This window comes from Capricornis sumatraensis, chromosome 9, assembly GCF_032405125.1.
Source record: "Capricornis sumatraensis isolate serow.1 chromosome 9, serow.2, whole genome shotgun sequence".
Taxonomy (NCBI): Eukaryota; Metazoa; Chordata; class Mammalia; order Artiodactyla; family Bovidae; genus Capricornis; species Capricornis sumatraensis.
Window position 1 is genome coordinate 9,752,086 of NC_091077.1, and position 70,178 is coordinate 9,822,263.

A 70,178-nucleotide genomic window follows, 5' to 3' on the forward strand; every position below is an offset into this window, starting at 1 on the left:
AGACATCGGGGATTCACCAGTGAGCAAGACAGAGGCCCACAGAGCTCAGAATGCTGTGGGAGCCAGGTAGGATCACATGGAAGGGTCAGAGTGGAACTGAGAGAGGCCATGGGAGCCAGCAGAGTCCACGGGAAACTGCAGGGAAGGATCCCTGGGGGAAGAAATGGCAATGTTGGGACTTCCCTGGTGATCCAGTGCTTAAAGACTCCATGCTCCCAATGCAGGGGGCCTGGATTCAATCCCTGGTCAGGAAACTAGATCCATCATGACGCAACTGAAGATCCCACATGCAGAAATGAAGATGCCACCTGACGCAACCAAGACCCAGCACAGCCAAATAAAAAAATTAAAAAAAAAAAAAAAGAAATGGCAGTGTTTTCGTTTCCAACCTTGATCAGGTCAGCTTCCCTCGGCCTAACCCCTCCAGTGGTGTCCACTGTGGTTTTCATTTAAACCCACATCTTTGGCCCCTTGGAACTCAGCCCCCATCAGTTTCCCTGAGCGCCTACCCCTTGCTCACTCTGCACCCAGCACCCTGGCCTCCTTGCTGTTCCTCTTATCCACCCACCCCTTTCTCCTCTGGGCCGTTGCACTTTCTTCTCCTTCCACCTGGAACATGCTACCAGACTGTTTGCCTCTCTGGCTTACAGCTTACAGTCTGAAAGTCTCCTCCTTTCAGATCACAGTTCTTTTAGCTCAAACCAGTCCATCCTAAAGGAAATCAACCCTGAATATTCATTGGAAGGACTAATGCTGAAGCTGAAGCTCCATTACTTAGGCCACCTGATGCAAAGAGCCAACTCATTGGAAAAGACCCTGATGCTGGGAAAGATTGAGGGCAGGAGGAGAAGAGGGTGACAGAGGATGAGATGGTTGGATGGCATCACCGACTCAATGAGTTTGAGCAAACTCCAGGAGATGGTGAAAGACAGGGAAGCCTGGCATGCTGCAGTCCATGGGGTTGCAGAGTCGGACACGACTGAGCAACTGAACATAACATAAATATATTTATTCATTTATTTTTTTGGCCTCACTGCAACACGTGGGATCTTAGTTCCCTGGCCAGGGATAGAATCCGCATCCCCTGTAGTGGAAGCGCAGTGCTTTTACCACTGGGCCTCCAGGGAAGTCCCTAAATATTTTTATTTATTTATTTGGCTGGTCTTAGTTTTGGTACATAGGATCTTTGCTCTTCATTGTGGCATGCAAACTCTAGCTGTGGCATGTGGGATCTATTAATAGTTCCCTGATCAGGGATGGAATCCAGGCCCCCTGCATTGGGAGCTTGGGGTGTTAGCCACTGGACCACAAGAGAAATCCCATGTCTTAGTTCTAATGTTCCCTTGTCAGCAATGCCCATCGTGAACCCCTACACTGAGATATCTTCATCTCTCATGTCCCATTCTAGGGTTCTTATTTGTTTGCCTCCTTGTTTCTTATCTGTCTCCCCTATCAGGGCAGGAACCTGCTCGGTCTTCATCACCTCTACCCGTAATAGGGTCAGGCACAAAGTAGTTGCTCAGTGTGTGTTTGTCAAATGACTGAATGAAGGTGAGGAGAGCTGGAGGGCTAGAGTGAGCTGTCAGGTGAAAGGAGTCTCCCAAGTTGGAGGAAGGTGTTCCAGGCAGTGGGTACAGCCATTGTGAAAACTGGAAAGGCTGAGGGCTTCCCTGGTGGCTCTGCAGTAAAGAATCCACCAGCTAATGCAACAGAGGTGGGTTCAGTCCCTGGTCCCAAAAGATCTCATGTGCCACTGGGCAACTAAGCCTGTGCACCACAACTGTAGGGCCTGTGCTCTAGAGCCCGGGAGCCACGACTGCTAAGCACACGGGCCACAACAACTGAAGCCCGAGTGCCCTAGAGCGCGTGCTCTGCAACAAGAGAAGCCACTGCAATGAGAAGGCGGCACGTTGCAACTAGAGAAAAGCCTGCACAGCAGCCAAGGCCCCAGCACACAGCCAGAAAAAGCTGGGTCGGCTGGGAAACGGGGAAGGGAAACTGGTGAGGAAGATGTCGCTCTGGGCAACGGGAAGCCATGAAGGGTTTGAGCATGAGAGGGCTCCAGGGAGGCAGTGGTCAGGATCGCTGGCCGGGTCTGCAGCCCACAGCCCCTGGGGTCCATCCCTTCCCCCCGTTGCCCAGGCCCTATAACCCAGCGGCCCTCACTCCTCCTGGTTCTTGTTGGGCTCCCATAGCCTGGGTGTAAGGGCCCAGCCCCAGTATTCATGTGCAGAGGACAGGACTGTGGTCCCAAGAGGATAAGCGAAGGGCACATTCTCAGGTTCCCGGTCAGCGGGCCTGGGCCCAGCAGCTGTGTCTTGGCCTGGCCCCAGGTCCTGCATCCCTGGGGACTGAGCTCATTGAGGAGAAATGCAGTCCCTGGCCAAGGCAACCAGCAGGGGCAAGGGAGACGGCTCAAACCCACCCCTACCCCCACCATGTTGGGAACTGGGTGTCTGCCTGCTGCAAAGTCATGGGAATAATTGCTCTGACTGTCCTAGCCCCCAGGGATCTGGACACCTTGGGCTATTCCTGCCACTGTGACTGGAGGGCAGCAGAAAGCCGGAGCAGGGACCCTCACTTTCTGCCTTGCCAAGTTGGTGTCCTCAGAAGTTGGGGGCTTCAGAAAGGGACTGACAGGGCTCCTTGCAATGCAGGGGACGCTGGTTCTATCCATGGTCCGGAAAGGTCCCACGTGCCGTGGGACAGCTAAGCTTGTGCACGACGACGACTGAGCCTGAGCTCTAGAGTCCGTGAGCCGCACTTACTGAGCCTGTGTGCTGAAACTGCTGAAGCCTACACGCTGTAAAGCCCGTGCTCCACAGCGAGAGACGCCACCACGAGAAGCCTGAGCTCCGCAACTAGAGAAAGCCTGCCCGCAGCAATGAAGACCCCCCGCAGCCAAAAAGAAAGTAAATAAATAATTGGAGGGGATAAAAGAGACGGATGCACAGCAGGCGCTCTGTAAACCTATCTTCTTTTTGTCCGCACTCCCCTTGTGCTACACTCAGCCTGTGTCTTCATCATTACTGCTTCCTCTCTGTCTCTGTCTGCCACATACCATCTAACAGAGTAGGACACTTCGGACTTCCTGCCTAGCAAAATGTGTGTCCAGGTTCTTGGTTGCTCCTTGTGATGGGGAGCTCAGCACCCATTAGGGCATCTATTGCGGCAGAAAATCCTTTCTCAGAGGGGTCAGGAGAGGCACTAGCCCCACTCCTGAAGTCTCTACCTTTGTCCCCTGGGCCACTTGACCCTTTTCAGGACCCCCAGATCCCTAGAAGTTACTGAGGAGAGTAGTCTGGGCCCCCAATGGTGCCTCCTTTGGACTGAGCATGCCAACTCCTTCAGCCAGTTCCCTCGCATGTTGCCCCCTCAGTGCCCACCTCATGCTGTGTGATGTCTGGCCACTGGTGAGCCCCCATTATAGAAGAGGGGAGAAAGAGCAGGATACAGACACCCCCAGCCCCTTGTGGACAAGGCCAAGTGGTAGGGTGAGAGGGTGCTAGGAGAGCCAGGGGTGGGGAGCAGAGAGGACTTCCTGGAGCTGAAATCTTGAAGAATAGGAATTTACCAGGTACAGAAATGGAGGTGGATAGGCACGCTAGAAGGAGGGACCAGCGCGCGCAAAGCCACGGCATGTGTAGGAAATAGTAGAACATCCCCTATAGCTAGAAGGAAATGCGTTTTAAAAATTTTATTTATTTATGTACTTTGGCTGCACCGTGCAGCTTGTAGGATCTCAGTTTCCTAACCAGGGACTGAACCCAGGGCCGCAGAACTGAAAGCCTGGAATCCTTAGCCCTAGGCCACCAGGGAACTCCCAGGAAATACATTTATTTATCTTTATTTTTGGCTGCGCTGGTCTTCATCACTGTGCACTGGCTTCCTCTGGTTGCGGCAGGCGGGGACTACTCTTCATCACGATGCACAGACTTCTTGTTGTGGCGGCTGCTCTTGCTGCAGAGCACGGGCTCTAGAGCCAGTGGGCTTTGGCAGTTGCGGCACATGGGCTCAGTTGCCCTGTGGCATGTAGCGTCTTCCGGGACCAGAGATCAAACCGGTGTACCCTGAATTGCAAGGCAGATTCTTAACCACTGGACCACCAGGGAAGCCCCAGGAAATGCATTTTTAAAAAGAACACATCTGCTATGAGTTCCTGCTTGGGGAGGAAGCAAAAGGGTCCTTCTAAGGATGTCCCAGGCAGAAAGAAGAACCTGAGCAAAGGCCGTGAGAGTGTAGAGCCTGCTGGGTGACTCAGTGTGACGATGAAGGGAACAGGAGGGGCTGGGGAGCGTCTGAAGGCTCTTAAAGCAGGGCTGAGGGGCTTGGATTTCCTCCTGGGGTGATGGGTATGAGAAGGACTTAAGCTGCGCCTTCCCCCATCCCCATAGGCCTGTTGACTCAGCACACTCACAGTGAGTCAGCTGTGCCCCTTCTGATTATGCAACCTTTGTCTTTTTCTCTGCCCAGTCCCCACCCCTACCCACACCCCACCCCTCCCTCTCATTCCATGTGGCCTGGAGTCACTGGGTTCAAATCTTAGCTCTTCCTCTAGAAAGCCTCCAGCAAGTCATCATAAGATGGGCAGAGACCCACCCCTATGAAGGTTGACCCCGGAAGATGGGTTAATAGCTCCCCTCCCGGATGGAGGTTGCACTCATAAAGAGGCTGGGACACCCTCAGTTCCTGTCCCCTGGCACTTGACTCTCTGCCACACTCAGCAGGGCTGGGGATCATCTCCTGTGTTGGACCCTGGTCAATTGTTCCTTTCACCCTTGGCTTTTCACTCTTCTTTCTCTCTAATGGTACTGCCTCTACCACCTCTTCCTCTTCCAGTGTTTTAATACCATCCAAGGGGACTTCCACAGTGGTACAGTGGATAGGAATCCACCTGCCAAGGCAGGGGACACACAGTCAATCCCTGGTCTGGGAAAATTCCACATGCCATGGAGCAACTAAGCCCAAGACCTGCAACCACTGAGCCCACATGCTGCAATTACTGAACCTCACGCACCTAGAGCCCATGCTCTGCAACAAGAGAAGCCACCACAAGGAGAAGCCCGCGCATCGCAACGAAGAGTGGCCGCCACTCGCCGCAACTAGAGAGAGCCTTCACGCAGCAATGAAAACTCAGCGCAGCCAAAAATAAATAATTATAAAAATCATCCCAGGTAAGCAGAGGAATGGATCAGTACAATGTGGTATAGCCATTCAATGGGATGTTGTGCCTGCATGCTAAGTCGCTTCAGTCGTGTCCAACTCTTTGCAACCCTTTGGACCGTAGCCCACCAGGCTCTTCTGTCCATGGAACTCTCCAGGCAAGAATACTGGAGTGGGGTGCCATTCCCTTCTCCAGGGGATCGTCCCAACCCAGGGATGGAACCTGCAATCTCTTATATCTCCAATGGGATGTTCGGTTCAGTTCAGTTCAGTTCAGTCGCTCAGTCGTGTTCGACTCTTTGCAACTATTTGCAACCCCATGAATCGCAGCACGCCAGGCCTCCCTGTCCATCACCAACTCCCGGAGTTCACTCAGATTCATGTCCATCGAGTCAGTGATGCCATCCAGCCATCTCATCCTGGGTCGTCCCCTTTTCCTCCTGCCCCCAATCCCTCCCCACATCAGAGTCTTTTCCAATGAGTCATCTCTTCACATGAGGTGGCCAAAGTACTGGAGTTTCAGCTTTAGCATCATTCCTTCCAAAGAAATCCCAGGGCTGATCTCCTTCAGAATGGACTGGTTGGATGTCCTTGCAGTCCAAGGGACTCTCAAGAGTCTTCTCCAACACCACAGTTCAAAAGCATCAATTCTTTGGTGCTTGGCTTTCTTCACAGTCCAACTCTCGCATCCATACATGACTACTGGAAAAACCATAGCCTTGACTAGACGGACCTTTGTTGGCAAAGTAATGTCTCTGGTTTTGAATATGCTATCTAGGTTGGTCATAACTTTCCTTCCAAGGAGTAAGCATCTTTTAATTTCAATGGGATGTTACTCAGCCATAAAAAGGAATGAAGAACTGACACATGCTACAAAATGGATGAACCTCTGAAACATTATACCCAGTGAAAAAAGTCAGAAATAAAAGACTACACGTTGTATGATTCCATAGCTGTGAAACATTCAGAACAAGGTAAATCCATGGAGACAGAAACACATTAATGGCTGCCAGGGACAGATGACGAGTGACTGCTGATGGGGACAACATTTTCTTTAGGGTTGATGAAAATGTGATGAGACTAGGTAGAGCTGGTCGTTGCACTAAATGCCACTGAACTGTACACTTTAAAATGGTAAGTAATTTTATGTAAAGAAATTTTATCTCAATTAAAAAAAATCAGAGGCAATCACCGGTAAATGCCCCAAACAGTGGTGATAGTTTGACAGGCATCAGGATAGTCACACAGTCTCAATATATCTCCCCACTACAAGAGGGGATGGGAAGAGAATGGTACATTTACAGTAGAGAAACTGGACCAGCTTCATTCAAGCGATCAAAATCTAACAAGACCAGTGTTGGGGACTCATATCAGGTGCCTCCTGATACAACCCATGGAAGAGTACCAGCATCAGTTCTTTGGCAGTTCTTGCCAAAGATACAGAGCCTGAACCTGGTCATGAGGAAACCACAGCCCAGTTCACTAAGGGATATTCTGTGAAACAAATGACCTTGCCTATCCAAAAATATCAACATCATGACAGATAAAGAAAGGCTAAGGAACTGATGCAGATTAAAGAACATGAAGAAACAGAACAATTAAATGCAACACATGGTCAGAGATTAGATCCTGGACCAGCAAAGAAACATGCTATAGGGGATATAACTGGGGAAACCAAAAACTGTCCGTATGGTGAAAACTGTCGTGTGTTTGTATAATAGAATGCCCTCGATCTTAGGAAACATACAGTGATGATGTGGGGGGCAAAGGAACATCATAGCCACATCTTGCTTTCAAATACGTGTGCGTGCTAAGTCGCTTCAGTTGTGTCCGACTCTTTGTGACCCCATGGACTGTAGCCCACCAGGCTCCACTGTCCATGGGATTCTCCAGGCATGAAGACTGGAGTGGCTTGTTATGCCCTTGTCCAGAGGATCTTCCTGACCCAAGGATTGAAACTGCACCTCTTATGTCTCCTGCTCTTGGCAGGTGGGTTCTTTACCATCCATCTGGGAAGCTCTGCTCTCAAATACATATATTACATAATATATTACATATTATAGATGATTAAAAATTATATATAATTTCTTCAAAACTATGGTTTTTCCAGTAGTCATGTACAGATTTGAGAGTTGGACCATAAAGAAGGCTGAGCACTGAAGAACTGATGCTTTCAAATTGGGGTGCTAGAGAAGATTCTTGAGAGTCTCTTGGACAGCAAAGAGATCAAACCAGTCAATCCTAAAGGAAATCAACCTTGAATATTCATTGGAAGGGGATGCTGGGATGCTGAAGCTCCAATACTTTGGCCACCTGATGCGAAGAGCCAACTCTTTTTCAATACTTTGGAAAAGACCCTGATGCTGGGAAAGACTGAAGTTTGCAAAAGGAGAAGGGAGTGACAGCGGATGAGATAGTTGGATGGCATCGCTGACTCAATGGACATGAGTTTGAGCAAATTCCAGGAGATAGTGAAGCCTGTCATGCTGCAGTCCAGGGGGTCGCAAAGAGTCGGACACGACTTAGTGAGTGAACAACAACAATAATGATAAAGTAAATTTGGCAAAGTGTAGGCCCAGTTGGTGAAGCTGGATAAAGGGCCTATGGAAATTGCATTTTAAATTATTTCTAAATGAAGTTTTAAAATTGCTCAAAGGTCTCTGGGGTGCCCAGGTGACTGTCTCTCACCCTGGTACCCCCGTGCTTAGCCCCAGTGCTCAGCTGCCTCATGGGTGAACCTCAGACTCCTGGGTTTCAGCACCTCACCCCCAACCCATTCCTCCTCACTACAGCCTCATCACCGTGCTCAACACCTACAGGGCGGCCTGGCCTCTTTCTTCTCCTCCTCAGGGTCAGGGTGACCCCTGACCTGCCCACTCGCCCCTCCTTCCCTACTTGACTCGTCCCCTTCCTCTGTTTGCAAACCTGTCCCTCTCCTGAAATGTCTTTCTTTCAGTTCTGGGCTGAGCCCCCACTGAACCCTTCTCAGGGAAGCTCTCTCCTTGAGAGGGCAGGGGAGGTGTACTTCCAGCCGCTGAAACAATGCCAGACATAGAGCTTGAGCTTTATACCTACTTATTGAATAAATGAATGAATGAATAAGTGACCCCCTTCCCCTAAGCAGAATTCTCGCCAGCTTCTCTTCTGTGTCCCTCCCTCTGGCCCAACCCTAAGTCCGCAGTGCTGGAGTCTAGTTTTTTCTTCCCCAGATTGGGGGCTTCTCTAGGCTTGTCTTGGGGCCTTTCCAGAGTCCCAGTTCTTGCCACAGGGACAGAGCTCACTGCAGGGTGGTTGTTTTTCAGCATGGGTGATTCTGGAAAAGGCAGTTGGATGAAACTGAGCAAGACTGGCTGAGCAGGAAAGCTGTGTAGGCTATGGGGTGGGGTGGACCTTTGGATATTGAGGAAGGGGTTTCTTTCAGGGAGCGCTGGGAATAAGACGGAATGTGGGTGTCTGGTAGCACACTTGAGACTCCTAGCCTGTGTCCGAGGTCCGAGGCTGCAAAAATCGCCCAAGGCTCTAGGTCTGAGAGGGCCTGAGTTTAGAGTTGTGAATATTTCAGATTTTAAGAGTTCCCCAGGAAGCTCTGCGCACGCCTCTGCATTTGTGCATCCTGGCTGTGTATTCAGGAGCCTTGCAGGACGTGCCTGGTTTCAGTTTCGGGGTGTCGGAGCGGGGGGGTGGGGTGGCGGGGGGCGGCGGGTAGGGGAGTGTCTTGTTTGTGCCCGGCTCCCTGTGTGCCTCGGGCTCTGGATGTGTTTTGGGGAGCAGGGAGATGTTCAGGAAGTCGGGTGTGTCTGACACCGTGGGTTGGGCCCGCTGGCCAGAGTTTCCGAGAGGGTCTTCGGGTCCCAGGCTGTGTGGGTGGAGGGTGGGCAGGGACCCCAGGAGGCCGGGCCGGGGGCGGGGGAGCTCTGGGCCGGCCCTGGGGCGGGGCGAGCCGCCCAGGGTTGGGGGCGGGGCGGCCCGGCCGTCTCACTTCAGCGAAGTTGGCTGCGCGGAGGCTGGCCCCGGACGCGCCCGGAGCCCAGGGAAGGAGGGAGAAGGGAGGAGAGAGGTGGGAGGAGGGAGGGTCGCGGCCGGCCGCCATGGGGCCGGGGCCCCGGGGCCGCCGCCCCCGCCGCCGTCGCCCGATGTCGCCGCCACCACCCCTGCCGTCCGTGCGGACGCTGCCCTTATTGCTGCTGCTAGCGGGGCCGGGGGCTGCAGGTGAGGGGCCGGGACCCCGAGGGCGGGATGGGGTGAGTGGGTGGGGGAAGGGGAAGGATGGAGTGCAAGGCCTCCCCGAGTATGAGACTTGGTGAGGGGTGGGTGGGGGCGCGGTCCCTGGGAATCAGGGACCAGAGCGCAGGGGCAGGGAGCGCAGGAGCCGGGGGGCAGGGACTCCGAATTGAGAGTGGGGGCGAGGCAGGACCCCAGAGACCGGAGGAACTGGGGCCCCGGGAGAGATGTGGGCTGGGAATGAAGGGACCGTGGAGCTCGGAACTGGGAGCTGGAGGTGAGCGGATCAAGATTAGCGGGGGAGTGGGGGGGGGCGGCGAATAACCAAGAATCTGGGGCTCTCTCACCAACCATGCCTGTCTAGAGCCCTGGGAAGGTCACGATTGGAATCCAAGTATCCCCAGGTCGGGGACCCCTCGCATAAAAGCTCCCCCTCCCCATGCACACACCCGGGGTAGGTCTGGCAGGGCTGGGGGCCGGAGGGGGCGCGAAGTTCTCGGAGCTCTAAACTCGGAGAAAACTTCCCAGGCCGGAGAGCGGCAAGACCCGGAACCGGAGCCAGAGCTGGAGCCATAGAGGCGCCAGCGCCCCTTCCCCCGCCCGCGGCCCCGCTCCCTCCCCCGGCTGCTTGGACCGGACAGCGTCCCGGGACCCAGTCTCCGCCTGGGGAAGGGAGGGGAGGGCAGAGGGCGCGAGCCCACGTGCTCCTCTCTCGCTCCAGCGCCCCCTCCCAGCAACCCGACCCCCTCCCCAGCGGGCCCGGGTAGCCCCCCGCCCCTCCCCTTCCCCACTCTTCCCCTCCCCCGCCTGGGACAATGGCCGCGCCGTCTAGACACCCCCTCCCCCCCGGCAGCCTCGCGCTTTCTTTGCCAGACAAAGCGGGGACTGCAGCGGGGCCGGACCGGGGCTGCTGGGGCGCACCCCCAGCCAAGGGAGGCCTGGCCGGCAGGGGAGGGACGCGAGCCCAGTGGCCCTGGCCCTGGGTCTCTGGACGCTGCTGTGGGGCTCAGCCCAGGGAGGGGTGGGGAGAAAACAGGTCTCCCCAGCCCAGCCCAGCCCAGCCCTGGGAGGGCAGATGGGGCAGGAGTGGGCAGGAGCAGCCGCCCCAAGAGGCCAGCCGGCAGGCACACATGGCCTGTCACACACTCACAGGACACACAATCTTGGATCACACATGTGGAGATGCAGATGAGTATGTGTGTGCACACACACACATAGGGTACACCTGCACACGTGCACACCCAGCTCACACAAGACACAGACATTCATAGCTCACATGTGCTCATACAATCACACATGTTCATACATACCCTGCACGACCAGCCCAAGGCCTCACACTCACTGTCTGCACACACTCAGATGCATATAGACAGATGCAAGGACATGCCTACACCCAGCTGACACATGCAGGTAAACTGGCACATCCAACCCATACCCAGACTCACCCATGCACATACAAGTCACACACAGACCCACAGCTATATACCAAGATACATACTTCACATACATAGACACAACAGCCTACGAACATCTCTACATCCGTGCAGGCCATGCAGACACACACATGGCCCACAGGGCCCACTGCTCAGCAAGGCCCATGCCTCGTGTCATGTGGCCCCCAGCGTGAGTTCACAAACACCCCTGGGCTCCTGTCTGGGTAATAGTGTCCTGGCTGCTCGGGCCTTAAAGGGGACAGAAGCCATGTTTAATGCATTTGCATGTCCAGTTTATCTCATTCTCTCTCTTTTTTTAAAACTCTGTCTCTTTCTTTCTTGATCTCGTCTCTGTGTCTGTCTGCTTCTAGTTTCCTTCTTTTATGTCTGTCTGTTTTTCTCATCTTCTTCCTCTCCCTTTCTTTCTCCCCTACTTACACACACAGGCACACATGCACAAGCGGCCCCACACCTGCTGGCTCACACAAGGCCCCACTAACTCACACCCCTCCACACCCCTGACCCATCCGACAGGACAGTTAGACTGTGCCACACCGCAGAGAGACACAGTCCTTAGGGGTGAGGATGCTGAACAGGTCAGCTGTGCCAGCTGCCCCTCCCTTAACACAGATTCCGTCCCTGTAATGCCCAGTTGCTGGCTGCGCATGGCATTCATTCATGCCCTGGCATATCTCCCCAGAACTAGCACGTAGGCCTGCCTAGTTGGAGTAGATGCCCAGCATCAACAGAAGGAAGACCGGGGTCCCAGGACTCCCCACCCCTGCCCCCCCCCACAACCCCGGGATCTGGGCACAAAGTCCCAGACCTCCCTTCAACCCTTGCAGCACCCCCACTTCCTGCCCCCCATTCTGGCAGCTTCTGAGCCCCCACATCTGGCACAAGTCGGCCCCTCCTCCTGCCTGCCCCTGCCTTGTGGTTCCCAGGGCCCGAGTAGGCAGTGACAGCTGCAGCCCCAACAGCTGGGGCCGGGGCGGGGGGCCGTGGGAACTGTGAATGGGGGGGGCTCCCTGCACTCGCAGAGACGCCCCCAGCCTGGTGCAGCTGTTGCCTGAGGGAGCAAAGGACGGAGTCTCAATCTAGGCTGGGGTTCCTGGGTGCCTGCCTGACACCCCCACCTTCCTTCACCCCCACCCAGCCCCCCCTTGCCTGGACGGAAGCCCGTGTGCGAACGGAGGTCGCTGCACCCAGCTGCCCTCCCGGGAGGCTGCCTGCCTGTGAGTGCCTGGCTCTGAGCCATCAGTGGGCCCCATGTGGGGAGGCGGTCTGTCTTCTCCCCCTGCCTCTGTGTTCACCATAGATGCTTCCACCACTTCCTTCAAGTGTGTGGCTTGGGCAACCTCTTGTTTCCCCTTTGAATGGAGCAGAGCTAAGAGTAGAGGCTCTGGAGTCTGCCTGGCTGGGGTTCAAATCCCATATCATGTTGCTGATGGTCTGACTTTTTAAGCCTCAGTGTCCCGGTCTGGAAAATGGGCCCACGAATGCCAACTACACAGAATTCACTGCTGCCTGCAGTCTTGTGTAAATCCCCTGATGGACAGATAATTATTCAATCAACAGATTTTCGGGGACTAGTGACAGTGGTTTGGCAGTAGTGGGTATAGCACCTGCACCTTCCCACAGCTCAAGATTTAGTGGTGGGGCCACAGGAGCCCTGCCCTGACACTTACTTTCTGTGTGACCTTGAGTGAGTCACTTCCCCTCTCTGAACCTCATCGATCTGTAAAATATGGTCCTTCTGCCTGACTTGTGACCAAAGCCCCCCCAAATGCAGTTGTTGGAAAGTACAAGGAAAGGCAGAGGGTTGGGAAAGCAGGGCAGGGCCTGGGAAATTGTTGAGCAGAGGCACACAGAGATCAATTTGAATTCTGGGCTCTGGGATAACCTTGAGCAAGTGCTTTGAGCTCTCTGAGCCTCATTTTTGCATCCGGAATATGGAGCAATAACAGTTCTCTCCTTTATGGAGTTGATTATAAAGAGTGAAATCAGCATAGTGTCAGGCATACAGTAAGTGCTCAATAAATGGTATTTTTTTATTATTATTAATGGTAGAGATGTGGGATATAGGTGCCATAAGAAGAAACCTCTGAGGTTATGGGAAAATGCTTGGTTCCTTTTATAATATCATCATTAATAATTGCAGGTCACCCAGTAGCCATTGGTCGAGTCATTAAATGCATCCATTTATTCAGCAACTTGTGTGTCCAGCCCAAGCTGGGTGGGTCTGGGGTGACTTCAGAGACCCTTTGAAGTTACACAGGCACTTTGACTCACCTGGATGAGGTGGGGGGAGTGTCTCAGCCTGGTAGAGCGGGTTCCTCGGGTTGGGATGGTGGGAATAGGGGGGAAAGTGTGACCTCACCTGGCGCTACTCACCTGAGAGGCGGAGTCGCGGGACCGGGCGCCTGCGCTCTGGGACCCCGCGCCTGGAAAGCTGCCGACAGGTGAATGCGCCCCCGGCTGCCCCGCCCCCCCGACAGGTGAATCACCGGCCCGCGCGGCCGCCCGGAGCCCGGATCGCCCGGATCGGAGCGCTGGGCTTAGTCTCCAGAGCTGAGCCGTGGGAACCTCTCCCCACGCCAACACCCCCCGCCCCCATCCCCAGTCTATTTCAAAGTCCTTTCGTGGACCCCGCAGTCTGTCACCGCTCCATGGAGCCTCCAACTCTCATAGTCTCTCAAACCCTAGTCTATCTCCTAGTCATCACCTCTTCCCAGCCAGTCCCCCAAACCAAGTCCATGCTCCCCGCCACCCCCACTCTCCCGCCCCCAGCGGTCTCCGGTGAAGCCCAGGCGATTGGGCGGGGCGCGGGCAGCGGAGAACCAGCCCGACCGGTCGGCGGGGGCGCGGGGCACAGAGCGTGGGAACCCGCCGGGGGCGCCGGGAGGCGGCCGAGCGGCCACGCCCTGCCTGCCGTGCGCGCGCGCGTGGTCGCGGGAGGAAGAACCCGCCGTGCTCGGCGCCCAGCGCAGCACGCCCCCTCCCGGCGCGCAGTCTTGGCGGCGGCCCTTGCCCTGCGGATTTTTGGGGAGGGGGTTTGGGAACTGGGTTCTCCCTCTGCACCCGCCCGTGCCCCAACTTGTTTCGCTGGGGGCTGGGGTGGGGGGAATCTTGTGGGTGACGCTAAGGACTGAGTCAGCTACTTAAGCTTAGCCCCAAGCGACCGGGACAGGCCAGAGGGAGGAACACAGGAGAGGGACGGGTAGCGTCGGGGGCCGGTCCAAGTCCCTCCCTCTGACCCCACTCTGGAGGTTTCTCGTCTTAAGACCAGCGCCCGTCTGTACCTTCACTCTCAAGGTGGCCTTGGTGGGTTTGGAGGGGGCTGGAGGCTGAAGGACCTTCTCCCAACAGGGGGCGCCAGCATTGGTGGCCACCTCCTCGCCGCAACGGAAGGAAGGAAGGGGTCTCTGTGCCCCCAGGAAAGGAACTGAGGCTTTGTGGAGGTCCTCCTGTCTGGCATGTGAGAGTTAGTCCGTATTGGTGAATGAGGCTGTGGGTTGGTGTCTGAGTATTTGCCAGCCCAGTGCGTCGTGTTAGTGTGTCCCTCTCGTCTGGTACATTTGGGGGTTCTGCCCGTCTGTGTGCGCCTGGGTGGCTGTCGTCTGGAACCTGAGGCCTTTTGCATTTGCCGTGTCCTCTACTCTTCCCGCCACAGGCCCATGGCCCCCTCCCTCACTTTCTTTTCCCACACAGTCTTCTTTTTTCCCTCACTTTGTCTGTGAAAACATAGTTGCCTTTCCCCCACCCCCATCCCTCTGTCCTCCTTATCCTGTGTTTTAGTTTCTTGTGGCTGTGGAACAGATGGCCACAAACTGGGTGGTTTAAAACAACAGAAATTCATTCTTGCAGTTTTGGAGGCCAGAAGTCTTCACCTTTCTCTTGTAAGGACAGTTGTCACTCAGTTTAGGGCCAACTTGGATAATCAGGATGGTCTCATCCAGACATCCGTCATTTAATTACATCATTAATTACATTCCTTTTTCCAAATCAGGTCACAGTCACAGGTTCTTGGTCATGGACATAATTTTTCTGGGGCCACCACTCTACCCAGCTGCATCCTTCATGGTCCCCATGGGCTGAACTACTCTTCCCCCCCTCGCCCGGCATGTTGCTTATTCACTCATTATTTGTGTGTCTTCTCTTTGCCAGACCTGGCTATGAACATCAAGAGGGTAGGGACCACTTTAATTGTGTTTGCTGCTGTATTCCTGGGCTTCTCAGGTAGCGCTAGTGGTAAAGAGCCCACTTGCCAATACAGGAGACTTAAGAGATGTGTGGGTTCAATTTCTGGGTTAGGAAGATCCCCTGGAGGAGGGCATGGTGACCCGCTCCAGTTTTCTTGCCTGGAGAATCCCATAGATGGAGGAGCCAGCCAGTCCATGGGGTTGCAAAGAGTTGGCCATGATTGAAGTGACAGCACGCACGCTGTATTCCCATTGATAAGAACATAGTAGGTATGCTCAGGGAAACTGTTGCATGGATGAATGTGTCTGTGTGTTTGTTTACCTGTGTGTTTCTGGTCTGTCTGGTGTGTATCTCATGTTCTGGGCTGTTCTGCCCTGACTTTCCCCACCGAGTCGTCTCTGTCCACAGGTGCCCACCAGGCTGGGTGGGAGAACGGTGTCAGCTGGAAGACCCCTGCCATTCTGGCCCCTGTGCTGGCCGTGGTGTCTGCCAGAGCTCGGTGGTGGCGGGGACTGCCCGGTTCACCTGCCGCTGTCCCCGGGGCTTCCGAGGTAAAGGAGGGTCTGGAAGGGAGCTGAAGGCAGGCAAGGGTGTGGTTGGCCTGGGCTCACCGTTTCTGGTTCCTGGCAGGCCCCGACTGCTCCCTGCCAGACCCCTGCCTCAGCAGCCCCTGTGCCCATGGTGCCCGCTGCTCGGTGGGCTCCGATGGTCGCTACCTGTGCTCCTGCCCACCCGGCTACCAGGGCCGCAGCTGCCGGAGTGATGTAGATGAATGCCGGATGGGTGGGCCCTGCCGCCACGGTGGCACCTGCCTCAACACGCCTGGCTCCTTCCGCTGCCAGTGCCCAGGTGGCTACACCGGGCCACTGTGTGAGAGCCCCGCGGCGCCCTGTGCTCCCTCCCCGTGCCGTAACGGGGGCACCTGTAGACAGAGCGGCGACCTCACCTATGACTGTGCCTGCCTTCCTGGTGAGGGAGCTGTACCCAGGGGGAGGCAGCAGAGGTGGGGGACAGCAGGCCTGCCTGGTAGTGACCATCCTTGTGCTCCACACTAGGGTTTGAGGGCCAGAACTGTGAAGTGAATGTGGATGACTGTCCAGGGCACCGGTGTCTAAATGGGGGGACGTGCGTGGACGGTGTCAACACCTACAACTGCCAGTGCCCTCCTGAGTGGACAGGTGAGCAGTGGGACCTGAGGGAAGCCCTTGGATGGGCATGCGCCAGGTAACCGGACTGATGCGTCTGTGTGCCATAGGCCAGTTCTGTACGGAGGACGTGGACGAGTGTCAGCTGCAGCCCAACGCTTGCCACAACGGGGGCACCTGCTTCAACACATTGGGTGGCCACAGTTGTGTGTGTGTCAATGGCTGGACGGGCGAGAGCTGCAGTCAGAATATTGATGACTGTGCCACAGCTGTGTGCTTCCACGGGGCCACTTGCCATGACCGTGTGGCCTCTTTTTACTGTGCCTGCCCCATGGGCAAAACTGGTGAGTGACTTTTTTCCCTGAAGGCAGCAGAGAGCCATTGATGGCTCTTGAGTGGGGCCAAGGATGGAGTCTGACTTGAATCAGACTTATGCTATGCTAGAAGCATAATTAAACATATTGTTCTTAATTAATTAAGCATATGCTTAATGCTTATGCTAGAAGCTGGGTTTGGGGTGAAGGATAAGCCTGGCAGAGGCCTGGGAGGGCAGACAATCCAGGGAAGAAGTCACAAGAATGGAGAGCTAAACTGTGACTCAGAAGGAGAGGGGACTTTTGGGAGTGGCAAAGATCAGAAAGATGTTTGGGAGGGAGACTTCGAGTAGAGGGCAGCATATGTCAGGCAGAGAGTACTGCAGAGGGAAAGACTTAGTGCTAGGACCTTCTTAGAATCATGAAAAGAGTCAATAGATTTTAAAAACAATATGTGGATGTTTCCAACTTATTTTCAAATGGTTCAGAAAAAATAAAGTTAACAATAGTTGACTCTAGGTGGTGGGTATATGAATAAACTTTTCTGTATGTTTAAATTTTAAATAAATGATTGGGGGAGAATAGCTACTAAATATGTGTGTGCATGCTTAAGTTGCTTATGAACTGCAGCCCTGCCAGGCTCCTCTGTCCATGGGATTCTCCAGGAGAGAATACTGGAGTGGGTTGTCATGCCCTCCTCCAGGGGATCTTCCCAACCCAGGGATGGAACCTGCATCTCTTATGTCTCCTGCATTGGCAGGCAGATTCTTTACCACTAACGCCATTTGGGAAGCCCTCTAAATACACTGCTGGTTAATAAAAACAAATAAAAAAACCCCAAACACTACAGTGTTCAGGGATGTGGGACCTTTGGGCAGAGCCAGGGGATGGTCTTTCCTTGACCTGTACTTACTCTTTCCCAGGACTTTTGTGTCATCTGGATGATGCTTGTGTCAGCAACCCCTGTCATGAGGATGCCATCTGTGACACTAACCCAGTGAATGGCCGGGCCATCTGCACCTGTCCACCGGGTTTCACAGGTGGAGCTTGCGACCAGGACGTGGATGAGTGTTCCATTGGTGAGGGGCACAGTCTGCGGGTAGGGAAGGAAGGGAGAGGCTGCTCCTCGGCCACCCACACCCACACTGACTGTGACTCCACCTTGCAGGTGCCAATCCTTGTGAGCACCTGGGCCGGTGTGTGAACACACAGGGCTCATTCCTGTGCCAGTGCGGCCGTGGCTACACCGGTCCGCGCTGTGAGACCGATGTCAATGAATGCCTCTCCGGTCCCTGCCGCAACCAGGCCACGTGTCTGGACCGCATAGGCCAGTTTACCTGCATCTGCATGGCAGGTGTGTGGTGGGCGTGGCTGGGGCGGGGCCTGAGGCTGAGAGGTGGGGCGAGAAAAGCCTTCAGGCAGAGGGGCCCAGAGCAGATAGAACTGGAAGGGTAAGAGACTAAAGCTGGGATGAGGTGGAGGCGGAGCCAGAGCAGAGTCTGGGGGCATGATCCGGTGGAGTCAGTAGAACCTCAGATGGCCTGGGAGTGGAGTCTGAGCCTCAGGATGGCACTGTGGGATGGGAATGACATGAGGGCAGGACCAGGGTCTGGAGTGGAGGTCAAAGTGGAGACTGCAGACAGAGATGCACTGATGCTGGGGTAGGATTGAGGTTGGGCACAAGGCTATGGTGGGCCCTAGGCTGGGAGCTGGGAAGAGGCATAGTTTGAAGAAGGAAGGAGGTGGTCTGAAGACAAGCCCACATGGAGTCTCTTAAGCCTGAACCAGTTGGGGCCACACTGAATGAAGATCCAGCCTGAGTCTGAAAACTGAATCTACGGATGGGTTGGGGGGCAAGGCCAAGACTCAAGGGAAGCAGGGTATGTCCCCCCTTGCTCTCCCTTCAGACCAGAAGCTAAACCCTCATTGCTGTAATCCCCCTCCCTCTATCCCTCCAGGTTTCACAGGCACCTATTGTGAGGTAGACATGGATGAGTGTCAGAGCAGCCCGTGTGTTAACGGTGGGGTCTGCAAGGACAGAGTCAATGGCTTCAGCTGCACGTGCCCCTCGGGTGAGGACTCTGGGGCAGGGAGCCTGAGAAAGACTTTCTGGGGCAAAGACTCTAGGATGGGAGCTTATAATATTGTGTTAGTGGCTTCCTTTATAGCAGATACCACCTTATGAAAAATACTGAAGTTAATTTAAAAGTAAATGGGCTTTCCACCCAAACCAGGCAGCACTGGTGAGGGGGTGACTGCTCTGACCCTACTTGGGTCTCTGTTTATCTCACGTTCCCCATTCCAGGCTTCAGTGGGGCCATGTGTCAGCTGGACGTGGATGAGTGCGCCAGCACACCCTGCCGGAACGGAGCCAAGTGCGTGGACCAGCCAGATGGCTACGAGTGCCGCTGCGCGGAGGGTGAGGGTGGGCCAATGACAAGACTGCAGGAATCTGGAGGCGGGGCTAGTGGGGGAAAAGGGCCAATAATACGCCTGGGGGAAAGTTGGGGGCAGAGCTGCTGCAAGGCAGGCCCAGAGCAGGACCAATGAAAGAGCCAGGAGGAGGAGCCAATCCTGGACATAAGCAGAGGTAAGACTAGGGGGTGGGCCCAAAGGATCTGGCAGGATAGATGTGCACTGGATTGGAGGGACCCCGTCCAACCCCCTCTACTCCCAGGAACCTCCCGTACTGTCCTGCGTCACTTCAGTTCTGTCCACTCTTTGCGAGCCAATGGATTGTAGCCCACAAGGCTCCTCTGTCCATGGGATTCTACAGGCAAGAATACTGGAATGGGTTGCCATGCTCTCCTCCAGGGGACCTTCCCCACCCAGGGATCGAACTCATCTCTCCTGCATTGCAGGCGGATTCTTTACCCACTGAACCACCTGGGAAGCCCAGGAACCTCCCATGTGTCCGCATCTCCAGGGGAGGGAGAAGCAAATCAGGGCTGATGGTGTAAGGATTGGAAGCATGGTCTCGCTAGGGGTGTAATTTAACTGGTATGGTCCTGGCCAGGGATAAGCCTTGGAGCCTGCCGCTGGATGGTCTCTGGAGGCCAGCCAGGGGCGGAGCCTGAACTGAGCCCACCTCCTATTGGGTCAATGGGCCGGGCTTGAGGGAGAGCTGAGTTAAGATTGGGCAGAGGCCATGGCTGTGGGCAGGACCTTGGCCAATGGGCGGAGCCTGACCCTCTGTCCTCCGCAGGCTTTGAGGGCACAGTGTGTGAGCGCAACGTGGATGACTGCTCGCCAGACCCTTGCCACCACGGGCGCTGTGTGGACGGCATTGCCAGTTTCTCATGCGCCTGTGCCCCGGGCTATACCGGCATGCGCTGTGAAAGCCAGGTGGATGAATGCCGAAGCCAGCCCTGCCGACACGGGGGCAAATGCCTAGACCTGGTGGACAAATACCTCTGCCGCTGCCCTCCTGGCACCACAGGTGGGGGCCAGGGGCTGGGCTGGGACAGGAATAGTACATCTGATGGGACACAGAGGGTTCAGGAATGGTGTTTCTGGCAGGTCACGGTGGTGGCAATCTCAGACATGTTCCCCTTCCCCAGGTGTGAACTGTGAGGTGAACACTGATGATTGTGCTAGCAACCCCTGCACCTTTGGAGTCTGCCGGGACGGCATCAACCGCTATGACTGTGTCTGCCAGCCTGGATTCACAGGTGGGCAAGTGGCTGCCATGGAAACGGGGTCTTTATAGAGTGAGGGTGAAATCATCTATCTTTCCTGGCCGGGTTTTGCCCCTCTCTGCACGTGCTTGTACTTAGGGATTGTCCATGCTTTGCCCTGAGATTTTTGCTTTCTCTCATTGGCATGTATCCCCATGTTGGCTCAAGATTAGCCTGGTATGTCCATGAAGGTGTTCAGACTCAGAGATTAAGGTGTTTCTGAGTGGGACCAAGGCAATCCTTGGTGGAAATGAAAGTGACTTCATATAAGTTTGGGGGCAAGGGTGATCTGGGGCGAGGTATCTCTGGGTTGTGGAGGTGGCTGTCCTAATTTGCACAAGAGCTGATGTGTTATGAAGTAAATGAGATGGTCCTTGCTCAAGGGTGTGACTGTGCTAAATGGGGCAAGGTTGCCCTTCTCTGGTTGGCTCCACTATCCTTGTCCCGGGACGAGGTTGCCTACCTGCTCCCCAGGGCCCCTCTGCAACGTGGAGATCAACGAGTGTGCGTCCAACCCCTGCGGCGAGGGAGCCTCCTGCGTGGATGGTGAAAATGGCTTCCGATGCCTCTGCCCACCTGGCTCCCTGCCCCCACTCTGCCTTCCCCCAAGCCATCCTTGTGCCCAGGAACCCTGCAGTCATGGCGTCTGCCACGATGCGCCTGGAGGGTGAGGTCTCTCCCTAGATCCCTGACCCCCACAGCTTCCCTACCCTCCTGCCAGCCCTGACTGCCTCCTTCTCCAGGTTCCGCTGTGTGTGTGAACCTGGCTGGAGTGGCCCTCAGTGCAGTCAGAGCCTCACTCGAGATGCCTGTGAATCCCATCCCTGCCGGGCAGGCGGCACCTGCACCAGTGATGGAATGGGCTTCCGCTGCACCTGTCCCCCTGGTATCCAGGGTGCGTGTCTCCACCTTCCCTCCCCAGGGCCTCTTCCTTCCTTCTTCCTTCTTATTTCCTTTCTGCTTCATTCTCTCTTCCTTCTCTGCATTTGCCCCTTTTTTCTTTTCCTTTTCCACTCTTACACAGGAGCTTGGGAGGTGGGTATCAAGGTGGGGACCTTGCGGGGAGATGGGAACAAGGAATCTCTCAAGACTATCTCACTCTGCCTGCCCACTACAGGCCATCAGTGTGAGCTGCTGTCCCCCTGCACCCCGAATCCCTGTGAGCATGGGGGCTACTGTGAGTCTGCTCCTGGCCAGCTGGCTGTCTGCTCCTGCACCCCTGGTTGGCAAGGTATACCAGTTGCTGCTTCTCTCCATCACCTCCTCTGCAACTTACTCCATACTGGGTGATGCTGGGGACCCAGAGAAGGAGTCCACCCCCCACTGGCTCTGCCTTAAAAAAATTTTTTTTTCAGTAAATTATTTATTATTTATTTGGCTGTACTGCGTCTTAGTTGCAGCATGTGGAATCTAGTTTCCTGACCAGGGATTGAACCCAGGCCTCCTGCATTGGAGGCACAGAGTCTTAGCCACTGCACCAACAGGGAAGTCCCCTGGTTCTGCCTTTTAAGGGAGCTTCCTCTGGGAAGGAACAGAACTAGACACAGACACTTGCAGCCTGTGTAGTCAGTTCAGGAGGAGAGCAAGGGATATGGGCTGTGTTGTTCATTGTTTAGTTGCTAAGGCATGTCTGACTCTTTTGACCCCATGGAGGGCAGCATGCCAGGCTTCCCTGTCCTTCACCATCTCCCGGAGTTTGCTCAGATTCACGTCGATTGAGTCAGTGATGCCATACAACTTCCCATCTCACCCTCTGTTGTCCCCTTCTCCTCCTGCCCTCAATCTTTCCCAGCATCAGGGTCTTTTGCAGTGAGTTGGCTCTTAGCATCAGGTGGCCAAAGTATTGGTTCGGCTTCAGCTTCAGTCCTTCCAATGAGTATTCAGGGTTGATTTCCTTTACGAGTGACTGGTTTTGGTTTGATAAGGTCTTGAGAATCTAGAATTCAGGCTGAGTTTGGGGAGAGCCTGGAGGAGCAGACCTCAGTCACAGAATCACATTCTTCATCCACTGAAATAAGGAGAGGGGTGTTCGGGAGCAGTATGCAAAACGATCAGAGGCAAACTGTTCTTCCCTTCATCCATCTCAGTCTTAAGATTCCTCCTGAGCACCAGGTACTCCCGGACCCGACCCTGCATCTGCTAATCCTGGATGTTATTTTGCTCCCCACCCCCAGGCCCACGATGTCAGCAGGATGTGGATGAGTGTGCTAGCCCCTCACCCTGTGGTCCCCATGGTACCTGCACCAACCTGGCAGGGAGTTTCAGCTGTACCTGCCACGAGGGCTACAGTGGCCCTTCCTGTGATCAGGACATCGATGACTGTGACCCCAGTGAGTTCAAGGGAGCTCTTGGTGGGAGGGTTCTGACCTAGGGAACGTGTTCATCAAGTTGCTTCAGTATGCCTAGTACTGTGCTTTCATTTCATCTTCACAGTTGTCTTCCTTTCCGCATTTGTTCATGAAAACTGAGGCCCCACAGAGGTTAAGTGACTTGCCCAAGGTAATGCAGCGAGTAGAGAAATGACCTAGGATAGGAGCACAGGTCTGTTTGACTCTGAAGGCTGTAAACTGCCTCTGGCAGCAAGCAAGTTAAAATTGTATGTAACAATACTGTAAAGTAATTAACCTCCAATTAAAATAAATAAATTTAAAAAATACATAAATAAAATTGTATGTAAACTATGAGATAATAGGCCCCTTAGTGAGTTACCAGGAGCACTGTTCAATAGACAAATAATGCAAGTCACATATGAATTAAATTTTTTTAGTTGATATTTTAAAAATCTTTTTTTGTTTATTTTTGAATTAATTTTTTAAAAATTATTTCATTGGACTGCATCTTAGTTGCAGCATGGGGGATCTTGTTCCCTTACCAGGGATCAAACCTAGGCCCCCTGCACTAGGAGCAGATGATCTTAACCTCTGGACCACCAAGGAAGTCCTTGAATTAATTATTTTCTAATAGCCGCATTAAAAAGCAAACAAAATGACAACAGGTGATATTAAATTCAATAATATATTTTATTTAGCCTAATACATAAAAACATTATCATTTCAACATGTAATCAATATAAAATGATTGAGGTATTTTACATTATTTTTTTTCTTTTTTCATATGGAATCTTCACGATCTGCTTTCTGGTGTCTGTTTTATGCTGACAGTACATCTCAAATTGGACCAATCACATGTCAAGTGCTCAAGAGCCACATATGGTCAGTGGCCACCCTACTGGCTAGCCCAGGCCTGGAGGAGACCTCCTGTGCTGAGCTCAGGAATTAAGCAGATACAACTAGTACTTGGGGTTTCTCAGGTGGTGCTAGTGGTAAAGAACCCATCTGCCAATGCAGGAGACATAAGAGATGAGGGTTCGATCCCTGGTGGGGGTGATCCTCTGAAGGAGGGCATGACAACCCACTCCAGTATTCTTGCCCAGAGAATCCCATGGACAGAGGAGCCTGGCGGCCTATAGTCCATAGAGTCAAACAGATTTGGATATGTCTGAAGCGACATAGCACACACGCAGGCAACTAGCACTTGGCAGCTCAAAGGGACCTTTTTGGGAGCTTCTCAAACCTTTCCTCCCTTCCACATAGATAAGGTTTCCACCAGATAAGGGAGGGAATGAGGCCACAGAGAGGACAGCGTTTGGTTCCCCTGGCTAAGTGTGCCCCTCCCAATGAAGCTTGGTTTTCTCCTGATTTCCCTCTACGCAAGGCATGGCCAGGTCAGGGGGTGCGGTGCGTGACCAGACCTCCTCCCTTCTGACCGTAGACCCCTGCCTGAATGGTGGCTCATGTCAGGACGGGGTGGGCTCCTTTTCCTGCTCCTGCCTCCCTGGCTTTGCTGGCTCCCGCTGTGCCCGAGACGTGGACGAGTGTCTGAGCAGCCCCTGCGGCTCAGGCACCTGCACAGACCACGTGGCCTCCTTCACCTGCACCTGCCCGCCGGGTTATGGCGGCTTCCACTGCGAGCAGGACCTCCCCGACTGCAGTCCCAGGTGGGTGGGGCCTCTCCTGGGAGACAGGGACCCTGGCATCGGATGGGGCGTGGGACCCGAGGAGCTGGGGACAGGGAGTCCTCGGCTGGACACCCACTTCAGGACTCTGATGCCTGATGGGAACGTGTCTGGGAAGGGGCAGGACATCTGTTGGGAGGTCACCTTAGATACCCTGGTCCCTGCGGGAGCAAGGCCAGGCCAGGGTGGGGCCTCCACATGGCTTCCACATAGCCCTGAAGCACCTGGTATACTGGGGTTAAGGGACATGACAGGGCGGGGCCTTTGGGGGACCTCAGCTTCTCCTTGGGGTAGGGGTCTTGTCACTTCTGCCAGGAGGGGCCCAGGAGTGGGGCGGGGCCTCTGAAGGGCGGGGCCAGACGCGCCCCTCCTTTCCCTCCAGCTCCTGCTTCAATGGAGGGACCTGCGTGGATGGTGTGAACTCATTCACCTGCCTGTGCCGCCCGGGCTACACTGGCACACACTGCCAACATGAGGCGGACCCTTGCCTCTCACGGCCCTGCATGCACGGGGGCGTCTGCACTGCCGCCCACCCTGGCTTCCACTGCGCCTGCCCAGACGGCTTCACCGGTGCTCAGTGCCAGGTGGGTGGGGTCACTGGAGCCTTGGGGGAGGAGTCTAGAGGGATGTTCTGGGGGAGGGGCCTTTTGGGTACCCTGGTTGGTTGAGAAGGCAGCCTGGATCCTGGGGAAGAGTTGGCAGAGGGATTGCGGTGAGGGGCCTGGCAGGGATCCTGAGGGAAAAATCTGGAGAGGCGTTCTGGAGTCTGCTGAGGACCCTGGAGAAGCAGGGCGGGGTTTCTAGGGGTCCCCGAGTGTGAACACCCTGGCCTTCCTCGACAGACGCTGGTAGACTGGTGCAGCCACTCGCCCTGTCAGAATGGGGGTCGCTGTGCCCGGACAGGGGCCTCTTTCTACTGCCTTTGCCCCCCCGGGTGGAGCGGCCGCTTATGTGACATCCGGAGCCTGCCCTGCAGAGAGGCCGCAGCCCAAATCGGTGAGGGGGAGCACGTGATTGGGCGTGTGTGCACATACTTCCTCCTAGTGTGAGCTGAATGAGAGTGCACCAGAGCTATGGACGTGGTGGGGTGTGTGCGCGTGTGTGGATATGTGACTGTCTGATAGCTGGCCAGGACAAGGTGGTGTGTGTATCTATCACTGTGAAGCAACTGGGATGTCTGTAACGCTGTGTGTGACCTGGCTGATACGAGCTTTGAAAGTACGTATGTGTTTGTGTCAGTGTCAGGGGATGTGTGGTAACCCAGTGGGATGTGTGTGACGCCTCGGTGACTGAGGCTGGTGGGGATGCTGGGTGTTCTGGGTATGACGGGGGCAGGGAGGAGGGAGTCTGCCTGATGCCGCTCTCCTCTGCTCAGGAGTGCCCACGGAGCAGCTGTGTCAGGCGGGTGGGCAGTGTGTGGACAAGGACAGCTCCCACTACTGTGTGTGCCCAGAGGGCCACACTGGCAGCCACTGTGAGCAGGAGATGGACCCCTGCTTGGCTCAGCCCTGCCAGCATGGGGGCACCTGCCGAGGCTACGTGGGAGGTTATGTGTGTGAGGTAAGGAGCACCCAAGGGAGGAGATGGAGGGCTGGTCACCCTGAGTGTGTCTGGCTACACATTTCTGTGTCTCTAGAGCCTGATGTGGTGTCCCTCTCTGGGCGTGTCTGGGTTTTTGCTTTTGTGACTCTGGGTGTATCTTTGGGGTGTCACTCTCAGGGTGTCTGGCTCTATCTCTGTCTCTCGTTATTTCTTGGACGTGTGTCTCTCTGCATGGTGTCTCTATGGGTATGAATGGCACACATGGGCCAGTGTCTGAGTGTGCATCTGGCTGTGTGTGTCTTGGGTGTATCTGGGTATTTCTCCTGTGTGCCTTTGTATGTATGTGTGTTTCTTGGCACTGCGTGTATCTGTAGCCCTCTGTCTGGATGTTATATACTGGGTGTGTTTCTGCTCACTGAGCATATCTCCGTGCGTGGGATGACTGTGTGTCCCTTTGCCCTGGGATTCTCTGTATCTTCATGGGGAGCATCTATATCCCTCTGGGCTGAGGAGGTCCCTGTCTTGCCCCCACTGCAGTGTCCAGCTGGCTACACTGGTGACAGCTGTGCGGATGATGTAGACGAGTGTGCCTCCCAGCCCTGCCAGCATGGGGGCATCTGCATTGACCTCGTGGCCCACTATCTCTGCTCCTGTCCCCCAGGGACGCTGGGTAGGCCAGGACCAGGGTTTGGGGACAGGTGGGGAGGCTGGGTTTCTGAGCTCTCCTGATGTCCCCCATCCCCCACCCCGCTAGGTGTGCTCTGCGAGATTAATGAGGATGACTGTGGCCCAGGCCCAGCCCTGGACCTGGGGCCCCGGTGCCTGCACAATGGTACCTGCGTGGATCTGGTGGGTGGTTTCCGCTGCACCTGCCCCCCAGGATACACTGGCCTGCGCTGTGAGGGGGACATCAATGAATGTCGCCCAGGTGCCTGCCACGCGGCACATACCCGGGACTGCCTGCAGGACCCAGGTGGGGGCTTCCGCTGCCTGTGTCACCCTGGCTTCACAGGTGAGCATGGGAAGAGGGGGCTGGCCTGGGATCCTGCCTGCGTTCCCCACAGGCAGCTGATCCACGCCCTTCTGCTTGCCCAGGTCCCCGCTGTCAGACTGTTTTGTCTCCCTGTGAGTCTCAGCCTTGCCAGCATGGAGGCCAGTGCCGTCCCAGCCCGGGCCCTGGGGGTGTGCTGACCTTCTCTTGCCACTGCATCCCGGTAGGTGGTAGGCGGGGGTGGTGGTAACAGGGTCTCTGGAAGAGAGTGGGGGTGGGGGGTAGGGGGCGTGGCTTCATGGGAGGGTGAGGCTTTAGGGGAAAGAAGTGGAAGAGGATTTCTGGGAAATGTTGAGATTACCTGGAGGTTGTGTGTGTGTCTCTTCGGAATTTGGAGTTGCGGCCTCTTGGGAAAGCTTGGTCTTACCTGTAAGGTGGGACTGGCAGTGGGAGCCGGGAGAGGTTGGGCTAGACCTCGGGAGATCAGAGGCGCAAGCTTTCCCAAGTTCTGATCCTCCGTATTTCCTTCCCTCTCCTCCTTCAACCCTCAATCCGCTTCTCTTTCCATTTCTCTTACCTTCCCTACTTTCTCCTCCCCTTCTCTCTTTCCCTCTATCCCCTGCCCCTGCGGTTTTTTTTCCCTCTCCCCCCACCCAACCCACAGCCGTTCTGGGGCCCGCGTTGCGAGCGGGTGGCACGCTCCTGCCGGGAGCTGCAGTGCCCAGTGGGTGTCCCGTGCCAGCAGACGGTCCGTGGACCGCGCTGCGCTTGCCCCCCGGGGCTGTCGGGTCCCGCCTGCCGGGGTTCCCGGGGGTCGCCCCCAGGGGCCGCCAATGCCAGCTGCGTGACCTCTCCCTGCCTTCACGGGGGCTCCTGCCGCCCGGAGCCGCTCGCGCCCTTCTTCGGCTGCGCTTGCGCGCCAGGCTGGACCGGGACGCGCTGCGAGGTGCCCGCGACGATGCCCGAGGTATCCGTGCCGATGCCCGAGGTCCCGGAGGAGCCGGCGTGCCCTAGAGCCTCCTGCGAGGCCAAGAGCGGCGACAAGAACTGCGACCGCGAGTGCAACAGCCCCGGCTGCGGCTGGGACGGCGGCGACTGCTCGCTGAGCGTGAGCGACCCCTGGCGGCAGTGCGCGGCGCTGCAGTGCTGGCTCCTGTTCAACAACAGCCGCTGCGACCCCGCCTGCAGTTCGCCCGCCTGCCTCTACGACAACTTCGACTGCCGCGCCGGCGGCCGCGAGCGCACCTGCAAGTGAGTCCGTCCTCAGTCTGGGTCTCGTCTGTCCATGTGCCTCATCTGACCACCCGTGGGCCCTGCTTCTCTGTCTGTCCATCCGTTTGCCTTGATCTGTCAGTCCGTTCTCAGTCTGTTCGTGGGGCTGTCCCTTTGTTTGCCCCATCTGTTTCTTGGTGTACCTTGTCTGCCCATCCGCGCGCAGTTTGTCTGTCTGTGCCCCTCACCTAGCCATCCGCGTGCCATTTATGTCTGTCTGCCTGTCTTCCCATTCTTGTGCCCTGTCTGTACATCTTTGTTCCCTGCCTATCAGTGTGGCAGTCCGTTTGTCCATCCATTAGCCCTTTCTGTTTTTCTGTCTGTCTCTGCACTCCATCTGTCCCTCTTTATACCGTTTGTCGGTCATTCTGTCTGTCCATGAATTCATTTTGCCCCTCTATACACCCAGCTGTCTGTCTGCACCCCTGCTTGTCCATCCTCGGATCTCACCTGTCCATCTGTCTGTCTCTATGCCAGTCTGTCCCCCTATGTGCCCCATCTGTCCATCTGCACACCTTTGTGCCCCACCTGTTCATTCACATGCCCCTTCTGTCCTTAAGTCCACCCATGTGTGTTTTTGCCCCGCTATATGCCCATTCATCTGTCCATGGCCCTGCTGGTCTTTCCCTGCCCCTCTTCTGACCTTCTCTGTCTGTTCATGAGGCCTGTCTATCTGTCTCATACATTCTATCTATCCATCCATATTCTCTGCCCTGTCTGACCCTCTGTGTGTCCCTCTGTCTCTCCCTGTCTCATTCTGCTCCAGCCATCCTGGCCTCTTTTCCAGTCTTTAAATTCCCCAGGCTTGGTCCCATCTCAAGACCTTTGCACTGGCTGTTGGCTCTGCCAGGATGCTGTCCTTCAGGAAGTCACATGGCTCCTCCCTCATCTCCTTCAAGTTTTTGCTCAAACACAAGTCTCGCTGTGAACTCCTTCCTAGCCACCCATAGCACTTCCTCTGCTTAATTTTTTCCCTTGGCATTTAATTCGTGTGTGTGTACGTTTACCTTTAGCCTTTATTGGTGTGTAATCAAAATACCGTATGTTCTGCTCATTCATCATTTTTAATATATGTCTCTGCCCATCGTAATGACAGCTCCAAGTGCGTAAGGTTTTGTGTTGGCGCCGTATCCTTAGTGGACTTCCCTGGTAGCTCAGTCGGTAAAGAATCTGCCTGCAACGCAGGAGACCTGGATTTGATCCCTGGGTGGGAAAGATCGCCTGGAAAAGGGAAAGCTACTCACTTCCGTATTCCTGCCTGGAGAATTCCATGGATAGAGGAGTCTGGCACACCACCATCCATGGGATCTCAAAGAGTCAGACACGACTGAGTGACTAACGTTTTCACTTCACTCATATCTTTAGCGCCTATAGCTGCGCTCAGCACCTAGGACGCAGTTGTCAATAGTTATTGACATTAATAATTGCAAAGCAACTGGCTGGTTTTCCAGAAAGCCTGATACATTCCACAGGCATGTGGATACATTCCAGTTCTCTGCTCCCTGAGGAGTCTTGGATGCTTTGTGGTGTATTTGTGCAGCTGGGGGCAAGATGGGGGAGTGTGGGGGTAGGGGGTTGGGGGTGGCTCCCTTGACCCCGCCCTCCTCTGCCCCCAGCCCAGTGTATGAGAAGTACTGCGCGGACCACTTCGCTGACGGCCGCTGCGACCAGGGCTGCAACACAGAGGAGTGCGGCTGGGATGGCCTGGACTGTGCGGGTGAGGTGCCCGCCCTGCTGGCCCGCGGTGTCCTGGTGCTCACAGTGCTGCTGCCGCCGGAGGAGCTGCTGCGCTCCAGCGCCGACTTCCTGCAGCGGCTCAGCGGCATCCTGCGCACCTCGCTGCGCTTCCGTCTGGACGAGAACGGCCAAGCCATGGTCTTCCCTTACCACCGGCCCGGGCCTGGCGCTGGGCCTGGCGCTGAATCCCGGAACCGGCGGGAGCTGGCCCCCGAGGTGATCGGGTGAGTGACTCCACCCCCAGGGGAGCCGTGGGGGGCGCACGCAGATGCTAGGGAAGGGGCACCATTCATAAGGCCTTGTGCGTTTGCCGTGCTGTGCTTAGTCTCTCAATCGTGTCCGACTCTTTGCAATTCCATGGACTGTAGCCTGCCAGGCTCCTCTGTCCATGGGGATTTTCCAGAATACTCCAAGAATACTGGAGTGGGTTGACATGCCCTCCTCCAGGGGATCTTCCCAACCCAGGGCTGGAACCCAGGTCTCCCACATTGCAGGCAGATTCTTTACCAGCTGAGCTACCAGGGAAGCCCCTTGTGTGTTTTACTTCCCTTGACATCTGGGAACCACTATTCTAGCTATTTTTAAGTTCCCTTCAAACTCTAAAACTCTGTGACTGAACTTGGCTTTCCTCCAGAAATATCTGATAAAGCACCTAATAGGTTTTAGGCGCTGGGTTAGGTCTTTAGTCCAGTTATGTTTTCATTGATTTCACTGCTTAGGAAATGCCCAATATGTGGGAGTGACTTCTTGGTAGTACATACAGAGTCATATAATACATATAATACATACATCTCAGCCTCAGCACCATTGACATTTGGGGCCAAATCATTCTTTACTGTGAGGGGCTGTTCTGTCTTGTGCACTGTAGGATGTTTGACATCTGCCCTGGCCTTTCCTGACTGGATGCAGGCAACAGATCTCCCCCCTCCCAGATGTGACAACCAGAAATGCCTCCTGTCATGGGCAATGGTACTTTGGGGAGCAGCAGAAGAGCACCCCCTCTTGACCCCTTTCTGCACCCCAGCCCTTCACTGAACCCCCTGATCCTATGCTCAATGAGCTCCAGTACCACCTCTGGCTCTAACTTGCCCACTTTTTTTGTTTTAATTTTTTATTTTTTAACTTATAAAATTTATACTGAAGTAAAAGTCGCTCAGTTGTGTCCGATCTTTGCAACCCCATGGACTATACAGTCCATGGAATTTTCCAGGCCTGAATACTGGAGTGAGTAGCCTTCCCTTTCTCCAGGGGATCTTCCCAACTCAGGGATTGAACCCAGGTCTCCTGCATTGCAGGCGGATTCTTTACCAGCTGAGCCACAAGGGAAGCATGTAGGAGAGTTGTAAAATAAAAAACAAAGTTACATGTAGTTCCATTATATATTATGGGCTTTCCAGGTGGTGCTAGTGGTAAAGAACCCTCTTGCCAACGCAGGAGATGTAAGAGACATGGGTTCGATCCCTGGGTCAGGAAGATTCCCCTAGAGAAGGGCATGTCAACCCATTCCGGTATCCTTGCCTAGAGAATCCCATGGACAGAGGAGCCTGGCGGGCTACAGTTCGTTGGGGTCACAAAGGGTCGGACACGAATGAAGCCACTTAGCACGACTGTGTATATTATGGTCATTTTTAAGTAGATAAATTATGATTTTTAGTTGGAGTTTCAGTATCAAACTGTCAAAAATTAATATAAATGGAAAATATAAAACTCCTGCTGGTGACCTGGTGGAGGAGCCAGAGGGAGATGTGGCTTCTGAACAGGGTAGAACCCTGACGCACAGAGGAGGGCTGGTAGTTAGAGATGAGGAGCAGGACCTCTGACTGGCATGAAGGAGATGGGTGGATGGATGATGTGCCAGTCCTTGGCTGGGTGACTGAGTTGCTGGAAGTGTTCTCATCAAGATGAAGACACAGGGCTTCCCTGACAGCTTAGTGGTAAAGAATCTACTTGCCAATGCAAAGAGACATCAGTTCGATCCCTGTTTTGGGAAGCTTCCACCAGCGGTAGGGGACTAAGCTTGTGCATCACAGCTACTGAGCTTGTGTCCTAGAGCCCAGGAACTGCAGCTACTAAGCCCATGTTCCCTAGAGCCAACGCTCTGCAACAAGAGAAGTCAGCGCGGTGAGAAGCCCTCACACTGCAGCTAGAGTGTAGTCCCTGCTCGCCACAGCTAGAGAAAAGTTCGTGGAGCAATGAAGACTCAGTACAGCCAAAAATAAACAAACAAGTAAAATTATTTCTAAAATCTCTTTTAAAAAAGATTAAGACACCAGTTGAAAATTAGGGGTCACTTTGTGACTTGTAGAGTCTGGAGGGAACTGGGGGTCTTGGGGAGACCCTCAGGAGGTGGCTAGGGTCTGAAGAGTGAAACCAACGAGCTTGGCAATCATGGTAGTCATGGAGGGACTTGAATAAGTAGGGAGAGGTGTGGGGAACAGAAGGATGACATGGGGACACTGAGTCCTAGAGATTGTTTGAAAGAAATTAGCTCAGAAAAGAGAAGCGGAAGGAGCAGAGACAGAAGGAGACTCAGGGCTTGGGGTACTGGGTATCCTGAAGAAGGAAAAAGTTTGGAAGTTGGGTTCCTGGAAGCAGAGCCTGAGAGTCAGATATATGCAATGTATTGAAAGGGTGCTCTGGATAGATAGGGGATGAGGGAGGCAGGTTGGGACAGGGGCAGGAACTGAGGCAGGAGGGAACCTCAGCCAGGATCGGGCAGCAGCCTGATCCCTTGGAGAGCTCTGGAGGGTAAAGTTGGTCCCGCCTTGAGACAGAAGGGCCAGCTCTTGTACACATCAGTCGATCCCTGGCCTAGGGCTTCCCTAAGTGGTGTCACCTCCCAAGTGAAGGGCTCCCCGCTTTGCTGAGGCCACTTCTCTGGGTGAAGGAACAGCTGTCAACTGCTAGAAGCCAGTGCTCATAGCAGGCAGGAGATGGATGCACCAGCCTGAGAAAGGAGATGTTGATGGGAAAACAGTGGCCATTGGATTCATGACTCAGAGGACACTGGTGGCCACAGCAAGACTGGCTTGGGAATTGACAAAGAACTTTAAGCATATGCAAAAACAGATCAGGGTTATGCACATCTAAGTACCTAGGGCCAAACATTGACAGTGAACTCATATGGCCATTCGTTATATCTATCTATCTATCTATCTTTGGCTTTGCTGGGTCTTAGCTGTGGCACACAGGATCTTTGATCTTCTTTGCAGGGTCTTTAGTTGTGGCATGTGGGATCTAGTGCCCTGCCCAGGAACTGAACCCAGGCCCCACGCGCTTGGCGCCGGGAGTCTTAGCCATTGGATTATGAAGGAAGTCCCCCATATGGCCATTCCTGTTTCATATAGAGTCTCTTCGACTTGTCCTAGTTCCCATGCTATGTCAAAATAATTCCTAGATAGTGCGTCATTTCATATGTAGACATTTCAACATGCTTCTCTAAACACATAAGCTCTCTTCTTAAAAACTTTGTAATACCATAATCACAGCTAAAAAAATAAACATCCTTAATATCACCAAATATATCATAAGTGGATTAAAAAAGAAAAAGATAGTTTGAGGGGATATGGCGGGATTGGATGCCGGATGGGAGTTAGTGGTGACCTGGTGAGTAGACATGCTCTTCTGAGCACGGTGCGGGGAGGTGGGCGGGGCCTGGGGCACGGCTTCTGGCAGTGCCTGCTGAGCCTCCTGTCCCTCCCCTGTGTCTCTGCAGCTCTGTAGTGATGCTGGAAATTGACAACCGTCTGTGCCTGCAGTCACCGGAGAACGACCACTGTTTCCCTGACGCTCAGAGCGCGGCGGACTATTTGGGAGCGTTGTCGGCGGTGGAGCGCCTCGACTTCCCCTACCCACTGCGGGCGGCGCGGGGTGAGGCCCGGCCCGGGGTAGGGGGATGAGCGTGGGCTTGGGCCCCTGGTAAAGACCCCCTGCTTTCTCCCCACAGGGGAGCCAGTGGAGCTGCCGGAACCAAGCGTGCCGCTGTTACCGCTGCTGGCGGCCAGTGGCATCTTCCTGTTGGTCCTCCTGGTCCTCGGGGTCATGGTGGCCCGCCGCAAGCGTGAGCACAGCACCCTCTGGTTCCCCGAGGGCTTCGCGCTGCACAAGGATGTGGCCGTGGGACACAAGGGCCGGCGGGAACCCGTGGGCCAAGACGCACTGGGCATGAAGTGAGGACCCTACCCGATCCCTTACCCCATCCCTGACTATGGCGGGGCCTGAGGAGCCCTTGAGCCCACCTTCACCTGACTCTGACCTCTGACCCCTACCGGACCCTAACTTCAGACTCCAGCTTGGACATCAGTGTTTGTCTCCTTGACCAATGACTCCATAATCCCTAAGAGATCACCCCTGATTTGTGACCCTTGATCCCCTTTCCTATGGTCCAGTTCCCTGACTTAGATCCTATTGTGACAACCCCCTCCCCCGACCCCAGCCTCTCAGACTTCACCCTGATATTCCGAATGTGTTCCCACATGACTGTGGGTCTCATGACTTCTGTCTGCACCCCAACCCCTCACTGGACCCCCTGATCCTATCCTTTGTGAGCCCCAGTACCACCCCTGGCTCTAACCTACCTTGACTTTTTTCGTTTTTGGTTTTAATTTTTTAGTTTTTAATTTATGATAGTATGATTGCACGTTTACAGGAGACTTGGAAAATACAGAAGAAAGTTACATATAGTTCCACAATAGTATATTACAATTATTTTTTAAGTAGATAAATTAAGATTTTTCATTGGAGTTTCAATATCAAACTCTCAAAAAATTAACAGAATGAATAGACAGAAAAGCAGAGGGATATGGTAGACCTGAAAAGCAGTATGAGCCAATTCAACATAATTAAGATTATACAATTTTCACACAACAGCAGGGCACAAAATCTTCCAGTTCCCATAGACTATAAGCCAGGAGATACTGGCCCATACCCAGGGTCATAAAACAAGGTGCAAAAATGCCATGGTCTAAAGGTATAGAAATCATATAGAGTCTGTTCTTTTGTCACTGGAATCATGTTAGAAATCAATATCAAAAGAAATTTGAAAATAACCCACATATTTGCAAGTGCACTGTGACATTTACCAAGAGAGATCTTTGACTTAGCCATTGAAAGCCTCAGGAATAACCTACCCTGACTCTTGACCTGACCTCTCACCCCCTTTCCACCCCAACTCAGTGCTCATTCCCCATGATCCTCAGTCCTGGCCTTGGCCATGGCCTCCACCTCCCTGACCAGCCCCTCCAGACTCCAGCCCCACCCTGTCCTAATCCCTGAATTTACCTCTCCTGTGACCCTGTGCCTTCTGCTCCCTCTCCACAACCTCTTCATTCCTGGCTACATCTCTCACCCGCTATGAGGATAACTCTGTCTTCCATGACCTACGATGTCATCTGCTGTAACCCATGCTGTATGCCTGTGACCCTCACCTGTTCCACAGACATCTGCTCTGACCTCTGACCCCACTCCTGTCCCTTCCCCAGTTCCACCTGACTGTCACCCATCACGACCCCTGACAGTACCCCCTGCAACCCTGACCACATTCTGCATCCCATCCTTGGACCCTGTCTCTTGACCCTGTGTGCCCTGCCCCTGCTGACCCCATTGTCTTTCCTCCCCTCCCCCCTGCCCACTGCCCCCACAGGAACATGGCCAAGGGTGAGAGTCTGATGGGGGAGGTGGCCACCGACTGGATGGACACAGAGTGCCCCGAGGCCAAGCGACTGAAGGTTGTATTCCCTCCTGTGACCCCTACCCTCAGGGTCCTGGGTGGGGTCCCAGTGGTCAGTGAGAGAGCCGGGGGAATCCCTGCTGTCCCTGGTTCCTGAGAACAGTCACAGCAACCACCCCATCCTGCTCCTGGCCTCTTTCCAGAGGGGATCCCCTATCCCAGAGAGTGACTCTGCATTCTCTCTGATGTGGCCACCTTAGTCCAGCGTGCCCAGCCTGAGAACACCCCCAGCTAGTCTTTTCCTGTCCAGGGGCCACACCGATGGGCCCTGTCTTTGTCAGCGAGAGTTGCCATAATGAAATGCTGCAGACTGAGTGGCTCAAACAACAGACATTTATCTTTCTCACACCTCTGGAGGCTGGGGCTTCCCAGGTGGCACTGATGGTATAAAGAACCTGCCTGCTAGTACAGGAGAGGCAGGAGATATGAGTCCAGTCCCTGGGTCAGGAAGATCCCCTGGAGGAGGGCATGGCAACCCACTCCAGTATTCTCTCCTGGAGAATCCCATGGACAGAGGAGCTTGGTGGGCTACAGTCCATAGGGTCGCACAGAGTCGGACACGATTGAAGCGACTTAGCAGGCACAGATGCACACTGGAGGCTGTAAGTCCAGGATCAGTGCACTGGCAGGGTTGGCTCTTGGTGAGGGCTTCTTTATCTTGTAGTATGTGTCTTCTCACTGTGGCCTTACATGACCTTTCCTCTTTGTGTGCAGAGAATGAGGGAGAACTCTGGTGTCTCTTCCCCTTCCACTGGTCCTGTTGGATTAGGGCTCCACCCATATGATCTTATTTAACCTTAATTACTTCCTTAAAGGCTCTGTCTCTAAATATAGTCATGTTGGGGGATTAGGCCTTCATCACATGATTTTTGTTGTTGTTCAGTCGCTAAGTCCTGTCTGACTCTTGGCGACCCCATGGACTGTAGCACGCCAGGCTTCCTTGTCCTTCACCATCTCCGAGTCTGCTCAAACTCATGTCCATTGAGTTGGTGATGCCATCCTACCATCTCATCTTCTGTCGTCCCCTTCTCCTCCTGCCTATGTTTTAATGTTTGTTAAAATGGATACTTCTATCGCAAATGACAGCCAAAGAAATCTGCTTGCTCCAGGCTTTTTTTTTTTCTTTCTCTCTCATCCAAAAGTGGGTGTTAAGTATATGGTGCAGAATGTTTATATGGGTGTTGTGAAATTATTGCATCATCTCTCTCTTTTTTTTTTTAAGGTTAATTAATTAATCCTTGGCTGTGCTGAGTCTTTGTTGCTTTGAGTGGGCTTTCTCTAGTTGTGGCGACTAGGGCTGCTCTCTAGTTCTGGTGGGCAGGCTTCTCATCGAGGTGGCTTCTCTTGTTGCAGAGCATGGGCTCTCAGGCGAGGGCTCAGTAGTTGTGGCGCCCAGGCTTAGTTACTCTGAGGCATAATGAATCTTCCCGGACCAGGGATCAAACCCATGTCCCTGCATTGGCAGGCGGACTCTTAACTGCTGGACCACCAGGGAAGTCCCTGACTGCATCATCTTCATTTTACCAATGAGAAGCTCAGAATTCTGGGGTTACAAGCCTACTAAGTGACAGTGTCAGACACTAAATCCACATTGAAGGGTGTCTCATCCTCCAGGACCTTTTCTGGCTAGCTGTCCATCACCTGGCTCTCCTCTTTTATGAAATGAAACTCCCCACCTGGGTCCTTGAGCTCAGATCTGATCTGATCAGGCTCTGGTTAGTCCTGTGCGTGCTCCGTCGCTCGGTCATGTCAGACTCTTTTCAGCCCCCATGGACTGTAGCCCGCTAGGTCCCTCTATCCATGGGATTTTCCAGGCAAGAACTGGAGTGGGTTGCCATTTCCCACTGAAACCCCTAGGAAGCCCCTATCAAGCACAATGTTAGTGGCTTCTCAGCACCCGCCGTGTGTGCATCTCTGTGAGAGAAATCTGTGAGAATGCCCAGATGGTTCCTCTGTGTCTCCCAATTCCTTGTGAGACCCTGGGTCCTTGTGCCTCCAGGTGGAGGAGCCTGGTGTGGGGACTGAGGACGCTGTGGATTGTCGCCAGTGGACTCAACACCACCTGGTTGCTGCTGACATCCGCGTGGCACCAGCCATGGCCTTGACACCACCACAGGGTGATGCAGATGCGGATGGCATGGATGTCAACGTGCGCGGTCCAGGTCAGTGATGGCGCCCCTGCCTCCAGAATGCCCTTGATCCATCCTGCTCTTGAGAGGTTCCATCTGAGTCTGTGCTCTGGGAACAGCTGGGTGTGTCTGGCTGTCTGTCAGTGGGTTAATCAGTCCTGTTAATCAGGACTCTTGGTTGTATGTGATAATAGCCCAACTCAAGCTAACTTAAGTAAAACAAGGGATTTACTGGCTCTTGTAAACAGAAGCTTCAGGCACATTTGGATCCTGGACTTGTCAGCTTTTGGTTCCAGTTCAGGCAGCCTTTCTCCTGCAGGCATTACACAACCTTTTTCTCACTTGTAACAGCGAAAGTCCCAGGATGAGGGTTTTTTTTTTTTTTTTTTAATGTAGCTGTTATGTTTAAATTTAATGCACACATTCTTGTTGATGCTCAAACTATTGTATCTTTGGCCAATGAAAGCTATTTATTTATTAAAAAAATTTTTTTGGCTGCACTTGGTCTTTGTTGCAGTATGTGGGCTCTTTGTTGCTGCTCACAGGTCTTCTCTAGCTGCGGTGCAGGGGCTTCTCGTTGCCGCAGCTTCTCCTGTTGCAGAGCACGCCTCTAGGGTACCCGGGCTCAGTAGTTGTGGCACACGGGCTTAGTTGCTCCGCAGCATGTGGGATCTTCCCAGATTAGGGATCCAACTCAGGTCCCCTGCATTGGTCCGCAGATTCTTAATAACTGGGCCATTAGGGAAGTCTTCCCAGGATGAGTTATGATTGGATGGTCTAAGGTCACGTGCCCCATGTGTGAGCCAATCAGTGTGGCCTGTGGCCTGGAACATGCAGATTGACAGGCCTGGGCTATATGCCTGTCCCTGCAGCGGGGGTTTGCCTTTACCTAGGGCTTGAGAATGGAGAATGGGGTGCTAGTGGCTTCCTAAGGGAAATAAGAGCAAATGCTTTTGCAGAGTAGAGCAGGCCATGGAGTCTGAATCCTCTGGGGTCTGTCTTTGCCACATTTTATAATATGCCTCCTGCAGCTCTGATTTGCTTTGGCTCCAAATGACTCGCACCTGTCTTTTGACTCTCTTTAGGCCCCCATGTACTTGGTATTTTATGTCCCTTGGTGCAGCTCCTAAGCAGTGGATGCAGGTATATGAAAGGCTCAGCTCCTTTGTCTCAAGCTGGATTACAACTCTGGGTACAACTAAGCTTTCAGAGTCCCGCTTTGGGATCAGGCTGAAATGTTGTTCAGACTCTAAGTCGTGTCTGACTCTTCCTGACCCCATGGACTGCAGCACAGCAGTCTTCCCTGTCCTTCACTGTCTCTTGCAGTTTGCTCAAACTCATGTGCATTGAGTCGGTGATGCCATCTAACCATCTCATTCTCTGTTGCCCCCTTCTCCTCCTGCTCTCAATCTTTCCCAACATGAGGGTCTTTTCCAGTGAATCAGCTCTTCGCATGAGGTGGCCAAAGTACTGGAGCTTCAGCTTCAGCAACAGTCCTTCCACTGAATATTCAGGGTTGATTTCCTTTAGGATGGGCTGGTTTGATCTCCTTGCTCCAGCACCATGATTCGAAAGCATCAATTATTGGGTGCTTAGCCTTCTTTATGGTCCAACTCTCCCATCTGTACGTGACTCCTGGAAAAACCATAGCTTTGACTAGATGGATCTTTGTTGACAAAGTGAAATAACTCAGGCTGAAATAACTCTCCAGGAATGTGGTCATCATCCACTTGCTTGACTTCCTTCCTCCCTCGTTCTGTGTACCCTACTGCTTGGGAGGCCTGCTGCCACGAACCAACTGCCTGTGAAGCCTCATCCTGGGTTGGCTTCGGAGTACCTGACACAAGTGTGTGTGCGTGTGTGTGTGTGTGATGGGAGGATTGGCCCCTCGATCTTGTACTTCCACACATCCCACTTCCTCCTAATACAGCGTCGTGTTCCCCGGGAAGGCCCTGTGTCTGCCTCCCTTCTGACACACTCCTGGTCCCTGCAGATGGCTTCACCCCTCTAATGCTGGCCTCCTTCTGCGGGGGAGCCCTGGAGCCAATCCCAACCGAAGAGGACGAGGCAGAAGACACATCAGCCAGCATCATCTCAGACCTGATCTGCCAGGGGGCACAGCTTGGGGCTCGGACTGACCGCACTGGTGAGACGGCCCTGCACCTGGCTGCCCGCTATGCCCGGGCTGACGCCGCCAAGCGGCTGCTGGATGCTGGGGCAGACACCAATGCCCAGGACCACTCTGGCCGCACCCCCCTGCACACGGCTGTCACTGCCGATGCCCAGGGCGTCTTCCAGGTGAGATCGGCTTGCTTCTTGGGACTTCAGAGCTGGGACACACATCAGACAGACTTGGATTTGAGCCCTGGTTCTGCCTGTCAGAGCTCATCTTTCTCATTTGTGAAATGGGGATATATGAGTGTAGAGTTACCGTCAAGTAGCTGCTCCCTGAACTCATTGGTTCCATGGGAGGCATTGGTTGGGGTCCTCAGAAGGCTTGGGGGTACTTCTTGTTCCCTTGTTCTTGCCATGACTCCCCCAGCTGCATCCCCGTCTCCCCTAGATTCTTATCCGGAACCGCTCTACAGACCTGGATGCTCGCATGGCAGACGGCTCCACGGCACTGATCCTGGCAGCCCGCCTGGCGGTGGAGGGCATGGTGGAAGAGCTCATCGCCAGTCATGCTGATGTCAATGCTGTGGATGAGCTTGGTAGGCTTTGGGGGTAGTGGTGGGTGGGGGCTGAGACAGTGTCACCTGCACGCTGACTTGGTGTGAGCTCACACCCACGCTGAGACCCAGTCAGTGAAACCCATGCATTCATAACAGGGGTTCAACATGGCCTTACACTCTCATACACTTATTATTATTTTTTTAATGGCACCCATTAGCCTATATTGTGCTGCAGTGATTTAGAAAAAGGTGCCTTTCCCCATGGGGTTCCCAGGGGGCTCAGTGGTAAAGAATTTGCCTGACAATGCAGTAGACACAGGAGACATGCGTTCGATCCCAGGGTCAAGAAGATCCCCTGGAGTAGGAAATGGCAACCCACTACAGTATTCTTGCCTGGAAAATTCCATGGACAGAGGAGCTTTTGGGCTAGAGTCCGTGGTTTCACAGAGTCTGACACGACTGAAGAACTGAGCAGGCAAGCACGCCATTCTCCAAGACACTTTCCACCTGCTTTGTTGGAAGAGCGTACACTGGTGCCACCTGCTGGACTACTGGTATAAAATTTGCAAATCAGCCGATCTGTAGGTGGGGATCACTTCTTGCTTGGAGGTGGCTTGCTTGCCCAACAGCAACCTACCTTGTGTCTAGAGAACCTCACATAGCCACAGATACACTCGGACTCTCAGAAACATCTTTGGAGGCAGGTGTTCTCAATCTCAGCAGCCCTGACATTTGGGGGTTGGATCATCCTTTGCAGTGGGGGCCACCCTGTGCAGTGTAGCATTCTTGGTCTTGACCCACAAGATGCCAGTGGCACCCCACCTCCCAGATATAACAATCAAAAATATCTCCAGACATTGCCAAATGCCCCTTAGAGGAAAATCACCCCTGGTTGAGAAATACGGTTCTAGAAGGGCACTGGCCAATAGAACTGTCTGTGATGATGAAGTACTCTTGGTCTGTGCTGTCTAATATGGTAGCTACTGGCAACGCATGGTGATTACTGAGTGCTGAAATGTGGCTGGGGTGAACAAAGAACTGAGTCTTTTATTTCATTGAATATTTTAACCTTTGTTTTGCCTTTTTTAAAAAAAATAGCTGAGTTGACATATAATTCACATACCATGCAATTCATTCAAGGGTAAATCCAGTGATTTTTTTTGTATAACCACCTGTGTGTGTGCTAGGTTGGTCTCCGTCATGTCCAACCCTTTGTGACTCCATGCACTGTAGCCTGCCAGGCTCCTCTGTCCTTGGAATTCTCCAGGCAAGAATACTGAAGTGGGTTACCATGCTCTCCTCCAGGGGACCTTCCCAACCTGGGGACTGAACCCACATCCCTTATGTCTCCTGCACTGGCAGCTGGGTTCTTTACCACTAGCACTGTCTGGGAAGCCCCCTAATATAAACAAAGGGTTGTGCAAATATCATCACAATAAATTTTATTTTGTTTTTTGTTACAATAAATTTTAGAATGTGTTCATCACCTGAAAAAGAAGCCTTTGCCTCTTAGCCATTCATCCCTCCACACCCCCCATTTTCCGTGGCCCTTAGACAATTGCTAATGTACTTTCTCTCTATAAGGATTTGTGTATTCTACTTTATATAAATGGAACCACACACTATGTGGTCTTTCTTGGTTGGCTCCTTTCACTTAGCCTGATGTTTTCTAGGTTCATGAGCCTGCAAGTGGCAGGTATATACATGGTAGCATGTATCAGTATTACTTTTTGTTTGTTTTGTGGCCTTACTGTGAGGTTTGCGGGGTCCCAATTCTCTGACAGGGATTGATTCCAGCCATAGCAGTGAAAGCCCGGAATCCTAACCACTAGGTCACCAGGGAACTCCCTCTTTTTTGAAGAAAATGATTTATTTTTGGCTGTTCTGGGTCTTCATTGCTGGCTTTCTGTAGTTGTGCTAAGTGGGGGCTACTCTCTCGTTGCGGTGCTTGGGCTGCTCACTGCTGTGGCTTCTCTTGCTCCCGGGCCCCAGGGCTCACAGCCTTCAGTGGCTGCAGCTCCCGGGCTCTAGAGCACAGGCTCAGTAGCTGTGGTGTCCAGGCTCAGATGCTCCACCGTATGTAGGGTCCTCCCACACCAGAGACCGAACCATGTCCCCTGTGTTGCCGGGTTCTTAACCGCTGGGTTCTTGACCACTAGAACACACAGAGAAACCCCCTTTTTTGTTTTTAATGACTAAATAATACTCTATCATATGGATGTACCACATTTTGTTTATGCATTCACCCACTGATGGACATTTGGGTTGTTTCTGCTTTGGGGGTATTATGAATAATGCTGCTATGGAATTCATGTATCAGTTTTTGTGTGGACATGGTTTTATTTCTCTGGGATGTATCCCTAGGGGCAGAATTGCTAGGTCACATGATAAACTCTTTTTAACTTTTTGAGGAACTGCCAGACTGTTTTCCACAGTGGCTGCCCTATTTTTCATTCCTACCCACGGTGTATAAAAAAGGTTCCGATATCGCCACATCCTGACAACTTGTTTTTCTCTGTCTTTTTGTACTGTTTCCTTAGTGGATGTGATTTAGTATCTCAATGTGGTTTGATTTACATTTCCCTGATGGCTAATGATGTTGAGCATTTTCCCACATTTATTAGCCATTTGTATATCTTTGGAGAAATGTCTATTCAGATTCTTTGCCCATTTAAAAACTGGGTTATTTGTCTTTTTATGATTGAGTTATAAAAGTTCTTCATATATTCTAGATAGGTCTCTTATCAAACATACAGTAGGTTTATTATATTTATAGGTTTTCTTTCAGTGGGGACTGTACCCCACAGCATATGGGATCTTAGTTTCCCAACCAGGAATCAAACCCCCCACTCTGTGCAGTGGAAGCTTGGAGTCTTAACTATTGGACCATCAGGGAAGTTCTTGTCGGTTTTCTTTTTACTTTCTAGATGGTGTTCTTGTGTGTGTTAGTCGCTCAGTCATGTCTGACTCTTTCCACTTTCTGTCCACGGAATTCTCCAGGCAAGAATACTGGAGTGGGTTGCCATTCCCTTCTGTAGGGCATCTTCCCAACCCAGGGATTGAACCTGAGTCTCCTGTGTCTCCAGCATTGCAGGCAGATTCTTTACCCATTGAGCCACTGGGCAAGCCCTTAGTTCCCCTACAGCGGAAGCTTGGAGTCTTAACCACTGGACTGCCAGGGAATTTCCCTATAGGTTTTCTTTTTTACTTTCTAGATTATGTCCTTACAAGCACAAAAGGTTTTTCATCTTGATTATGTCCAGTTTATCTATTTTTGTTGTTGTTATTGTTGCTTGTGTTTTGGGTGTCATATCTAAGAATCCTTTGCCTAATTCAAGGTCTTGTGAAAATTTACTCCTGTGTTTCTTTCTAAATGTTTTGTAGTTTGAGCTCTTACATTTAGATACTGGATTCACTTTGAATTACTTCTTGCATGTGGTGTGAGGTAGGGGTCCAACTTTGTTCTGTCGCACGTGGAGATCCGGTTGTACCAGTACCATTAAAAAAAAAAACTTTATTTATTTTTGGCTGTGCTGGGTCTTTGTTGCTGTGTGTGGGTTTTCGCTAGTTGCAGTGACTGGGGGCCACTCTCTAGCTGAAGTGTGTGGGTGCCTCACTGTCGTGGCTTCTCTTGTTGGAGAGCATGGGCTCTGGGCTCAAGGACATCAGTAGTTGCGGCTCCTGGGCCCTGGACCACAGGCCCAATAGTTGGGGCACACAGGCTTTAGTTGCTCCAAGGCATGTGGGATCCTCCCAGATCAGGGATCAAATTTGTGTCCCCTGCATTGGCAAGCAGATTCTCCACCGCGGAGCCCCCAGGGAGGCCCTCCAGCATGATCTGTTGAGAAAGTTATCCTTTCCCCATTAAACTGGCTTGACACCAATTTAATTAATTAATTTATTTTTTGCCATGCTGTGAAGGTTGTGGGATCTCAGTTCCCTGACCAGGGACTGGACCTGGGCCGTAACAATGTAAGCTTGGAATCCTAACCACTAGGCTACCAGGGAATTCCTTTTCTTTTTTTTTTTTGTAATTTATATAAACTAAGAACCACATGTGACTGTGGCTGTTGCACTGGACAGCACAGCTCTACATACAACTTAGTGAGGCCCACATAATATGCTCCAAATATGGAAAGTTACACCCATAGCTGTGCACACATGGACCCAAACACAGGTACTCAGCCTACCCTCCCCCCATTCCAGCCCATATTCTAGACACTTCCTGTCCCCCTCTGTGGGGGCGGCGCAGCTAATGAGCCAGGTCCTGACCTTGACCTCCCCTCACTTCCCCACAGGAAAATCGGCCTTACACTGGGCTGCAGCTGTCAACAACGTGGAGGCCACCTTGGCTCTGCTCAAAAATGGAGCCAACAAGGACATGCAGGATAGCAAGGTGAGCCCCAGCCTTTGGTTCACCTTCAGCCCTGGAACAGCCTCCACAGGCAGCAGAGAGCAGATTGGGGGAGGCTAGTGGGGACATTCACCCTGCCTGTAGCCAGCGTTCATGTGGGATCAGGGCCCAAGAGGTTCCAATAGTGGATCAGGGGAGGAAGTATACGGCAGTTGCTGGTGACCTTGGGCAAGCTACTTAATTCTTCTGAACTTCTGTTCACATTTTTGAAATGGAGAAGCAACAGTACCCACCTCATTGCCTCTTCCAAGGATTCAGTGAGCTAATGCTTTTGTAAGGTGCTTAGAGGAGCCTCAACAAAAGACAGCTATTATGACTGTTGTTTGAACAGTAGCCTTGCAAGGTGGTATTACTCTCATTTTACAAATGGAAAAATGAGGTTCAAAAGAATGCAGGGGTAGATTCCATCTTTATCTAAAATTTCCATGTTATATTTGTTATGCATATATATTTTTGTATTAATCTTAACTTTAAAAACTGCACTAAATACCATTTATTTTGATAGTAGAATTTTTCGCCACCCCCTTAAAGTCTGTGCCTAAGGTGAGTGCCTCACTCTCCTCACTCTAGTCCTGGCTTTGGGGCCTGAAGTTTCTTAATAGGTGCTGGATGAATAGGGCTTTAAGGAAAGAACTTGCCCAGTTTTTCATCCAGGCAAAACTGAGATTCCAATCAAGGTCTGTCTGTCTGCAGAGTATGAGCTCCTAGCTCTGTTTCCCCCAGAGACTAGAGGCCTCTGTGACGTTAGGCGGGACTTAACCTCACTCTTGACCCTGACATCTTGTGGGTTCCCGGGCCCCCACAGGAAGAGACTCCACTGTTCCTGGCCGCCCGGGAGGGCAGCTTCGAGGCGGCCAAGCTGCTGCTAGACCACTTTGCCAACCGGGAGATCACAGACCACCTGGACAGGCTGCCCCGGGACGTGGCGCAGGAGAGGCTGCACCAGGACATCGTGCGCTTGCTGGACCAGCCCAGCGGGCCCCGGAGCCCCCCTGGCCCCCACGGCCTGGGGCCCTTGCTCTGTCCGCCCGGGGCCTTCCTCCCCGGCCTCAAGGTGGCGCAGTCCGGGGCCAAGAAGAGCCGGAGGCCCCCGGGGAAGGCGGGGCTGGGGCCGCAGGGCCCCCGGGGGCGGGGCAAGAAGCTGACGCTGGCCTGCCCCGGGCCCTTGGCCGACAGCTCGGTCACGCTCTCGCCCGTGGACTCGCTGGACTCCCCGCGGCCCTTTGGCGGGCCCCCCGCGTCCCCTGGCGGCTTCCCCCTCGAGGGGCCCTACGCGGCCGCCACGGCCACGGCCGTGTCTCTGGCGCAGCTGGGTGGCGCGGGCCGGGCGGGTCTAGGGCGCCAGCCCCCCGGGGGCTGCGTGCTCAGCCTGGGCCTGTTGAACCCCGTGGCCGTACCCCTCGACTGGGCCCGGCTGCCCCCACCCGCCCCTCCAGGTCCCTCCTTCCTGCTGCCGCTGGCCCCGGGACCCCAGCTGCTGAACCCCGGGAATCCCGTGTCCCCCCAGGAGCGGCCCCCGCCCTACCTGGCCGCCCCAGGACACGGCGAGGAGTTCCCCGCGGTGGCTGGGGCTCACGGCAGCCCCCCCAAGGCCCGCTTCCTGCGGGTCCCCAGCGAGCACCCTTACTTGACCCCATCCCCCGAGTCCCCCGAGCACTGGGCCAGCCCCTCCCCGCCCTCACTCTCGGACTGGTCTGACTCCACGCCCAGCCCGGCCACTGCCACCGGGGCCTCGGCCACCGCTGCTGGGTCCCTGTCGGCCCAGCCGCTCCCCTTGTCGGTCCCTGGCGCTCTTGCTCAGGCCCAGACCCAGCTGGGGCCCCAGCCTGAAGTCACCCCCAAGAGGCAAGTGTTGGCCTGAGGGCTCCCCAGTTCCTGGATTTGGGGAGGCTGAAGGGGCACCCCGTCGTGATTCCCCTTTCTCTCTCCCCTTTTAGTCCATTTCATTCTGTTTCTCCTTTTCTCCTGCACACCGCCCTCCTTGCAGTGTGACCAAGATAGGTCACCAGGCTAGGGCTTCAGTCTTCCTTTATTTATAAGGGGTGCAGGCTAACCCTCACCCTTGGGTCCTGTGGTGAGTCTAGGACATCCGCCTGCCTCTCCCCTCATCCTGTGGCCAACACCCCCCTACCCCCATTCTCTCTTTCCCCTTTTTCTTGCCTTTTATGGCCCCCCTCTCTCACTCCTCCTGCTCTGACACAAGTGGATTATTATTATTTTTTTTACATTTTGTATAGAAACAAATTCATTTAAACAAACTTATTATTATTATTATTTTTTACAAAATATATATATGGAGATGCTCTCTGCCCCCCTGCGAACCCCCCCAGTGCCCCCGTGGGGCTGAGTCTGTGGGCCCATTCGGCCAAGCTGGATTCTGTGTACCAAGTACACAGGCATGACCGGGCTCCTGTGTACCAAGTACACAACCCTGGTGTGTACCAAGTAGGCACCCTTGGGCGCACCCTCCGGGGCTAGGGGTCGGGTGAGACCTGGGAGCCTCCTCCTTGCTCCACCTCCCTCACTTCACTGCATTCCAGATGGAACTTATTCTAGAGCTTTGCCCTCTGGCCCAGAGAGCCTGCCCACAGTCCCTCCACCCCCATCCTAGGGTGTGGGCCTTCTCCCTTTGGGAGCTGGGAGGGTGGGGTGGCTGGTGGGAATACGAGGACCAGGGGAGATGTGTGCATTCTACTTTGTCTCCCTGTAAACAATGGGCCTGCAGGAAGAGAAGGAGCTGCCTGCCTGGCACCTCTTCTTCCTGGTACTCCCCTGGCCCAGCCTCAGGGCAAAATAGAAGTATTTGTAGGCTATTTTTGTAATATAGCTTCTGGTCACAATCCCTGTGTAGCTCAGTCCCCAGGCCTTGCATTGTACAGCCCCCTGTTCCGTCACCACCTAATAAAGGAATAGTTAACACTCAGTGTCGTTGTTGTGTGTCTGGGTAAGGAGGGGTGGTGGTAGTGTGGGGTTTCAGTCTCTTCAGCATTAACTTTGAGACAAGCTGAGACACGGGACCTGGGACCCTTTCCTGCAGTGCTTGCACCTAGACAAATGTCTCCTGAAGCAACAAAATGCAAAGAAACTATAAGGGACTAAAAATGCCTGCAGGCATGTGTACTGGGAGCAGATTACTGACAATAAGATACGAAAAGACCGGAAAAGCCCAACTGCCACCTCTGAAGAGCTGGGAGCAAGAACAGGGTACTGTGCATGCCTCCTGCACGCAATACCACCTGAGGGCTGGGTACCATCTAAGCCACCCCTCCAGCTCAACTTTGCCCTGGACCCCCCACCCCCACTTATCCCATTTAAGGAACCAGCTCGTCCCTCTCTGCTGTTGGGAACTGAGCAAGTGAAAGGAACCTGTTTGTTCTCACTCTCCACTGCTGCAACAGGGGTCCCAACAAAACCTTGCCTGAATTTCTTATCTGGGCGCTGATCAATTCTATTGATGAAGGTGTCCAAGAACCCTGGTTGGTAACTTGAGCTTTCATCTTGGGGCCAAACCATCTGGCTCACCTGCTGACCCACTTTTGCTTCCTCTTTTGATGGATGACTCCATTGATTGGACTAGGGGTGGCCACCTGACTAAAATTAAGCCAATCAGATTCTTGCTTGAGAATGTTTTTAAAATGAGGATGCCAAGAAAGCTATCATTTGGTGGAGCTACTAAGGCCAAGACAGATGAAGACATATTGATGGACAATTTGGGGTGCTGGGTACTGATGAGAAAACAGCAGAAGACTGGAGCTATGCAGTCTTATCTGGTAGGATCAGATTCTATGGGAGAATCAGAGATGAGCACTCAAATGGTTCCAGGATGTTAAGTACTTCATTTCCAAATGGAAATTCCACTTAATTGAACATATATTCCATTGACATCAATGTTATTCGTTTTTCAGTCACTAAGTCGTGTCTGACTGTTTGTGACCCCATGGACTGCAGCATGCCAGGCTTCCCTGTCCCTCACTATCTCCTGGAGTTTGCTCAAACTCATGTCTATCGAATTGGTGAGACCATCCAACCATCTCATCCTCTGTCACCCCTTTCTCCTCCAGCCCTCCATCTTTGCCAACATCAGGGTCTTTTTCAATGAGTCAGCTCTTCGAATCAGGTGGTCAAAGGATTGGAGTCTCAACTTCAGCATCAGCCCTTCCAGTGAATATTCAGAGTTGATTTCCTTTAGGATTAACTTGTTTGATCTCCTTGCTTTCTGAGGGATTCTCAAAAGTCTTCTCCAGCTCCACAATTTGAAAGCATCAATTCTTTGGCACTCAGCCTTCTTTATGGTCCAACTCACACATCCATACATGACTCCTGCAAAAACTATAGCTTTGCCATCAGTGGGTATTTATTAATTGCCTTCTAAGTGCCTAGGCTGGTTTTGCATGGATCTCAACTCTACTTCATGCTTCCTTGGGGTTTGGAGAGACCGCTGCATCGTTTAATAAGTACTCCAGCTTGAACAGGTTTTTATGTCTTGCAGATAATTGTGCACAAGACAGTTCAGTTCAGTTCAGTTCAGTCGCTCAGTCGTGTCCGACTCTTTGCAACCCCATGAATCGCAGCACGCCAGGCCTCCCTGTCCACCACCATCTCCCGGAGTTCACTCAGACTCACGTCCATTGAGTCCGTGATGCCATCCAGCCATCTCATCCTCGGTCGTCCCCTTCTCCTCCTGCCCCCAATCCCTCCCAGCATCAGAGTCTTTTCCAATGAGTCAACTCTTCACATGAGGTGGCCAAAGTACTGGAGTTTCAGCTTTAGCATCATTCCTTCCAAAGAAATCCCAGGGTTGATCTCCTTCAGAATGGACTGGTTGGATCTCCTTGCAGTCCAAGGGACCCTAAAGAGTCTTCTCCAACACCACAGTTCAAAAGCATCAATTCTTCGGCACTCAGCCTTCTTCACAGTCCAACACTCACATCCATACATGACCACAGGAAAAACCATAGCATTGACTAGACGGACCTTAGTTGGCAAAGTAATGTCTCTGCTTTTGAATATGCTGTCTAGCTTGGTCATAACTTTTCTTCCAAGGAGTAAGCGTCTTTTAATTTTATGGCTGCAGTCACCACCTGCAGTGATTTTGAAGTCCCAAAAAATAAAGTCTGACACTGTTTGTACTGTTTCCCCATCTATTTCCCATGAAGTGATGGGACCGGATGCCACGATCTTCATTTTCTGAATGTTGAGCTTTAAGCCAACTTTTTCACTCTCCTCTTTCACTTTCATCAAGAGGTTTTTTAGCTCCTGTTCACTTTCTGCCATAAGGGTAGTGTCATCTGCATATCTGAGGTTACTGATATTTCTCCCGGCAATCTTGATTCCAGCTTGTGTTTCTTCCAGTCCAGCGTTTCTCATGATGTACTCTGCATATAAGTTAAATAAGCAAGCTGACAATATACAGCCTTGACGTACTCCTTTTCCTATTTGGAACCAGTCTGTTGTTCCATGTCCAGTTCTAACTGTTGCTTCCTGACCTGCATACAGCTTTCTCAAGAGGCAGGTCAGGTGGTCTGGTATTCCCATCTCTTTCAGAATTTTGCAGTTTATTGTGATGCACACAGTCAAAGGCTTTGGCATAGTCAATAAAGCAGAAATAGATGGTTTTCTGGAACTCTCTTGCTTTTTCCATGATCCAGTGGATGTTGGCAATTTGATCTCTGGTGCCTCTGCCTTTTCTAAAACCAGCTTGAACATCAGGAAGTTCACGGTTCATGTATTGCTGAAGTCTGGCTTGGAGAAATTTGAGCATTACTTTACTAGCATGTGAGGTGAGTGCAATTGTGCGGTAGTTTGAGCATTCTTTGGCATTGCCTTTCTTTGGGATTGGAATGAAAAGTGACCTTTTCCAGTCCTGTGGTCACTGCTGAGTTTTCCAAATTTGCTGGCATATTGAGTGCAGCACTTTCATAGCATCATCTTTCAGGATTTGAAACAGCTCAACTGGAATTCCATCACCTCCACTAGCTTTGTTCGTAGTGATGCTTTCTAAGGCCCACTTGACTTCACATTCCAGGATGTCTGGCTCTAGATTAGTGATCACATCATCATGATTATCTGGGTCGTGAAGATCTTTTTTGTACAGTTCTTCCGTGTATTCTTGCCACCTCTTCTTCATATCTTCTGCTTCTGTTAGGTCCAGACCATTTCTGTCCTTTATCGAGCCCATCTTTGCATGAAATGTTCCCTTGGTATCTCTAATTTTCTTGAAGAGATCTCTAGTCTTTCCCTTTCTGTTGTTTTCCTCTATTTCTTTGCATTGATCGCTGAAGAAGGCTTTCTTATCTCTTCTTGCTATTCTTTGGAACCCTGCATTCAGATGCTTATATCTTTTCTTTTCTGCTTTGCTTTTCGCCTCTCTTCTTTTCACAGCTATTTGTAAGGCCTCCCCAGACAGCCATTTTGCTTTTTTGCATTTCTTTTCCATGGGGATGGTCTTGATCCCTGTCTCCTGTACAATGTCATGAACCTCATTCCATAGTTCATCAGGCACTCTATCTATCAGATCTAGACCCTTAAATCTATTTATACTGGGCTCCTCCAGGAAAGAGGAGGTTTAATGTTCATTCCTGTCAGCTGGTGCACTCTTGGTTGCAGGTAACACAAAAGTCTATCCAGCTAGCTAAAACAAACAAAAACCAATCAATTCATATAACTGAAAAGGACCAGCTTCAGGGGAGATTTGATCTAGTGGCTCAAATAAGGTCCACATTTGACCTCATTTGGACTGAGGTATTCATCTCTACAGATTTTTCCCTGGGTGTCAGTTTCACCCCCAGGCTCCATGTGATACTCAACCTGGCTTCTCTTCCCACCTCCACAGCTCTGATCGTCCCTCTCTGTGTTAACAAAATAGGTGTAAGGATCATAGACCATCTTGTACATTCCGGAGAGTTGAGAAGCTTTTAGTCTTGGTGTTGATTTTGTATTGACTTCAATTGGGTCACATATTTATCCTCTAGCCTAGTGTTCCTCAATGTTGGTAATATTGGCATTTAGGGCCAAATCACTCTTTACTGTAGAAAGCTGTCCTGTGCATTGTAGGATGTTTAACAGCATCCCTGACCTCCACCCACTAGATGCCAGCAGCACCCACTCCTCCACAGTGATAACCAAAAATGTTTCCAGATGTTGCCAATTGCCAAGCAATGGAAAATTGCTTTTGAGCACCACTGCACTAGCCAGTCACTACAGCAATGGGATATAGAATGCGTTGATTTCTCATCTGCGTACAAGTTGGTGGAATGGCAGCCTTCGATGACCCAGCTAAGCCACTCCTGTCCCTAAACCCACAGGAGGATGCCAAATTTTAAAAGGAGGTGGCTCAGCTTTGCTTACCACCATCACTTTATGAAACCCAGATCCGAGTATATTTCTTCCAGTTTGGCACTGTTACAAAATTCAGACTGTCCAGGAGTAAAAAAGGCTGGAAATAGCAAAGGCTATGGCTTTGTGGAGCTTGAGTCTGAAGATGTTGCCAAAATAGCTGCTGAAACAATGAACAGCTGCCTTTTTGGTGAAAGATTCTTGAAGTGTCATTTTACACCACCTGAAAAGGTATATGAAGAACTTTTTGAGAGTGGCATATGCTATTTTAAAGGCCATCATATCCAGCAGTGAAATGGTACAATCAGAATCGGTTGCTTCTTTAAAAGCTATGGGTGGAGGAGTGGTTTAAAAAGGAGGAAAAATTACTCAGGCAGAGACTGGCTAAAAAGAGAATTGATTATAGTTTCCCTTCATTGGTTAAGGTCTTACATAAAAATGAGGAGAATGCTTCAAACACTGGTCCTTGAAATTCCAGAAAGCACCAGGTTTTATGTAAGAAGAAGAAAGCAGCTTCAGTCACTCCTAACACTCCTGAGAAGGTTGTGGATCACCAGGGTCCCACACCAATTTGTACGCCAACATTTTTGGAGAAACAAAAATTGGAAGTGGCTAAAATGAATGATGATGATAAAGAAAATGAAATAGTTTTCAAACAGCCCATATCTGGTGAAAAAGAAGAAACACAAGAGATTCAGCTACCTACAAGTTCAAGGAAAAAAAGATGAAAAAGCAGTCAGTGATTTTGAATGTATTGTGTATAGTTCTTCTGAAAAGATTATTTTACTATGAAGACTGATTCTGTATATTTAACTAGATATAGTAGAATGCAACCAGTAACAAGATGGTTGGAGAAGAAACTGTCAATCCAAGTCAGTGAGGAAAGCAGTCAGTGACTTTGGCTTTCCTGCACTTGCTGAAATGCAGGGGTGTGTACCAGTTTACAGCAGCCAGGCTTTCGCTGCCTCTTCTCCTATCTCAGGTTTTCTTTGCATTTTTCACAGCTGCTTTTAATTACTCTGCCTGAATAGAAGGTCACTATTAACTGCTGGTTTGAGTACTAAACTGTAGCCTCTGTTGTCACCATCAAATAAAGAAAATCTTGCTTGGCAACATCTAAATAGTTCTCTGTTAGACCAAGCACATATAACCCATAAGATGGCTGAAACTAGAACTTAAAATCTATGGGGAGTGAGAAGGAGATGTCAGTACTAACAGAGACTCATTTATGTATATACGATCATTTTTAGCAATGTAAATTAGTTTGCAGTGGGCTAGGATGGATAACTGGATGGAATCCAGGTGAGCTATTTTAAATCCTGAAAGATGATGCTCTTAAAGTGCTGCACTCAATATGCCAGCAAATTTGGAAAACTCAGCAGTGGCCACAGGACTGGAAAAGGTCACTTTTCATTCCAATCCCAAAGAAAGTCAATGGCAAAGAATGTTCAAACTACTGCACAACTGCACTCATCTCACACGCTAGCAAAGTAATGCCCAAGATTCTCCAAGCCAGGCTTCAACAGTATGTGAACCATGAACTTCCAGATGTTAAAGCTGGATTTAGAAAGGGCAGAGGAACCAGAGATCAAATTGCCAACATAGGCTGGATCATTGAAAAAGCAAGAGAGTTCCAGAAAAACATCTACTTCTGCTTTATTGACTATGCCAAAGCCTTTGACTGTGTGGATCACAATAAACTGCGGAAAATTCTGAAAGAGATGGGAATACCAGACCACCTTACCTGCCTTCTGAGAAATCTATATGCAGGTCAAGAAGCAACAGTTAGAACTGGACATGGAACAACAGACTGGTTCCAAATAGGGAAAGGAGTACGTCAAGACTGTGCATTGTCACCTTGCTTAGTTAACTTCTATGCAGAGTACATCATGTGAAATGCTGGGCTGGATGAAGCACAAGCTGGAGTCAAGATTGCTGGGAGAAATATCAGTAACCTCAAATACGTAGGTGACACCACCTTTATGGCAGAAAGTGAAGAAGATCTAAAGAGTTTCTTGATGAAAGTCAATGCCAAAGAATGTTCAAACTACCGCACAACTGTACTCCTCTCACATGCTAGCAAAGTAATGCCCAAAATTCTCCAAGCCGGGCTTCAACAGTATGAGAACCATGAACTTCCAGATGTTAAAGCTGGATTTAGAAAGGGCAGAGAAGAGTGAAAAAGTTGGCTTAAATTTCAACATTCAAAAACTAATATCATGGCATCCAGTCCCATCTCATAATGGCAAATAGATGGGGAAACAATGGAAACAGTGAGAGGCTTTATTTTTTTGGGCTCCAAAATCACTGCAGATGATGACTGCAGCCATGAAATTAAAAGACACTTGCTCCTTGAAAGAAAAGCTATGACCGACCTAGACAGCATATTATAAAAAGGGACATTACTTTGCCAACAAAGGTCTGTCTAGTCAAAGCTGAAAGGCTGTTGTTGAATCACGACGCCAAGATTCTTGGCCCATGGAGGAGAAGAACTCAATCCGGGGCCAGAGACGAGACTTGATCGCTCAGAGCTTTTGTTTGATAAAGTATTATTAAAGTATAAAGGAGATAGAGAAAGCTTCTGACATAGGCATCAGAAGGGGGCAGAAAGAGTACCCCACTGCTAATCTTCAGCTGGATGTTATATAGTCACTAGCAGTCTGTTAATGAAAGAAAGGAATGTCTTAAAACTCAGAATGGCACCAGGCCCCTCACCCATAAGATGCATTTTGGGATAATCTTAGCACCAAATGGTTTATCTTGGGCCATAAAATGATTAACCTGAGTCTTGAAGAAGGGCAGAGCACCAAAGAAATAGTTTCATTTACATAGATTAGAGGAACACTATCTGAGTATAGTTAGTTCGTTAGTTCAGTCGCACAGTCGTGTCCGACTCTGTGATCCCATGAATTGCAGCATACCAGGCCTCCCTGTCCATCACCAACTCCTGGAGTTCACTCAAACTCACGTCCATCGAGTCCGTGATGCCATCCAGCCATCTCATCCTCTCTTGTCTCCTTCTCCTCCTGCCCCCAATCCCTCCCAGCATCAAAGTCTTTTCCAATGAGTCAACTCTTCGCATGAGGTGGCCAAAGTATTGGAGTTTCAGCTTTCGCATCATTCCTTCCAAAGAAATCCCAGGGTTGATCTCCTTCAGAATGGACTGGTTGGATCTCCTTGCAGTCCAAGGGACTCTCAAGAGTCTTCTCCAACACCACAGTTCAAAAGCATCAATTCTTCGGCTCTCAGCCTTCTTCACAGTCCAGCTCTCACATCCATACATGACCACAGGAAAAACCATAGCCTTGACTAGACGGACCTTAGTCGACAAAATAATGTCTCTGCTTTTGAATATGCTATCTAGGTTGGTCATAACTTTTCTTCCCAGGAGTAAGCATTTTTTAATTTCATGGCTGCAATCACCATCTGCAGTGATTTTGGAGCCCCAGAAAATAAAGTCTGATACTGTTTCCACTGTTTCTCCATCTATTTGCCATGAAGTGATGCAACCAGATGCCATGATCTTCGTTTTCTGAATGTTTAGCTTTAAGCCAACTTTCTCACTCTCCTCTTTAACTTTCATCAAGAGGCTTTTTAGTTCCTCTTCACTTTCTGCCATAAGGGTGGTGTCTTCTGCATATCTGAGGTGATTGAGATTTCTCCCAGCAATCTTGATTCCAGCTTGTGATTCTTCCAGTCCAGCGTTTCTCATGATGTACTCTGCATATAAGTTAAATAAGCAGGCTGACAATATACAGCCTTGACGTACTCCTTTTCCTATTTGGAACCAGTCTGTTGTTCCATGTCCCGTTCTAACTATTGCTTCCTGACCTGCATACAGATTTCTCAAGAGGCTCTTTCAGAATTTTCCACAGCTTATTGTGATCCACACAGTCAAAGGCTTTGGCATAGTCAATAAAGCAGAAATAGATGTTTTTCTGGAAACATACTGGTTTATCAAGTAGGCTCTGAGCCAAAAGGCAGAACGGACTTGAAGACAGAGTTTGGGGTAAATGCATAGAACATTAGCATACCTTAAGATAAACATTTCCATCAGAAAAAGGCATTGGTTAATTTCAGGTGAAACCAGGTGTCACTATGGCAACACAGAATTTTAAGAGAAACCTTCTTTTAAATTTGTATAGAGAAGGAAAAAATATCGCTAGTTTGTTCCCTCCTGCCACTTAAGAGAGATAAAAGTGTCTGACATTGCAAGCTATTTCCTCCGTTTGGAGACCCCTGGCCTTCCTGCCTGTTACCCTCTCAAAGCTATGGTTTTTCCAGTAGTCATGTATGGATGTGAGAGCTTGACTATAAAGAAAGCTGAGCACCAAAGAACTGATGCTTTTGAACTGTGGTGTTGGAGAATACTCTTGAGAGTCCCCCCCGGAATGCAAAGAGATCAAACCAGTCCATCCTAAAGGAAATCAGTCCTGAATATTCATTGAAAGGACTGATGCTGAAGCTGAGACTCCAATACTTTGGCCACCTGATGCGAAGAACTGACTCTTGAAAAGACCCTGGTGCTGGGAAAGATTGAAGGTGGGAGGAGAAGGGGATGACAGAGGATGAGATGGTTGGATGGCATCACCGACTTAATGGACATGAGTTTGAATAAGGTCTGGGAGTTGGTAAAGGACAGGGAAGCCTGGCATGCTGCAGTCCATGGGGTCTCGGGGTCACAAAGAGTCAGACGCGACTGAGTGACTGAACTGAACTGAACTGGACATGGATTAATTAATAACTACCATCTTTTATCAGTATCATCAATCTGGAATTTGGTTTCAAGATTCATGCAGTGACCACCAAATAAACTTTTTCTATGTTTTTTTTGTATGTCAGGGCAACTTGCTATCTTGAAATAAAATTGTTGGGTTTTCCCTTTCAACAATCTTTAAGTTTTTGATGCCTTTGATATGTGCATCAGCTAATTCAGCTTTACCACCAAAAAGAAAAAAAGAATGTCCTGATTTCTTAAAGCAATCGGTCTCTGCTCTGGAACTGGGGGGGGTGGGTAAATTTAAGGGTTATCAGTTTTGCAGAAGCAGGGATTCTGAGGAAACAACTACTAAACAGTCACTCCACCTTCTTTGATTCATGTTTTGGTTGCTGTTGCTGTTTGACTTCCTGAGAACCCTATGGACTGCAGCATGCCAGGCTTCCCTATCCTTCACTGTCTCCTGGAGCTTGCTCAAACTCATGTCCATCGAGTCAGTGATGCCATCCAACCATCTCATCCTCTGTCGCCCCCTTCTCCTCCTGCCCTCAATCTTTCCAGCGTCAGGGTCTTTTCCAGTGAGTTTGCTCTTTGCATCAGGTGGCCAAGTATTGGAACTTCAGCTTCAACATCAGTTCTTCCAGTGAATATTCAGGGTTGATTTCCTTTACAATTGACTGGTTTGATCTCCTTGCTGTCCAAGGGACTCTCAAAAGTCTTCTCCAACACCACAGTTCAAAAGCATCAATTCTTTGGCACTCAGCTTTCTTCACAGTCCAACTCTCACATCTATACATGACTACTGGAAAAACCATAGCCTTGACTAGATGGACCTTTATTGGCAAAGTGATGTCTCTGCTTTTTAATACCCTGTCTAGGTTGGTCAGAGCTTTCCTTCCGAGTTTCAGTAGTTTCTGTGTTTTGTTTCTGAGTAGTATTTCACTATAAGGATATATCACAGATTGTTTAACCATTTACTTATTGAAGGACACCTGCATTGTGACCAGTTTCTGGCAGTTTTAAATATGGCTGTCATAAACATTTCATGGATAGGTTTCTGTGTGGATGTATGTTTTCATTTCCTAGAAAAATACGTAGAAGTGGAATTATTAGACCATATGGTAAAGATGTTTAACTTTATAAGAAATTTCCACATTGTTTTTAAGAGAGGCTATATGCAAATTTTGCATTTACAACAATGCCTGAAACTTTCAGTTCCACATCCTCACTGGCACTTGGTATTGTCAAGTTTTGTTACTGTTGTTGTTTTACTTTTATCTTTTGCCATTTTATTAGATGCACAGATGTATCTAATTGAGGTTTTTATATGCATTTCCCTAATGATTTGACCATATTTTCATGTATTCATTTGCCATCTGTATATCCTCTTTGGTGAAATGTTTGTCCTGTGTGTTTTGTCCATTTTTAAAAAAAATTAATTTATTTTATTTTTGGCTGCACTGGGTCTTTCTTTGGCTGCATGTGGGCTTTCTCTAGCTGTAGTAAGCAAGGGCTATACCCTAGTTGTGGTGGGAGGCTTCTCGCAATGGTGGTCCCTCTTGTGTGGGGCACAGGCTCAGGGCACGCAGGCTTAGTTGCCTCATGGCGTGTGGGATTTTCCTGGATCAGAGATCAAACCAGTGTTCTCTGCATTACAACGTGGATTCTTAACCACTGGACCACTAGGGAAGTCCCTGTTTTGTCCATTTTTAAGCTGGAATCAAGATTGCTGGGAGAAATATCAATAACCCCAGTCCATCCTAAAGGAGATCAGTCCTGGGTGTTCATTGGAAGGACTGATGTTGAAGTTGAAACTCCAGTATTTTGGCCACCTGATGTGAAGAGTTGACTCATTTGACAAGACCCTGATGCTGGGAAAGATTGAGGGCAGAAGGGGACGGCAGAGGGTGCGATGGTTGGATGGCATCACCGACTCTATGGACATGGGTTTGGGTGGACTCTGGGAGTTGGTGATGGACAGGGAAGCCTGGCGTGCTGCGGTTCATGGGGTCGCAAAGAGTTGGACATGACTGAGTGACTGAACTGAACTGAACTGAAGAGTTGTTTTGTTTCCTTATTGCTGATTTTTGGAAGTTCTCTATATGTTCTAGATAACAATCTTTTGTCAGATATTTGCAAATATCTTTATTTCAAATGTCTTAACTTTTCACTCTTCTAATTGTATCTTTCACAACGCAGACATTTCTAGTTTTAATAAAGCCCAGTCAAAATGCTTTTTCTTTTATGGGTTGTGCTTTTTTTCTTTTATGTTTTACTAGGAATTCCTTGGCTTATTGTATGAGACCTGACCTCAACACAATATTGAACAGATGTGGTGAGAGGAGACATCCTGGTCTGGTTTTACATTTTAGAGGGAAGACATTAAATTTTTCACCATTAAGTAAAGTGTTAACTGTAGGTTTTGAGTAGAAGTATATCAAGTTGTGGAAGTCTCTTATCACTAGTGTGCTAATGGCAATGGATTTTGTCAAGCGCGTTTTCTGAGTCAATATATAATTTTTTTCTTTAGTTTGATAATATGGTAGATTACATTGATTGATTTTTAAAATCGAGATATAATTCAAATACTATAAAATTCACAAATTTAAAGTGTACCATTCAGGGGATTGTACTATATTCACAAGATTATGCCATCAGTACCACTATCTATTTTTAGTTTTCTCATTGCTTTTTAAAGGGGCGTCCCTGGGGGCTCAAATTGTAAAGAATCTGCCTGAAATGCTGGTGATCTGAGTTTGATCCCTGGGTCAGGAAGATCCCCTGGAGGAGGGCATGGCAACCCACTCTAGTATTCTTGCCTGGAGAATTCCATGAACAGAGGAGCCTGGTGAGCTACAGTCCATGGGGTTGCGAAGTGTCAGGCATGACTGAGGGACTAACACTTTCACTTACATTGCTTTATGGAGGAGGGAATTTTTGAAGGCATCGTTCTGACATTGATTGATTTTTAATTGTTGGATTTATGAGTTTGGAGTTTAGAGGGCATGGTTGCATTTCTTTTCCATGGGGATGGTTTTGATCCCTGTCTCCTGTACAATGTCATGAACCTCATTCCATAGTTCATCAGGCACTCTATCTATCAGATCTAGGCCCTTAAATCTGTTTCTCACTTCCACTGTATAATCATAAAGGATTTGATTTAGATCATACCTGAATGGTCTAGTGGTTTTCCCTACTTTCTTCAATTTAAGTCTGAATTTAGCAATAAGGAGTTCATGATCTGAGCCACAGACAGCTCCTGGTCTTGTTTTTACTGACTGTATAGAGCTTCTCCATCTTTGGCTGCAAAGAATATAATCAATCTAATTTCGGTGTTGACCATCTGGTGATGTCCATGTGTAGCGTCTTCTCTTGTGTTGTTGGAAGAGGGTGTTTGCTCTGACCAGTGTGTTCTCTTGGGCAAAACTCTATTAGCCTTTGCCCTGCTTTATTCCATACTCCAAGGCCAAATTTTCCTGTTACTCCAGGTGTTTCTTGACTTCCTACTTTTGCATTCCAGTTCCCTATAATGAAAAGGACATCTTTTTTGGGTGTTAGTTCTAAAAGGTCTTGTAGGTCTTCATAGAACCGTTCAACTTCAGCTTCTTCAGTGTTATTGGTTGGGGCATAGACTCGGATTACTTGAATGGTTTGCCTTGGAAACGAACAGAGATCATTCTGTCATTTTTGAGATTGCATCCAAGTACTGCATTTCAGACAAGAAATGCAAAAAAGCAAAATGGCTGTCTGGGGAGGCCTTACAAATAGCTGTGAAAAGAAGAGAGGCAAAAAGCAAAGGAGAAAAGGGAAGATATAAGCATCTGAATGCAGAGTTCCAAAGAATGGCAAGAAGAGATAAGAAAGCCTTCTTCAGGGATCAATGCAAAGAAATAGAGGAAAACAACAGAATGGGAAAGACTAGAGATCTCTTCAAGAAAATTAGAGATACCAAGGGAACATTTCATGCAAAGATGGGCTCGATAAAGGACAGAAATGGTATGGACCTAACAGAAGCAGAAGATATGAAGAAGAGGTGGCAAGAATACACGGAAGAACTATACAAAAAAGATCTTCATGACCCAGATAATCATGATGATGTGATCACTCACCTAGAGCCAGACATCTTGGAATGTGAAGTCAAGTGGGCCTTAGAAAGCATCACTATGAACAAAGCTAGTGGAGGTGATGGAATTCCAGTTGAGCTGTTTCAAATCCTGAAAGATGATGCTGCGAAAGTGCTGCACTCAATATGCCAGCAAATTTGGAAAACTCAGCAGTGACCACAGGACTGGAAAAGGTCAGTTTTCATTCCAATCCCAAAGAAAGGCAATGCCAAAGAATGCTCAAACTACCGCACAATTGCACTCACCTCACATGCTAGTGAAGTAATGCTCAAAATTCTCCAAGCCAGGCTTCAGCAATACGTGAACTGCGAACTTCCTGATGTTCAAGCTGGTTTTAGAAAAGGCAGAGGCACCAGAGATCAAATTGCCAACATCTGCTGGATCATGGAAAAAGCAAGAGAGTTCCAGAAAAACATCTATTTCTGCATTATTGACTATGCCAAAGCCCTTGACTGTGTGGATCACAATAAACTGTGGAATATTCTGAAAGAGATGGGAATACCAGCCCACCTGACCTGCCTCTTGAGAAACTTATATGCAGGTCAAGAAGCAACAGTTAGAACTGGACATGAAACAACAGACTGGTTCTAAACAGGGAAAGGTGTACGTCAAGGCTGTATATTGTCACCCTGCTTATTTAACTTCTATGCAGAGTACACCATGAGAAACGCTGGGCTGGAAGAAGCACAAGCTGGAATCAAGATTGCTGGGAGAAATCTCAATCACCTCAGATATGCAGGTGACACCACCCTTATGGCAGAAAGTGAAGAGGAGATAAAAAGCCTCTTGATGAAAGTGAAAGAGGAGAGCGAAAAAGTTGGCTTAAAGCTCAACATTCAGAAAACGAAGATCGTGACATCTGTTCCCATCACTTCATGGGAAATAGTTGGGGAAACAGTAGAAACAGTGTCAGACTTTATTTTTGGTTGCTCCAAAATCACTGCAGATGGTGACTGCAGCCATGAAATTAAAAGACGCTTACTCCTGGGAAGAAAACTTATGACCAACCTAGATAGTATATTCAAAAGCAGAGACATTACTTTGCCGACTAAGGTCCGTCTAGTCAAGGCTATGGTTTTTCCTGTGGTCATGTAGGGATGTGAGAGTTGGACTGTGAGGAAGGGTGAGCGCCGAAGAATTGATGCGTTTGAACTGTGGTGTTGGAGAAGACTCTTGAGAGTCCCTGGGACTGCAAGGAGATCCAACCAGTCCATTCTAAAGGAGATCAACCCTGGGATTTCTTTGGAAGGAATGATGCTAAAGCTGAAGCTCTAGTATTGGCCACCTCATGAGAAGAGTTGACTCATTGGAAAAGACTCTGGTGCTGGGAGGGATTGGGGGCAGGAGGAGAAGGGGACGACCCAGGATGAGATGGCTGGATGGCATCATTGACTCGATGGATGTGAGTCTGAGTGAACTCCGGGAGATGGTGATGGACAGGGAGGCCTGGTGTGCTGCGATTCATGGGGTCGCAAAGAGTAGGACACGACTGAGCGACTGAACTGAACTGCACTAATCACCTAGGGAACCAGAGGAGAGTCAAGACTAGGGCCCTGGACTCCAGTTCTAGTATTAAAGTTGGAGAGGAGAAGAAAGAGATTGAGGAGTGGTCAGAGATGAAGGGGAAAAAGCAGGTGTAGCTGATGCTGGCAGCCTTCTGTCTGCATCTCCTTGATGTGACCACTTCAGTCTCAATTCCAAGAGCCAGTGCTACTTGCCTGCGGGCTTTCTCTGGCCACAGAGGCTTACTTTATTCACATGTGCAGCACTGGGGAATTAATGCTCCCAGGCTCAGCCCTGAGCAATGACTGACTCAAGAGGGTGTGTGCGTACCTCAGAGCCCTCTCCTTTCTGAGGTGAGCACTCTCTACTGCCCTCAGTGGTTTCCAGTGCGAATGAACCCAAGTTGACGCAGACACAACTTAATTGATGACTCATGCGTTATGAGCTTCCTTTTTCTCTCCGCTTTTGTCCTTTACTTTGGTGACAACAGTGTATCGTCACAGCTGTAGTGTTTCCAGTAGTCATGTACGGATGTGAGAGCTGGACAATAAAATATGCAGAGAGACTAAGAATTGATACCTTCACACTGTGGTACTGGAGAAGACTCTTGAGAGTCTTCTATTTGATCAAGGAGATCAAACCAGTCAATCTTAAAGGAAATCAACCCTGAATATTCATTGGAAGGACTGATGCTGAAGCTGAAGCTCCAGTATTTTGGCTTCCTGATGCGAATAACTGACTCATTGGAAAGGATCCTGATGCTGGGAAAGATTGAAGACAGGAGGAGAAGGGGACGCTGAGGATGAGACGATTGGATGGCATCACTGACTCAATGGACATGAGTTTGAGCAAACTCTGGGAGTTGGTGACGGACAGAGAACCCTGGTGTGCTGTAGTCCGTGGGGTCGCAAAGAGTCAGACACAACTGAGCAACTGGATAACATCAAAATGACGCACTTCTTCCTTCCCCCTTCAAGAGCGGGGTGTAGAGGGCCCACCTTCCTCAGGGCAGCAGCCTTGTCCAGCGCCTGCTGGGCCCTGAGGGTCACTGGGGAGAACGGATGGAGTGAGGTGTGCATTTGGGACCACCATCCAAACAAAGAGATTGTCATTAGTCCTTTCCCACTTGTTTTTGCCATCAGATCCTGTGGGCTGGGGAAGCAGACCCTGGGGTCTCCAGTTTCCCGGAGGGAAAAACCCTGTGGGGTATTTCCAGCCTGAGCCCTGGGGGGCTCGTTAGTGTCTGAGGGCCCCCTGGGACTGCAGCTCCAGGGACCCCCTGTATAACAGGACCCTGGCCCTCAGCCCCTCCTCTCTCAGGCAGTAAGCAGTGATGTTGGCAGGCACGTGGGAGCCTCCCTCGGCCATGGTGAGTGTGGATTCAGGGCCCCCGGCTGGCTGGAGAGGCTACACCACAGCCCTGACTGGCACGCACGGGCATGTGAGCAGACAGCAGGAGGGTGGGGCTCACGCATGCATTAGGGGTGCAAAATGCACACACATGTGCCCTGCAGGTGGCAGGCATGCACACGCACACACACGAATCCAGAAGCTTCGTGGGCACAAATGCACTCATACACATGAAGGGTCAGTTAGTGGTGAGGGCTCAGTGGTGACGGGGTAGCAGTTCCAGAATTGAGGAGGCTTCCTGGTAGAAAAGGAGAGAGTCCAGGTCCCAGTCCTGTGTGTTCCTTGGCTCTCACCCCCACCACGGGGCTGGCATGGGCATGCCCCTGAGCTCAGGACTTTGCTGTTGTTGTTTAGTCACTAAGCCGTGTCTGGCTCTTCTTGACCCCATAGACTGTAGCCTTCCAGGCTCCTCTGTCCATGGGATTCTCCAGGCAAGAATACTGGAGTGGGTTGCATTTCCTTCTCCACGGGATCTTCCCAACCCATGGATCAAACCCTCGTCTCCTGCATTGGCAGGTGGATTCTTTACCATCTGAGCCTCCTGGGGAGTCCTAAGCTCAGAACTTTCTGGCTCCCAACTCTTCCATGAAACAAGCAACTTGCCTGGAGATCTGTCCATGGGTGCAACTGTCACGGGTTCCAGTTATGCAAATAAGACAACGTCTAGCCCTGTAACCTGATGTCTTTTTGGTCAGGCACTCTCACCTGTCATAATTGGAAAACAGACTTTGGACATGTTGAGGCAAATTCAGTCACAGCTTCTCAGCTGCTGTAGGGTTAAATTACAGCTACGTTCAGGGCTTCTGTCTTTTTTTTTTTTTTTTACTGTTTTTTATTTTTGGCTCTGCTAGGTCTTTGATGCATTACACAGGTTCTCTCTCTTATTGGGGCAAGTGGGGGGCTACTCTTTGTTGTGGTGCTTGGGATTCTCACTGTTGTGTAGCACAGGCTCTAACTGTATGGACTTCGGTAGTTGCAACACTCAGACTCAGTAGTTGCGGCTCCTGGGCTTAGTTGATCCACAGCATATGGGATCTTCCAGGAACAGGGATTGAACCCGTGTTCCCTGCACTGGCAGGCAGATTCTTATCCAGTACGCCACCAGGGAAATCCCAGGTCTTCCAGGAAGAAGTGAGAGTAGACCAGGGTGGCTTGTTTCAGCTTGGCGAAGATCCCAAATCCACCCTTGAAAGAAACTAGGAAATCAGTTAAGAAAATGCATGGGGTAGAGGCAACATCCCAGACAAAGGCCCTGGGGCTGCACTGTGCTTAGAACAGTAACTGCAAGGAGAAACGGAGTTAGAGGGAGTGACCGAGAGGGAGGAAGGAGGTGAGGGCAAGGAGGTAATTGAGCATGTCTTATGAGTCACAGTGAGGACCCTGACTTTTATACCAAGTACTGTGGGAGCCATGGGGAATTTTGAGCAGGGGAGGGAGATGACCTGACTGAGGGGTTCCCAGGTGCCCTCTGGCCGCTGTGGGAGACCAGACTGTGGGGGACAAGGGTGACAGCCAGGAGATCCAGGACAAGGTGGCTGAGCTGGACCCGGTGACTGATGGTGAGTGTGGGCGATGGAGGTGGTGAGAGGTGGCCAGTCCTGGACAGATGTGCAGGTGGAGCCTGCAGAATTTCCTGGCAGGTTAGACGAGAGTGTGGGAGAAAGAGGAGGGTGGAGGAGCTGGCAAAGCTGTATCAGGAGGGCAGGGAGGGACCAGTCCAGCCAGGAGCAGAGGGGACTCTGATTATCTCAGGGAATGCTAGGGTGGACACAGGCTGAGCAGGGTGGGGTCACGCGGACAGCTGGCAGGGACCTCTCCATCCTCACTATGGAGGTGGCATCTGCCCAGTTCAGAGGGAAGCAAGAGCAGACTGGGGTCCTTGCCAAGGTGGGACGAGCCTCTCTGGCCCATCCCCAGCCCTCAAGGTGAGATCTGAAAACAAAGAGGGGAAATACATTCCAGAGCAACTGAGCACTGAACGGCAGCAAGCTCTTTTCTTTCATCTTCTTTTTAACAGTTTCTTTGCAATGTTGAGTTACTTCCTTGTGTACAGCAATGTGAACCAGCCATAGGTATACATATATCTCCCCTTTTTTAGATTTCCTTCCCATTTAGGTCACCACAGAGCACTGAGGAGAGTTCTCTGTGCTATAGAGTAGGCTCTCATTTGTTACCTATTTTATACATGCGTGCCAGGTCACTTCAGTCGTGTCTGACTCTTTGTGACCCCATGGACTTTAGCCCACCAGGCTCCTCTGTCCATGGGATTCTCCAGGCAAGAATACTGGAGTGGGTTGCCATGCGCTCCTCCAGGGGATCTTCCCCACCCAGGGGTCAATCCTGCGTCTCTTAACGTCTCCTGCACTGGCAGGTGGGTTCTTTACTGCTAGTGCCAACTGGGAAGCCCATTTTATACATAGTAGTGTTTATATGTCTGGAGAAGGCAATGGCACCCCACTCCAGTACTCTTGCCTGGAAAATCCTGTGGACGGAGGAGCCTGGTAGGCTGCAGTCCATGGGGTCACGAAGAGTCGGACATGACTGAGCGGCTTCACTTTGACTTTTCACTTTCATGCATTGGAAAAGGAAATGGCAACCCACTCCTGTATTCTCACCTGGAGAATCCCAGGGACAGGGGAGCCTGGTGGGCTGCCGTCTATGGGGTGGCACAGAGTCGGACATGACTGAAGCGACTTAGCAGCAGCAGCAGCAGCAGCAGCAGCAGTGCGTATATGTCAGTGCCAGTCTCCCAATTCACCCATCTCTCCTTCCCCACCCAGTGTCCATATGCTTGTTCTCATCTGTGTCTCCATTTCTGCTTTGCAGATAGGTTCATCTATACCGTTTTTCTAGATTCCACATATGTGTTAATATACAGTGTCTTTCTTTCTGACATTTCACTCTGTATGGCAGTCTGTAGGTCCACCCACGTGTCTGCAGACGGCACAATTCCTTTCCTTTTTCACGACCAAGTGACATTCCATTGTCACCACATCTTCCCTATCCATTCCTCTGTGGATGGACGTCCAGGCTGCCTCTGGGCAGCAGCAAAGACTGAGGTGCATGCATCTCTTGGGATTATGGTTTTCTCTGGGTATATGCCCAGAAGTGGGGTTTGCTGGGTCATAAGGGCCTCCCCAGTGGCTCAGTAAAGAATCTGCCTGTAATGCGGGAGACCTGGGTTGGATCCCTAAGGCAGATTCCTTACCATTTGAGCTTTGTGTTTCAAAGGGAACCTCCTTATCTCTACCCTTTTTTTCTGAACCAGATTGATTAAACTTCTTTAAGAACAATAAAAAATACTTACCCAGGGGAAAAAGAATCCCTCTAAAAAAATTTATTTCTTCTATTTACAAAAATCCCCACTTGTTGCAGAAAAATTGGGACATACAAAAAAGAATGGAAAACACATGCATTTGTAGTAAGTCAATTGGGATCCAAATATTTTGTTTCCCATTTCTCAGCAAACACATATATGAAGATTCTTCTCTAGTCATCAGTTATTCTCAAAGACGTGACTTTAATGATAGTCCATCTTCTTGTCTATTAAAAGTTTTAGCTTTTTTTCCCCCTTAATGATTTGTAAGGGCATTTTATCGAACACTTAGGTTGTTTTTTCTCTTAAAAAAAAAAAAAACTTTAAATAATGCTACTATGAACATCCTTGTACCTGGAAGTCAGAGAATTTCTTTTTTTAAAAAAATGTTAATTTGTTTGGCTGTGCTGAGTCTTAGTTGCAGCACACGGGATCTTTGATCTCTGTTGTGAAATGTGGAATCCATAGTTGAGGCATGCGGGATCTAGTTGTCTGACCAGGAATAGAACCTGGGCTCCCTGCATTGGAAGCAAGGAGTTCTATCCACTGGACCACCAGGGAAGTCCCAGATAATGTTTTCTTTTATTTAAATTATATGTTTGTTTATTTATTTTTGGGCTCTGCTGGGTCTTCATTGCTGTGCACAGGCTTTTCTCTAGTTGTGGCAAGTGGGGGCTACTCTCTAGGTGCAGAGTGCAGCGTCTAGGACGCCTGGGCTCCAGTAGTTGTGGTAAAAGTGGGCTTAGTTGCTCTGTGACACGTGGGATCTTCCTGGACCAGGGATGGAACCCAAGTCCACTGTACTGGCAGGCGATTCTTAACCCTTGGACCACCAGGGAAATTCCCCAGATAATTTATTTTCAAGAAAATATTTAGAAGGAGAATTATAGAACCAAAATAAGATATCAGATATATAAACAAATTGTATTCTCCTGCAACCAACAATGCAAAGAGGTAGAGGGCCTAGTTTTACTCACACACATTAGCACCCACCTCTCATTTTCTTCTTCCATCTTTGCAAATTTGATAATTTAAAAAAAAATGCTATTTAGATCTTCTGCCCATTTTTGGAGTGGATTGTTCGTTTTTCTTGATATTGAGCTGTGTGAGCTGTTTGTATCTTTTGGAAATAAAGCTCTTGTCAGTTTCATCATTTGCAAATATTTTCTCCCATTCTATACGTTGTCCTTTTGTTTATAATTTCCTTTGCTGTGCAAAAGAGGAACTGAAGATTTTTTAGAGTCACAACCTTTTCTAGTTTGTTATTTGCCTATATATTTGTTTCAATTTAACAATGTTTTGTGATATTCAGAAGTTACACTTTTTTAGTGGTCATAATCCAATCACTTTTTTCATCTGTGAAGTCTTCCAGGTAATTGAATTTCTATAAGTCTCACTATATAAGGGCCCTAATGTTCTTTCTGGTTTAGTTTAATTTGCAATAAAGGAGCCTTTTCCAGACATGTGCTCTGGGTATCTCTGTCCAGTGTACCTTTCCTTAGATCTAGATTCCCCCTGATCCCCCATCCCTGCACAGCACAGCATGTGGGATTTTATTCCCCAGATCAAGGGATTGAACTGGAGCCCCTGAATTGGCAGAGACTAGACTGCCAGGGATGTCCCCTAGATCTAGATTTCTTAAGTGGAGTCTGAGTTTCTTAAGTTGGAATTTCATTTTGCTTCAGTTTTTGAAGATTTCAAGTCAGGCTTTGCTTTTTTTTTTTCATAGTATGAATTCCTCAGAGGACCTCATTGGAATTTTCCTAAGTAGAATATTCTTTTAGTTTTATTTGTGCTGGATCAGGAGTTGGCAAACTATAGTGTGCAATGTGTCCTTGAGTGCTCAATCATGTCGGACTCTGCAACCCTGTGGACTGTAGCCCACCAGGCTCCTCTGTCCCTGGAATTTTCCAGGGAAGAATACTGGAGTGGGTTGCCATTTCCTACTCCAGGGGATCTTCCTGACCCAGGGATCGAACCCCTATCTGCTGTGTCTCCTGCAGGTGGATTCTTTACCACTGAGCCACCTGGGACACCCAGCAAACTATAGTCAGAGGGCCAAATCTGGCCCCCTGCCTGTTTTTGTAAATAAAGTTTTATTGAAACATTCAGGGACACTCGTGTATACATTGCCCATGGCTGCCTTTACACTAGATGGGCAGAGTTGAGCAGTCATGACATAGATTGTACAACCCAAATGGCCTAAAATACTCACTCTCTGGTCCTTTACAGAAAACGTTTGCACCCCTGTGCTTGATCAACATGACTGCCTGCTTCCTGGTTTTCCTTTCTTCATGAAAAATGGGCAACCATTTCTCACTGTCTTTTGCACCTGTTAAGTTCTTCGATGGTCCTGACTAGTCTTTTCTTTATGAACAGAATGTCTTTGGACGCGATCAAGAACATTTCTGTTGCTTTCCTCTACTTATATATCTTTAGAACTAAAATTTAAAATGCATTTTTCACAAATTAAAATTCCAACAAACTTCTAAAACGTTTAAAGAATCATTCTCAATTTCTTGACCAATTGCTGCAGATGAGTAATTTCAGTGGCGCAGCTATTTTTCCTCTTCTAAGAGTCACTGAAATGGCAACCCACTCCAGTATTCTTGCCTGGAGAATTCCATGGACAGAGGAGCCTGGCGGGTGAAAGTCCGTGTCGCAGAGTCGGACACGACTGAGCAACTTTCACTTCACTTCACTTCGAAGGTCACTGGCTTGCAGATTACCCCAAATGCCACTAGATGGCGCATAAATCAGCCCTCATCTCTCCAGTACCCCCAGTCATGGCAGTCTCTTGAGTTGGTGTTTTGAAATCTGCTTCCCTCCAAACGAATTAACTCTTGATAAGCAGGGAAAGATTACATTAGGACCATTTTCCAAATGACTGTAAAATACTCAGAAACATTCCAATATAGATTATATGCATTTTCTGGGCTTGCAAGTTAATTGATTATAAAATAATAAAACTATCACCAATCCAGTATTTAAATTTTTTTCTATTTATTTATGGCAGTGCTGAGTTTTCATTGCTGCACTTGAGCTTTCCCCAGTTGTAGCGAGCAGGGGCTACTCTCCAGCAGTGCGTGGGCTTCCCTTGGGGGTGGCTTCTCTTGT

At 50.5% G+C, this 70,178-nt stretch overlaps 2 protein-coding genes and 1 pseudogene across 2 annotated transcripts in view; all 3 read left to right on the plus strand.

The window, feature by feature from the left end:
* The first annotated feature begins 9,251 nt into the window (after positions 1-9,251).
* On the plus strand, positions 9,252-47,506 carry NOTCH3 (notch receptor 3). The gene is made up of 33 exons (XM_068979675.1): positions 9,252-9,372; positions 11,974-12,052; positions 15,429-15,571; positions 15,651-15,989; positions 16,076-16,198; positions 16,276-16,509; positions 17,403-17,558; positions 17,648-17,833; positions 18,438-18,551; positions 18,785-18,898; positions 19,685-19,918; positions 20,040-20,150; positions 20,631-20,823; positions 20,900-21,051; positions 21,274-21,387; positions 22,331-22,486; positions 23,928-24,153; positions 24,554-24,755; positions 25,014-25,167; positions 25,547-25,731; positions 26,251-26,383; positions 26,468-26,725; positions 26,809-26,927; positions 27,369-27,955; positions 29,593-29,937; positions 33,429-33,583; positions 33,660-33,882; positions 35,355-35,439; positions 37,441-37,603; positions 39,564-39,868; positions 40,134-40,281; positions 44,541-44,638; positions 45,462-47,506. Exons 1-33 carry the CDS (start codon positions 9,252-9,254, stop codon positions 46,515-46,517), a joined length of 7,011 nt encoding a protein of 2,336 aa, XP_068835776.1. The 3' UTR covers positions 46,518-47,506.
* Positions 47,507-51,909: 4,403 nt separating this feature from the next.
* Positions 51,910-52,734, plus strand: LOC138085183 (MKI67 FHA domain-interacting nucleolar phosphoprotein pseudogene; annotated as a pseudogene).
* Positions 52,735-63,701: 10,967 nt separating this feature from the next.
* Positions 63,702-70,178, plus strand: part of LOC138085597 (olfactory receptor 10T2-like) — an 11,731-nt gene continuing 5,254 nt past the window's right edge. The window contains exons 1-3 of the mRNA XM_068980071.1: positions 63,702-63,776; positions 65,235-65,304; positions 65,663-65,670. Coding sequence (XP_068836172.1) covers positions 63,702-63,776; positions 65,235-65,304; positions 65,663-65,670 — 153 coding nt within the window. The remainder of the gene's footprint in view (positions 63,777-65,234; positions 65,305-65,662; positions 65,671-70,178) is intronic.

What these genes read in the sequence shown, in the direction of transcription:
- NOTCH3 (XM_068979675.1), top strand. Translation starts at nt 9,252, where the DNA reads ATGGGGCCGGGGCCCCGGGGCCGCCGCCCCCGCCGCCGTCGCCCGATG. An exon ending in AGCGGGGCCGGGGGCTGCAG is followed by an intron (nt 9,373 to 11,973) that starts GTGAGGGGCCGG and finishes ACCCCCACCCAG; the next exon opens with CCCCCCCTTGCCTGGACGGA. An exon ending in CTGCCCTCCTGGCACCACAG is followed by an intron (nt 19,919 to 20,039) that starts GTGGGGGCCAGG and finishes CCCCTTCCCCAG; the next exon opens with GTGTGAACTGTGAGGTGAAC.